The following is a 72,089-nucleotide window of genomic DNA, read 5'->3' on the forward strand; positions in this document are numbered from 1 at the left end:
CCATACGGATAAATTTATTTGATACGATATAAATTATATTTAGGTATGTATCAAAATTTTAAATTAGCTATTCATTTTAAAATGAACAATAGTGTTAAAAACTCAATTATTATATTTAATAATCAAAGTAATTATTGTTTAAAATAATAGGTATTGTGCTGATAATGACTTGTAAAATAAAAATTTTATTTGATAGAATATAAAATTTATTTATATACATATGTAAATTGAAATGAGTTATTTAATTATAAAATAAAAAATAATTATCATGCAAAGAGGGCATAACACCCTCCCTCTTATCATAATAATAATAATAATAATAATAATAATAATAATAATAATAATAATAATAATAATAATAATAATGCAAAAAATACTCGTAAGATGAAGAAATATAAAGAGGAAATTTTGATATTTTGAAATAAAGATTTTGTCTTTTAAATCAAAGAAAATTATTGATTAAAGTAAAATATGAATAATGATCCGTGGGATGAAAAAATTATTCGATGCAATATAAAATGTAGCGAAAATACTCTTTTTTGTCCCTTAACTTTGCTTCGGGGTCCAATTTGGTCCCTTAACTTTTAAGAAGTTCAAATTAATCCTTTAACTATTAAAACAGCGCCACGTTAGTCCTTCCGTCTGAGTCCGTTAGTCAAAGTAAAAAAAACGTCCAGGTAACATTACAATATACTGACGTTGAATGCCACTATTTATTATTTTAAAAAATATCTTTTTATTCTTATTCTATTTCACTATTTATTCATTTCAATTTTCACTAATTTTTTTTTAACATTTTCATTACAATAAATAAAATGATGGCGACTTGGTATGGTCGTTTGTTTTCTTCATGGATTCGGGAGAGAGTGTCTGTCTGTGTTGTTGTTGAACACAGAGAGAGACAGAGACACAGAGGAAAAAATGAGATTTTAAAGATCATAAAAAATTCAAAGGATGATTCCATTTTGATTCTTGTTTCCAGTTTTAGATTCTTCAAAATAAAAAAAATAAAAAACAACAATCTTTTTTCTTTCCTCTTTAGAAAACCACAAGAAAATCTCAACATTTTGAATACCCTTTACTCAAAACTTTGTTGTTCATCTTAGGGTTTGGATCCACAGTGTTTACACGCTTGTGCTGGTGGAATAGTTCAGATACCTCAGGTGAATACCAAAGTTTTCTACTTTCCACAAGGGTATGCAAAATTGGGAGGGGACGATGATAGGATTTGGATTCAGAGGGTTTCATTTTTGCTTCTCTTGCATGGTGGTTTTTGTTTATGAAACAATGGTTTTTGTTGTAGGTTTTGGTTTATGAGATTAAGGGTATTTTGAAAAAGATGAAGAATATATTAAAACCCATAAATTATCATTTAGAGTCCGATTTTCTTTCACTATATCAGTCATAAAAATTGAATTTTACATGTCACCTGCCACATCAACAAAAATTAACACCGTTATTGACATTTTGACGGAAAGGACCTACTTGCTCCGTTTTTAAGACTTAAAGGATTGATTTGAATTTTTTAAAAGTTAAGGGACCAGACTGGACCCCAAGGCAAAGTTAAAGAACGAAAAAGGGTATTTTCCCTAAAATGTATATATAACAAATGCAATATTTGAAATGATTTACTAAATTGTAAAACGAATAATAATCATATAAATTTAATTGTATTAAATAAATATTAAAAAAAATTGTGAGATGGAAAAATTAATATTTAAAAATAAAGATTTTGTCTCTCAAACTAAGACATGGTTGATTAAATAAAATAGATATTGTGTTTATAGTGACACGTTTAAAATTAAAAAATAGGTTATAGTGTTTTTAGTGATACTAAATAAATAGAAAAAAATGAAAATGAAAAAGTGTGGGAAAAAATGTGAGAGAGACTTGAAATTTTAATCAAGAAAAAGAATGAGTGTATGTAATATTTAATTGTGATTTAATTGCTGAAGTCTGAAAAGTGAATGCTACATATCACGTTGTAATAAGAGATGAGAATGGAAAAAAAAATAAACATTACTTAGTTACGTAAATGTCCTTTTCTTAGTATAAATAATTTTGTTAGAACAAGATTTGTTCTGATCAATATTCTTAGTTTTGATGATAACAAGGATATGAATTTTGTGTGAGATAATGTGGTACTCTAATACATTGCAATTTCCCTTTCAGGAAATATATAAAGAGTATGCACAAATCAGCGCTCAGAAGCTTTGTCTCAGAAGGTTCAGCATGCAACATCAGAACATGGTCTGGCAAGACATCAGAAGATGGTCAAGGCAGAATCAGAACATGGGTCTATGGAAGCATCAGAAGAACTTGAGATCAGAAGCAGAAGCACTGAAGTTCTCATGGTATCACGCTCAGAAGCACTTCAAGGTCAGAAGACAAGAAGATGCTTTGCACCAAGATGTTTGACTCTGATGATTTTCAAACGTTGTATTCTCAAACGTCAGATCAGAAGAAAGTACAAGTGGCAGGCTACGCTGACTGACAAAAGGAACGTTGGAAGCTATTAAAGGCAACGTCAGTAGACACAGCGTGAACAAGGCTCGAGGTAGTTGACAAAAGCGTGAAACATTAAATGCAATGCTGTACGGAATACGCAAAGCATTAAATGCACCCAACGGTCATCTTCTCAAACGCCTATAAATATGAAGTTCTGATGAGAAGCAAGGTTACCAATTCTGAACGAAATTATTTTGAAAGACTTGCTGAAACGCTGTTCAAATTCAAAGCTCAGAAACTTCATCTTCATCAAAGCTCACTACATTGTTGTTGTAATATATTAGTGAGATTAAGCTTAAACGTTAAGAGAAATATCACTGTTGTGATTATAGCTTTTAAGAAGCATTGTAAAACTCTTATTTGATTACATTAATTTGTAAGTAACTAGAGTGATCAAGTGTTGATCAGGATACTCTAGGAAGTCTTAGCTTGTGTCTAAGCAGTTGTAATTAGAGTGATCACGTGGTGGTCAGGATACTCTAAGAAAGTCTTAGCTTGTGTCTAAGCATTTGTTCCTGGAGTGATCAGGTTGTGATCAGGATACTCTAGAAGACTTAGTCGCGGACTAAGTGGAAAACCATTGTAATCTGTTGCGATTAGTGGATTAAATCCTCAGGTGAGGTAAATCACTCTGCGGGGGTGGACTGGAGTAGTTTAGTTAACAACGAACCAGGATAAAAATTACTGTGCAATTTATTTTTATCGTTCAAGTTTTTAAGACTACACTTATTCAAACCCCCCCTTTCTAAGTGTTTTTCTATCCTTCAATTGGCATCAGAGCGCCGGTTCTAAGGTGCAAGCACTTAACCGTGTTTACAAAAGATTCAGGAAGAGAAAAACGCTTCAGTAAAAGATGGCTGGTGAAGTTCATACAAATCCAACTGCATCTACATCTGGCTCTGCTGAGCAATACAACGGTAACAATGGTTATACTAGACCACCTGTATTTGATGGTGAAAACTTTGAATACTGGAAAGATAAACTGGAAAGTTACTTTCTTGGTCTGGATGCTGATCTATGGGATCTTCTGTTGGATGGTTACAAACATCCTGTTAAAGCTACTGGTGTAAGACGAGAAGCGAAATGAATGATGATCAAAAGAAAGATTTCAAGAATCATCACAAATGCAGGACTGTTTTGCTGAATGCTATCTCTCATGCTGAGTATAAGAAGATATCTAACAGGGAAACGGCCCATGACATATATGAGTCCTTGAAGATGACTCATGAAGGAAATGCTCAAGTCAAGGAGACCAAAGCTCTTGCACTAATCCAGAAGTATGAAGCCTTCAAGATGGAGGATGATGAAGACATTGAAAAGATGTTTTCAAGATTTCAAACTCTGACTGCTGGATTGAGAGTTCTCGACAAAGGCTACACCAAGGCTGATCATGTAAAGAAGATCATCAGAAGTTTGCCCAGAAGATGGGGCCCAATGGTGACTGCATTCAAGATTGCGGAGAATCTGAATGAAGTTTCTTTGGAAGAGCTGATCAGTGCCCTGAGGAGTCATGAGATTGAACTTGACGCTAATGAACCTCAAAAGAAAGGTAAGTCTATTGCTTTAAAATCTAATGTTAAAAAATGCACTAACGCTTTTTAGGCTAGAGAAGAAGATCCTGAAGAATCAGAATCTAAAGAAGAAGATGAACTGTCCATGATCTCCAGAAGGGCAAACCAACTCTGGAAGAGCAAGCAAAGGAAGTTCAGAGACTTCAGAAGTTCAAAGAAATTTGAACGAGGAGAATCTTCTGGTGACAGAAGATCTGACAAGAAGAAGGCTGTCTGCTATGAGTGCAATGAGCCTGGACATTACAAGAATGAGTGTCCGAAACTTCAGAAGGAGAATCCCAAGAAGAAGTTTCATAAGAAGAAAGGTCTTATGGCAACATGGGATGATTCTGAATCAGAATCAGGATCAGACTCTGAAGGAGAGCAGGCAAACTTTACGCTGATGGCGACAGAAGATGATGGATCAGAATCTACATCAGAATCAGATTCTGAAGAGGTATTTCTGAACTATCTAGAGAAGAGTTAGTTTCCAGTCTAACAGAGCTTCTTGAATTAAAAGCTCATCTTAGTATCAAATACAAAAAGCTGAAAAAGCAATTTGAATTTGAAACTAAGAAGCTTGAGTTGGAAAATTCTGAATTAAAAGAAAAAGTTTTAAAATTATCCAATAATGTTGGATCTCCTTCTGATTCAGAAAAATCCACTCCCAGTCTGAATCATATTCTGAAAGAATATGATTTAAGTTTCAGGAAGTTCTTATCTAGAAGTATTGGCAGAAGTCAGCTAGCTTCTATGATATACGTTGTGTCTGGGAACAAGAGAGTTGGCATTGGTTATGAGGGTGAAATCCCATACAAGCTTGAATCTGTGGATGATATGAAAATATCATACAAGCCTCTGTATAACCAATTTAAATTTGGCCACTCCCATGATATTAAGCACACATCACATGCACAAAGTTTTCACATAACACACACCAAGAAGCATGTGACACAACCTAAGAAATATCATGGAACTCAGAATAAGAAGTATCATACTGTTCCTCCTGCTAAATATTTTGCTAAACCCAAGTTCAATCAGAACTTGAGGAGAACTAACAAGAAAGGACCCAAGAGGATGTGGGTACCTAAGGAAAAGATTATTCCTATTGCAGATATCCTTGGCTGCAAAGAAGGAAAAGCACAACATGTCATGGTACCTGGACTCTGGATGCTCGCGACACATGACAGGAAGAAGGTCTATGTTCCAAGACCTGGTGCTTAAATCTGCTGGAGAAGTGAAATTCGGAGGAGATCAGAAGGGCAAAATTATTGGCTCAGGAACTATAAAGTCTGGTAACTCTCCTTCTATTTCTAATGTTCTTCTAGTAGATGGATTAGCTCATAACTTATTGTCCATAAGTCAATTAAGTGACAATGGTTATGACATAATCTTTAATCAAAAGTCTTGCAAGGCTGTAAGTCAGAAGGATGGCTCAATCCTATTTACAGGCAAGAGAAAGAACAACATTTATAAGACAGATCTTCAGGATCTTAAGAATCAGAAGGTGACTTGTCTTATGTCTGTTTCTGAAGAGCAATGGGTCTGGCACAGAAGATTAGGACATGCTAGTTTGAGAAAGATTTCTCAGATTAACAAACTAAATCTGGTCAGAGGACTCCCCAATCTGAAATTCAAATCAGATGCTCTTTGTGAAGCATGTCAAAAGGGCAAGTTCTCCAGACCTGCATTCAAGTCTAAGAATGTTGTTTCTTCCTCAAGGCCGTTAGAACTCTTACACATTGATCTGTTTGGCCCAGTCAAAACAGCATCTGTCAGAGGGAAGAAATATGGATTAGTCATCGTTGATGATTATAGCCGCTGGACGTGGGTAAAGTTCTTGAAACACAAGGATGAGTCTCATTCAGTGTTCTTTGAATTCTGCACTCAGATTCAATCTGAGAAAGAGTGTAAAATCATAAAGGTCAGAAGTGATCATGGTGGCGAATTTGAGAACAGATTCTTTGAGGAGTTCTTCAAAGAAAATGGTATTGCCCATGATTTCTCTTGCCCCAGAACTCCACAGCAAAATGGAGTTGTAGAGCGAAAGAATAGGACTCTACAAGAAATGGCCAGAACCATGATCAATGAAACCAATATGGCTAAGCATTTCTGGGCAGAAGCAATTAACACTGCATGCTATATTCAGAATAGAATCTCTATCAGACCTATTCTAAATAAGACTCCTTATGAATTGTGGAAGAACAGAAAGCCCAACATTTCATATTTCCATCCTTTTGGATGTGTATGTTTTATTCTGAATACTAAAGATCATCTTGGTAAGTTTGATTCCAAAGCACAAAAATGTTTCCTTCTTGGATATTCTGAACACTCTAAAGGCTACAGAGTATACAATACTGAAACATTGATTGTAGAAGAATCAATCCATATCAGGTTTGATGATAAGCTTGGTCTTGAAAAACCAAAGCAGTTTGAGAATTTTGCAGATTTTGATATTGATATATCAGAAGTTAAAGAATCAAGAAGCAAAGCTGCAGAAGCTGGCAGTCTCAGAAGCAATGGATCAGAAGATCAAGTTGTTGCATCTTTAGAGAATCTTAGGATTTCTGAAGAACCAACTATCAGAAGATCACCTAGACTTGCATCAGCTCATTCAGAAGATGTGATCCTTGGGAAGAAAGATGATCCTATCAAAACAAGATCATTCCTTAAGAATGACAATCATAAGTGTTAGACGCTGGCCTTAGGATCTAGAGGGGGGGTGAATAGATCTTAAACAGTTTTGCAGAATTAATTGAACTTTAAGCGGAAGTGATTCTGAATCGACTCGCGTCTATTCCGAACCACTATTGAAACGATTGTATATGTGTTAAAACCACTAACCAGCTTGAGATAAACGATAAGAGAATACACTATAGAATCAATACGTCGCTCTATTGAAAATCAATTAACTTCTTATATGATGAACGACGTTTGCAATGCAGTAATGGTGAAAGAAGCAAAAACACAAACACTTGGTGATAATGATCAAATTGATGGTGATTCAATGTGTGATGGATTGTGAGGTTTATATAAGTTCTTAATTCACAATCTTAACACTCGGATCGTTGATCAATTTGCTATTATAGCCAAATATGAACAGAACGTAAATGAAAAGGTAAAAGCGACAAGAACACGATATTTGTTTAGGCAGTTCGTCGATCGTCCTCGCTACGACTACGTCTGCCCCCAATTCCAAACTGAAATTGGGAAATCTTTCATTAATGTTGAAAGTAGTATATACAAAGAAGAAAGCAAAGCGATAAACGATAAACCAATTATGTCGATCCTTTGAATCTTCTTCCCCCTTAATCTTGAGCAAGATCAAGGTGATCCAAGAGTTTCACTTTGATTCCTTTCTGCAGTGTCTTGAATTGCTTGAACCCTTGTTCCTCAATCGTCACACTCAGCCGAATCCTTGATGAAAACTCTTGATAAAAACCCCCAAGAAACACCTATCTTGGAGGACAAAACCCTCGAATTTTATTCACCAAAAACCCCACAAATCTTCACCCACTAGGAATCTTCAATTCCGTTCCATGGACGTTATCGAACTCGATCACTAACCCTCAACGCAAGAATGATTATGTGTAATTGTGTTGGAGATGACGAAGAACGAAGATGAGAAGCCTTTGTGTATCTTTCAGTCTTTGGTGTTGATATTCAATAATTGAACCTTGGACAATATATATGAGAGCTTTTCAGTTGGAGCAGAGAAAAACAGAATTTTTGACATTCTTGATCAGTTAGGTCGACCTCTTGTAGTGCTTAGGTCGACCTAGCAGAGGTGCATAAGCTTGAATGGTATTTGCTCCCAGTTAGGTCGACCTGTTTGGGAAGTAGGTCGACCAAAATTCTCTTCAAGTACGTTTTTGGGGCAAATCTTCAGTTTAGGTCGACCTAGTTGATGTGTGAGTCGACCTAGCAGAAGTATGTGGAATTTTCTCCATTTTAGGTCGACCTGGGTTGACAGTAGGTCGACCTAACTGCTGCTTTTCTGCATTCTTCTTGTTTTGCTTGTGTTGAGTCGACCTATATGCATAATAGGTCGACCTGTTCTGACATGAGTGATCAATGCTTGCTTTTCTTTGAGTTTTCTGCTTCCACCTTGTTGCTTGTATGCTTATTGAGTTTGCCATGAATCAAAAACATCTTTGTGATTGTAATCTTGTATTCACAAGAAGCAGTGATCAGAATCAGAAGGCATAAAGTCTATTCATATTTTACAGCTGTCATCTATTATCTGATGGTGAACACGTGTCTGTACGGTTAGCACAAAGCGTGCAGTTGAAAAGACGCCGACCTAGGTAACTGTGTTAAATAATTTCATTTACTGTGTTCTCTCTCCTAATGTCATTTCTCATTAAATGCATAATGATTTTTTTTAAAATCTTTTAAATAACCCGCTTCATCTTCATTCCCTCTTTTTCTCTCTTTCTCTCTCTTGTGTGCATCCCCTTCGTTGCATTTCTTTTCAAACCCTAGTTTTTGATTTGATCTCAAAGCATAATCATCATGAACTCATCTTCTTGTTCATCAAATTCAAAAGAAAGGCTCACTTCTACAAAGATCCTTTTACGCAAATATGAGTATGCTCCATTGAAAACATGCTTAATACCCACGAAAGAACTGGAAGTTCTATGTGAATCTGCTGTGGACATCAACAACCTAAAAGCAAATGGCTTTAAGTGTGATGCAAGAATCTTTGAGCAAGGATGGTCTAAATATCTTGATAGATTGGTTGGTCCAATTTATCCTGAACTTGTGAAGGATTTCTGGGTACATGCAACGGTTACCCCAACTGCCATCATTTCATTCGTGCTAGGGCATGAAGTGGTTATCACTGAAAAGCTCATCAGGAAGCTGTACAATCTGAATGATGAAGAAGGTTGGTCTGGTTTTCGACATGCATCAGTTGATTGGTCTAAAGTTGAACAACAAATCTCTCAGACTTTTGGAATTGACTCTAATACACAGGCACCTTAAGGTCGTTTTATAAAGTATGGGCTGAGATTATTCTGGGTTCTCTTCACCATAGAAAGAGGATGCTCTCCTCCTCCTACATCAGTCCGGATCACAAGTACACTCTTTTCTGCATTGGCAAAAAGACTGAGATCAACATCTCTCATATTCTGTTTGAGAATCTGAAGACGTCTATCTTTGAGTCAAGAGAAGACGAAAGGGCGAAGTACCCTCATATTCCAAGAACGACTATTCCTTTTGGAAGAATGATTTCAGACATTCTGATTGAAAGCAAAGTGCTGGACTCCATCAGAAAACTCAATGCGTCCCATTTTCTTGGAGTAGTTCAAGGTCCCATTTTCAATGGTGTGGATTTGTTCAGACTGGAACTCATTCAAAATGTACCTTCTGTGTGCACAAGCTTTCCTGACATTCTGTCAAGAAGAGTTGCTGTTGAAGGTTTTGCCTCTTTGTTTCAAAAAGAACTGCATCAGGTTGTCAAGCTTTACCTGGAAGATTGTGTTAGGAAGCAATCAGATATTGATCCTGCTTGGATCCGTGGCAGAGTACTTCCGTCCAAGGCTGATCTTCTGAAGAAGGATTAGAAGGAACTAAAGGCTAGGCTAAAAATAAAAGCCCGAGAAGATGAGGCTAAGAAAGCCAAGAAGTTGAGAGTCACCTATGATCCTGACAAGGTGGACTCTGAAGAACGAAGAGATAAAAGGATTAGAGATTCCTTTCGCAGAACCAGATCTTCTTCTTCTGTACAAATCTCCAGGCAGGTTTTTACTCCACCTCCTTCTGTCCCTAAACCATCTTTCCAATCACCTCCATCTGAACCAAAAGTAAACTTCACCTTACCAAATCCTTCTCCATCATCCTTCTCCTCTCCCATTCTAAACCCCACACCTTTAAGTATTCTTCCCCCAACTCCTTCTGATAAATCTCTCTCACCAATTCCCTTTACAAATACTCCATCCTCTTCTCAACCTATCCTCTCTGATATTCCATCCTCATCAATCATTCTTTCAGATATCCCTTCTTCCTCATCCACCGCACCTCCACCTTCTATATCCCATCCCTTACCTACTAGAAAATCCAAACCCTACTGTCTTCTCTACCCTGACTACAAATTCACCTTCAATCCGCCTGAACCTGAACCCTATACCTACCTGGAACTTTTCAGACATGAGGTGATTAGCAGTCTAGACCTTCTGAAGGATGCATTTCTAAATGGTCTGGATGATGTTTCTACAAGAAATCTCTGGAGAAGATTTCGCAAGGATTTTCAAGTAGAAGCAATGGGAGTACATAAAAGACTAGTGGCTGCTGCCCCTGGTTACCCTGGTTACCTTCTGGAGGGTGATAATGGTATATACTACCATCCTCTCAGAAATTGTGTTGCTGCTGAGGAGAAGCCCTTTGTGGATGAATTGGAAGTAGCAAGACTGACTGCTGCATTGGAAGCCAACCCTTGCAGGGAGATTGTGGTCTGGATACCTAAATATCCAGTTCTGCTCGGGGATTTCAAGACCCTCTTTGACTTTCTGAGGGAAAACCCTTCTAAGGAAGACCCAAGCTTGGTCATTCCAGAAGTTGTTGACCCACCAGAAGTTGAAGGTCCTTCTGCTCCCAGGAATCTGGCTGTCATTCTTCAGGCACTTGAGAATGGAGATTCTGAGATTCCAGCTGCAGATTATGGAGATGCTTCTATGCAAGAAGCAGATGTAGAAGATCATGTTGATGAAACCATTCCTATTGAGGAAAATCCTATAAATGATCTAACTATGGAAGCCACGGATCAGAATGCCATCCCTGTGGATAGAAGCTGTGAAGCTTCTTCTGATGAACCTTCCCGTCTTGCAAGGACTCTGGAAGTTCTTCAGAAGAACCAGGATGAGCAAAGCTCAGTCAATGCTGAGTTTAGAGCTTTCATAGAGAAGCAGAATGAGCACAACAATGGGGTTCAAGAGATGCTGGCCAAGATCTTGTCAAGGCTAGGGTCGTCTTAGATTGAGTCTTTGTTGTTTTGTTTTTGCTTTTGCTGCATCTGTTTTTGTGCATCTTGTCTTCCTTCTCTTCGTGTACTTCTGTACCTGTTGTTTGAACTTCAATGAAATCATCCTTTTTCCTCCGTGTGTTTCTTTTTGTTTGTATCTGAATCTTTTCTGTTTTTTGATGATATGACAAAAAGGGGGAGAAAATATATGATAAATGATCTGATTAATATTATCAGTTACCGAGTAAAAAGGCTCCACATTTACTAACAGAACTTGCAAAGTTCTATGTTTTTAAGTTGTGTTGTTGCAGGAATCAAAGATTCAAGATCAACATAAGAAGCAACAAAATGAATCAAGCTCTTGGATTCTTGAAGCAAGCTGAGTGCTAGGAAGCTTCAGAATCAGAAGCAAGAAGGAAGAATGATCAGAAATAGCTCTTGGATTCTTGAAGCAAGCTGAGTGCTAGGAAGCTTCAGAATCAGAAGCAAGAAGGAAGAATGATCAGAAATTCTGATAATAGAATATGATCCAAATCATTGTCTATTTGCTCTGATACATTGTCTATTGGATCTGATATATTCTATATGGCTTATATGGCTCTGATACATATTTTGTGTTCTGATACACATTTTATGTTCTAACTCATTCATGCTGACTTTTGTCGTTTAGTTTTGTTCTGTAACATTTCAGGATGTAGAGATGCTCTGATGATGCTCTGGTACATTCAACAATGTTCTGATACAATCTAGCATGAAGTGATGTAAGAAGAAATTCAAAGCTCTGAAGCTATCCGAGGGAAGCAGAAATCAGAAGCTGTGAATGTTCTAAAGATCCAGGAAACTCAAGTTCTGAAGCTGTCCTAAATGGAAGCATGAATCAGAAGCTGTGAATGTTCTGAAGATCAAAGAAATTCAAGTTCTGAAGCTGTCCTAAATGGAAGCAGGAATCAGAAGCTGTGAATGTTCTGAAGATCAAAGAAATTCAAGTTCTGAAGCTGTCCTAAATGGAAGCAGGAATCAGAAGCTGTGAGTATTCTAGGGATCTAAAGAAATTCAAGTTCTGAAGCTGTCCAATGGAAGCAGAAGTCAGAAGCTATGAATTATCTGAAGATCAAGCACTGTGAACGTCTCTACCGAAATAATCAGGAAAGTCATTTATTATTAAAGTTCTTCGAGTATTTATTTCAGGGGGAGATTATTCATCTCAGGGTGAGATTGTTAATCTCGGGGGGAGACATATTCACATGCTTATGCTATAGCTGTGTAATTTGTCTTTAGCCGTCTGCTCTTTCTGATCGCAAATTCATATCATTTATATATGTTTTTGTCATCATCAAAAAGGGGGAGATTGTTAGGACAAGATTTGTTCTGATCAATATTCTTAGTTTTGATGATAACAAGGATATGAATTTTGTGTGAGATAATGTGGTACTCTAATACATTGCAATTTCCCTTTCAGGAAATATATAAAGAGTATGCACAAATCAGCGCTCAGAAGCTTTGTCTCAGAAGGTTCACCATGCAACATCAGAACATGGTCTGGCAAGACATCAGAAGATGGTCAAGGCAGAATCAGAACATGGGTCTATGGAAGCATCAGAAGAACTTGAGATCAGAAGCAGAAGCATTGAAGTTCTCATGGTATCACGCTCAGAAGCACTTCAAGGTCAGAAGACCAGAAGATGCTTTGCACCAAGCTGTTTGACTCTGATGATTTTCAAACGTTGTATTCTCAAACGTCAGATCAGAAGAAAGTACAAGTGGCAGGCTACGCTGACTGACAAAAGGAACGTTGGAAGCTATTAAAGGCAACGTCAGTAGACACAGCGTGAACAAGGCTCGAGGTAGTTGACAAAAGCGTGAAACATTAAATGCAATGCTGTACGGAATACGCAAAGCATTAAATGCACCCAACGGTCATCTTCTCAAACGCCTATAAATATGAATTTCTGATGAGAAGCAAGGTTACCAATTCTGAACGAAATTATTTTGAAAGACTTGCTGAAATGCTGTTCAAATTCAAAGCTCAGAAACTTCATCTTCATCAAAGCTCACTACATTGTTGTTGTAATATATTAGTGAGATTAAGCTTAAACGTTAAGAGAAATATCACTGTTGTGATTATAGCTTTTAAGAAGCATTGTAAAACTCTTATTTGATTACATTAATTTGTAAGTAACTAGAGTGATCAAGTGTTGATCAGGATACTCTAGGAAGTCTTAGCTTGTGTCTAAGCAGTTGTAATTAGAGTGATCACGTGGTGGTCAGGATACTCTAAGAAAGTCTTAGCTTGTGTCTAAGCATTTGTTCCTGGAGTGATCAGGTTGTGATCAGGATACTCTAGAAGACTTAGTCGCGGACTAAGTGGAAAACCATTGTAATCTGTTGCGATTAGTGGATTAAATCCTCAGGTGAGGTAAATCACTCCGCGGGGGTGGACTGGAGTAGTTTAGTTAACAACGAACCAGGATTAAAATTATTGTGCAATTTATTTTTATCGTTCAAGTTTTTAAGACTACACTTATTCAAACCCCCCCTTTCTAAGTGTTTTTCTATCCTTCAAATTTGTTTTGAAAAGATAATTTATAAATATTATGCAATTGAATTGTTACAGATCGATAGTAGATTCCAAAAATTATACTCCTATTTTATATAGTTTCATTCAAAAACAAAACATTGATTTATCTTAACTCATTAAGTTTAATCTTTTCTAATTTCTTTAATTCTTCTATAATAAATATCATATATTGCTAATAAAATTAGAGAAAAAAGAGTGAATAAAGGGTTAGAGTCACAGATTCATATATCTCTCTAATTATATTCAATAAAATAGTGAATTCAAATTCCTTAACTGTTGGAATTGACTATGTTTTGGTCAGAAGGTTCAAGAGACCTAGTGCTAAACTTTCACCATATGAATCATCGAAACAAGGTTTGAAAAGGGACGTATCGTGCTCATATTACACCATGTGTTTTATGATATGAATACCTTTGATCCTTTGAATCAAACAATTAAAAAAATCTTTCTTAATTAAATCAAAGTGATTAAGTGACAAGGGGTGCACACCTCTTGAATACCTTTGATCCTTTGAATCAAACCTTAAAAGTTCTTTCTTAATTAAATCAAAGTGATTAAGTGACAAGGGGTGCACACCTCTTGAATACCTTTGATCCTTTGAATCAAACCTTAAAAGTTATTTCTTAATTAAATCAAAGTGATTGAGTGACAAGGGGTGAACACCTCTTGAAAACCTTTGATCCTTTGAACCAAAAACATCTTTCATAGAATTAACCAATGAACTCGTACTTTTTTTATTCGAACTACGATTGCTCTGACTTTCCCATTGCACGAGGGAGTACGTAGGCACAAGACGTGATGTCTTGGCGAGCACAATAATAAAAAATAAAAACCCCCCTTTCTCTTCTTGATTAATAAATTAAAGAACGCAAACATCACGCAAACACTCATTCTTAAAACTAGCTAAATGGGTCCCATCGAGTACGATGGAGGTGAGGGGTGCTAATACCTTCCCTTTGCTTAACCGACTCCCGAACCCTAATTTGGTTGCAATGACCATTTTATCCATTTCTTTTCATCCGTAGGTTTTATTCGATATTTTCCTTTTCCTATTGGAATAAATAAAGGTCGGTGGCGACTCTGTTCTTTCTCGAGTGTGTAAGCACCTCGAGCATTTTTTAGCGCTACACTGTGACTAACCCTTGCACAACCAACCTGTTGTGACTAACCTTGCACAAGCCAAGTGCTTGTGACTAACCATAGATGATGAACCGTTCAGTGATCCTATCAGGATATAACGTTCGTCAATCTTTTGGAGATTACAAGTGTGCTTCTTAGTTAAGCAGATTTTCTCCTATTCTTAAGTAGATATGCTTACGACACACTGACTAGAAGTCACTTCTGGTGCCTAAACATTCTATCAGAAGTTTTAAGATATAACACACTATGAGCAATAACTTTATGTGTTTTACATATTATTACAAGAAATAGAATATCTTGCAGTCTTCTTTTCTTCAACTTCTAGAAGAGATCTTCTTCTTCTTCTGAAAGTAAATTTAGAGCAAAAGCTTTGTTTTGAGTTACTTCTTCAAGTGATCTTCCTCTTCTTCTGAAAGCAGATTAAGAGCAACAGCTCTTGTATTAGTTGCTTCTTTCAGTTTTTGTCTTTTCTTGTCTGATCAAGGAGATGAGAGCTTCAGCTCTTTGAAATTAATTCCTTCTTGTAAGACCACCTTCTTTTCATCTTCATAAGCAGATATGGAGCACCATCTCTCATGTTAATTTGATTCTTGTGTGTAGATCTTCATCTTCTTCTTGAATATTGATCATGAAGCTTGTTACAGCTGATAACACATTGATTAACATCAGTAAACATGAAACACTTTTCGAGCAACAACTCAGTGTATTCAGTTTCTTTTGTCATCCAATATGAACAATATAAGGACTTATCAGGTATTAGTGAACTTCTTATAACTCTATTGGAGCGTATTGCATTTCATGCAGGATTTCCACTTTCACTCTTTTAGATTTTCTTCTCATAGGAATATGATGTGTATTTCAACATAATTGATTCATCACACACTTCGTGTATGTTGCCTCTTGATGTAACTTCTGAAGCATGATCTCACATTTCTTCATTTATACTTTCATGCTCAGCTTCTCTCTACAGATTTTCTCTCAAGATTTCTCTTTTGCTGCACTCTCTAGTTGCACCATGGATACACACTTTGGATGCACACTCAATGCACTTTTGGTGTACAATGGACACACATTCAAGTTTGAAGTTTGGTGCACCGTTGGAATCTAGCCGTTGAGATTTGTTTGAAGATTGCTTTGAATGCTTTGTCTCAATTGAATCATGAATGACAAGTGTTGTTCTTGGCATAATCTTATCCTTAGCGTGATGATGAAAAATGATAGTGTGTTTCCTTGGTTAACCTTGTCTTTTTTAACGCGATGCATGTGGGCTGCTTCTTCAATCAACCTTGGGAGTTGTTCCATTAATTTGTTGCAACCGTTTTGATAATGATGATGTTTGTAATGGTTTTTCTTTTGATTATGATCTTTTGCACTTTGTAGGCTAAAATTATATTTTCTTTTCTTGTCCACGTGTGCCTTTGTTGTTGTAGCTTTTTGAATGTCACTGCGTTACTTTATCAGAACTTGTGATCTTCTATTCATGTGATCTTCTTGTTGTAACGGATCTTCATGTATTATTTTTGTTTAAAGCCCTGAAGCTTGTCTTGTTGAATTCTTGCTCTTTGTATAGAACTTCTGATGCTGTCTTATAAGTCTTTATAGCATAATATCTGTACACTCGATGAAATCATTAGTAATAAAATTGTTACTCACAAAATATATGCTTGTTATCATCAAAACCAGATTCTGAAAATAGATTATTAATCTTGTTCTAACAAAGCGAGCCCGGGCACGCGCCCGGGCTCAACCCCTATTTTCTTTGTATTCCCCCCAACTTAATAGTCGATTTTTAGATAAAACCAAGGACAAAATTAGGGGTAAAATTAGTAAAAATAGAGTGTGAAAATTAATACAGATGAATAACCAATGGTATAAAGGTTTTGCTCAGACTGCCTAAAATTTCTGGCTCCGCCACTGCCCTAACACAACCTATATAGTGTTGATATGTAAGAACAAAGTGTGTTTGATGTATGACGCCAACTTTACGTCATCACTTCTATTTTCTTAAACTACTTTTAAAAAGAAAGTGTTTATTTAGTGCATAATTAAGAACGACAATGTTTAAGGATAGATTTCAATAACGGATAAAAATCCCGTTAAAAGAGATATCTTATAGTCTCGAAAGCCATCTTCGGCGAAGAGTTTCTTCCATTTTTCTTCATTTCTCTATTTCCCATTAAAAAGACATGACATGTTTTCATCCATAAGGAGCTTCATTTGAGTAATGTTCTTCGCATCTTTCTTTTCATTTATCACCATATCTATCTGTTGCACCCCAAAATTTGCCTTCTTAATTTATTTCAACTTGCTTAGGATTTGCATTCATGTGCATCTTTTTATTAGGGCATTAACATAGATCAGGTATCATTAACCAATAAATCTGGCATGGGATCAAGGATCTTGAAGAGTTAGAGTTTCTCTGTTGTTTTAAGGCTCTCATCTTCTTTCAAAGTTGATTTGAGTTGTCTCTTTGTCACTTATGGTTGGAAGTTAAGGTTCTGATTCATGTTTATTGTGGACTAGCATGGATTAGGTTTATTTCCCTATGATTATGAGTATCAGAAAAATTAGTGTCTGGTCACACCATTATCATGAATTTCCTTCAACGCTTAAACTTGGTCATCAACTAAGGAATGGTTTTATTGCCTATGGTACAATTTTGGAGTGATATTAAAGGGATTTATTGGAAGTCGAAGTGTGTGGGATCACTTTTGAGATTAAAGGATATTGCAGAAATCTTTTCATTTTTTGACCAAAGTCATATGGGGTCCTTATTCTTACTTGACTCGCCATTTGTGCATTTATACCAAGTCTCATTTCGAGCTGTCACATTTGAGGCAAAGCATCTAGAGTGCATTGTGTGGATCAAAGGAAATTTGGAGTGTCCATTGGAAGTTCACTTGAAGAAGAGATATACATTTTGTAAAACACATTTCTATTACAAATTATACTATAGCACATTCAAATCCAAAATATCTATTACAAAAAACCAAGAGTCCATGCAATTCAAATTACAAAAGTCAAACTACAAAAGAATTACACAAAAAAATATTGTTAGCCTATTGTTCCTAATCCTACTTCACACTCTTCAAGCCTTTCAATTTAATTCACAGTTCTACGATATTCAACCCTTCAAAAGTACAAGTCCATAGAATTTCATGCCATAAGCTACCACTTTAAACACACTGCATAATTAGAACTTGCAGCATAAAACCAAGGCTAACTCACAAGATTCAACGCAATAACAAAGTTCTGAGCCACAAGAAAAAAAACCGATCATGAACCAAAACCTCAAACCAATCGAAACTTGTAGTACAAATGAAAAAAAGTCGATTCGAAAATCCTACATATTATTGAACCGAATCATCCTGTAATTAAACTGAACCATACCGGCATTACCAATCAAGAAAATCGGTTCAGCCAACAAGGGGTTGAGCTGTCTAGTAAAAATATGCAAAAAAAATTATCATAACAGAAAAAGGAATTTAGCTCGAGAGGAAAGTCTAACAGAAACGGTTCACACAAAAACCAGAAAAAAATACAACAGAAAAATATCAGCAAAAATCAGAGGAACAGAAATGTAACAAACTCTCCTTCAATCTGAATCTGCATAACCAATCTTCACTCTCTCAATCTCCTTTTTTTCTTCAATCTCTATCATTTATTCCGGAACTCACAAAAAATCATCAGCAATATTCTTCATGTCCTCCTCCACATAATCTCTCTTCCTTCAATCCTTTCATTCATCTCCATTCTCTCATCACTCTCATCACCCTCATTCACATCTTCATCATTCTCCCTCACCTCACCATACGCACACTTTCAAAGAGCTTTTGATTTTCACCATTAGAACTTCAACAAGCTTGTGCTAAACCTATCACCTTCATCTCCCAACAATTTCAGTAGTCTCTCAAGAATCAATAACAACACATCGCGGTTATCTCACAAGTCTATCATCTCTCTTCTCCACATTTCACAATCTCAAGAACTCACGAACGTAAAAATTCAGAGAAGAAGAGCTGCAAGGGAATACAAGAGGGAGACGAAGCATAATCAGGAGCATAAACTCCTTACCTGAGCTTCACGGTGGTCGGGAATCTCCGCCACCGTACTGTAAGTTCATGTTGTCATACCCCAAATTTGACCCTCTAAGACTTGTCCCTCCTTATTTATTTTCATTGGCACTTCATTTAAAATACATATGTATTAATATATATATATATATATATATATATATATATATATATATGTATGTATATAAGTGTGATCAAGATTATTAAATGGATGTATACTTCAGTTCAATCTCTTAGGCTTAACATCCACAAGATATGAAGTCATTAGGTTTTATTAATAAAATGGGGGTATACATTAAGTAAAAGTGTGTATGAGGCCCCATTTCAAAATTCGAAATTATTTTTAAACTTGGATTTTATAAACTTCCTTAGTTTATTTACACTATTTTGGATTTTGTAATTTTTTGTTTCTATTAAAAATATAATAGTTTACTCTTAATTTATTTATATTTTAATAAAAAAAAATATTTGTCTATACTTCATACACTTTCAATTGGCTTTTTATTTCAAATAAATAACATAGCACAATTGGTAAGGAAGACTTGCACATAAAAGGTCATGGCTTTGAATCTCGCTTGGTGCACTTTTGTTATTTTTTGGGCTTTTTGTTATTAGGTTACTTCCCTTTTGGGATTTTTAACCTAATTTCCAACCTTATAAATAGGACCTTTGACAATCCTATTTGGGAGGTCTTTTCCACTAACACGTAAAAAAATTCACACACACAAATCACTTTCAATTTTTTTTCTACGCTTCTCTTCTCCCTCCGAGGGTTTGTCTTGAACAACCCTAATATGTTGTTGTCAATTAACTGACAACGGCCGACAAACCCTTTCCCTTTTTCAAACTCAAATCTCTAAACTCAAAAACAAACTTTTGGCCGATATTAATCTATGAGGTCTCCCTTTTTTAAAAAAAAACATTTTCTCAAACTTTTGGCCAATGGTTGCTATGAAGCCCCTTTAGCTTTTAAAAAACTTTTTGGCCAATGATGATACTTGAGGCCTGCCTTTTTTTAAATCTTTGTTTTGGACAATGATTTAACATGAGCCTCTCCTTTTAAAAAAACCTTGTTTTGGCCAATGATGATACATTGAGGCTATTTTACCTTTTATTTATGCTATAATTTGGTTTACACGGCTTTTGGCCTTTGGTCATTGTTGTCTCCATCAGACAATGGCCCTATCAAAACCTTTGGGTTTTACCTTTTGGCCAATATGAGGCCAACCCTTTTTTTTTATATCTATATATTTTCTTTTAAAAAAACTTTCAGTACAATATATAAAACCTTTTTTAAAAAAAAAAAAACTAAAGGCCAAATGAGTCCCCTTGAATACAAGGGATGTAAAGGGTTTCAAACACCTTCACTTTGCCTAATTAACCTACTTACCCAAAAATCTCAATTTTTTCTTTAATTTTAAAGTTTTACCCTTTTTCCTTTAAATAAAGGGTGGCAGCTCTGTTTTTATTAAAATTTAAGCCGGTTTCCACATAGGTCCTTTAAACAGGTTCTTTCAGCATACTTGTAGCTCTTAGACTTTATGTTTTCACTCGCTTATATGTCATGTTGCTTCAATCTTGCGACTCCGCGCGCGAATCTTCAAGGTTTAGCTCTTAGGGTTTCTAATTCGAACTCTCCGATCCCACTGCCTGAAGGTGAATACTAGAAATCCAAGTTCATATCCGTGTTTAGGATTAGAAATAAGGTAGGGTTCGTGTTTAGGCTTTGATGATTAAGATTGTGGAAACGGTGGTCGGCGGCGGAAAATGCTCGCCAGAAATCGCAAGAGAGAAAGAGGTATGATAGGGCGAGGGAGATAAAGCTGATGCGTCCCATGTAAATAAACCTAATTCCTTTTTTTATCCTAAGTTTTATTTTCTATTTAATTGAAATGCCATAAATACAATGAACCTTAGGAATTGAATAATAATCTGAAAATTTGAATTGGATTGGGTGTTGCATGGCTTTGTTCACGAACTTCACATTCATACCCCCTCATGAGGCCCACACGCTACTCTTTCCTTTGTGGCAGAAAACCTGTACAAAAACATGGTATGGGATAGCCAATTTGGGGCTCTTCTCTGACTGCTAGCCTACACCATTATTTTCAATATTGCACCCATTGCTTCACATTTTATTTTCATGCTAGAATTAGTTTTTCTCTTCCCTTTTTTAAGGAGTAAAATGACATGAAAACAAGATATTCTTGTTGGATTTTATTAGATTGATTTTGTAGAATATAAAATTCTTAACATCTTTTTGTTAGATTTTTAACATGATAAAAATGCTATAAGTTCATTTTGTTAATTTTTTTTACATAATAAAAAGATAATAAAAAGCATGTAATCTTTTTTCTCGTTAGAACTTAAATGTTTTGTCACATAGTTCTATTCTAGTTTTTAGATAAAATGTCATACAAAACAATTTAATCTTGTTAGATTTTGTTTTAGAATTTAAGTAGAATTTAATTTCTATTATTTTCTATGTCGTGTGCACGTTTTCCTTGTTATTACTAACTTGGTTGTTAAGATATGCAAGGTACTTTGAGAAAGCCTTCAATTGCGATTCGATTGCTTCGTGTTCCACTTTATTTGTGGGATACGAATTCACTTTTGATGCGGTTTATTTTGTCTCATTCACTGAGATGTATATTTGCACTGTTGTGTAATGTCTGGCTGGTGTTTTCATGCAGGATGCTTGTGTGGTAGTGTCTGATACGTACCACATGTCGGTTGGATTTATTTTCACACCATATTGCTTTGACGCTTATGCCGAATTTCTGACTTTACTTTATGAAAGCTTACGCGAAGTATTCCGGGTTTCTTTGCTTACACCTACTACCTCATTACGGATTTGCAATCCTTTTGGTATTTTTTCGAGTTCCCTGTTATTCTCATTCCGCATCATATATTGCCATGAGAAGTAGGGAGGCATTCATATTTTAGCCTGGAAGTCCTCTCTAGGAGGCTATGAATGTGCATGTTTACATTTGTGCTTCGCGGAAGGGAGTCATGGTGCAATAAGACCTCTTTATAGGCAAAGCCGTTAAGTCCTCATTAAAGGCATGCAAAGAGGGTTCGCAATCAACCTCGCCCAGTCTCATCGAGTCTGTTCAGTTAGCGCACACCACACATTGTTTGCTTTTGAACTAGCCCAAGATACTGTTATCGAGTATTTTAAATGGTAGGACCCTACAGTCGGATCCCTACGCCTTATCTAGCTCGCGTTGCCCGACGCTGTTGCTTTGTGCACGAACACACATGTTTCCCCTTTTTCTTCCCATTGTTGTTTGCTTGTCTTGGAGGACTTTCCCCATTGACACTGGCTTCGGAGGACTTTCCCCGCTAGCTAGAGCTTGTTGTGTGCTTGTCTTGGAGGACTTTCCCCATTGATAGTGGCTTCGGAAGACTTTCCCCGGTAGCTAGAGCTTGTTATTTACTGGTCTCGATTGGCTTTCCCCGTTGACTGAGGCAATTCCCTGTCCCCAGATTAGTACTTTGATAGTTGTTTGCTTTACGAGCCGAGCTCGTTTGTGTGCCATTGTGTGATATTTCTATGTACATGCTTGTTGTACGTTGTCTGATATACCCTTCTCTTACCTGTGATGCTTGTTCGTAGGGTATTTGTGATGCTTGTTCAGTTCTTCTCTTATCTGAGATACCTGTTCATATGATATTTGTGTTTCATGTTCACATTTGACATGTATGCCTGTTACATGTTTGCCATGCATGTATGCCTGTTACGTGTATGTCATTTATTTGCTATGCCTGTTAGTATGATATCACTTGTGATGCATGTTCACACACATGCACATGTATGCCTGTTACATGTTGTTTGTGATGCCTGTTCGCATTTTATTTGTGATACTTGTTCACATTTGACATGTAGGCCTGTTACATGTTTTCCATGCATGTATGCTTGTTACGTGTATGTCATTTTATCTGCTATTCCTGTTAGTATGATATCACTTGTGATGCATGTTCACACCTTTACACGCATGTTAATTTGCCCTACATGTTATGTGTTGCATATTAATTTGACCTACATGTGACTTCCTGCTATATTTACACACATGTTAATTTGACCTACATGTTGTGTGTTGCATGTTAATTTGACCTACATGTGACTTCTCGTTACCCTCATGCATGTTAATTTGACCTACATGTTGTGTGTTACATATTAATTTGACCTACATGTGACTTTCTTGATATTTGGCACACATGTTAATTTGACCTACATGTGACTTCTTGTTACCCTCATGCATGTTAATTTGACCTACATGTTGTGTGTTACATATTAATTTGACCTACATGTGACTTTCTTGATATTTGGGACACATGTTAATTTGACCTACATGTTGTGTTTCGCATGTTAATTTGACCTACATGTGATTTCTTGCTATCTTTGCACGCATGTTAATTTGACCTACATGTGACTTTTTGATATTTGGCACGCATGTTAATTTGACCTACATGTTGTGTGACCTACATGTGATTTCCTGCTATCTTTACACGCATGTTAATTTGACCTACATGTTGTGTGTTGCATGTTAATTTGACCTACATGTGACTTCTTGTTACCTTCACGCATGTTAATTTGACCTACATGTCGTGTTTCACATGTTAATTTGACCTGCATGTGATATCCTATTACTTGCACGCATGTTAATTTGACCTACATGTGACTTTTTGATATCTTTTCGCATGTTAATTTGACCTTCATGTGATTTCCTATTACTTGCATGCATATTAATTTGACCTACATGTTGTGTTTTCGCATGTTAATTTGACCTACATGTGATTTCTTGTTACCTTCACTCATGTTGATTTGACTTACATGTTGTGATTCCGATTCCTGTTCGCTTTGTCCTATTTGTGATTCCTGTTCACATACTTCACACATGTTGATTTGACTTACATGTTGTGTTTGCGATTCCTGTTCGCTTACTTCTATTTGTGATGCCTGTTCACGTGATTACTTGCTCTTATTTGGTGATGCCTGTTCACTTGCCATATTTGATGCCTGTCTAGGATCTTTGTGATGCGCCTTGTTTTTTGCATGCTCCCTTAGGGTGCTCGGTTCCGTTTCTCTAGGAGACGCGAATCGAGATAGAAACATAAACTTTTGAGCCGAATAACGGCGCTCTGATTTCTCCATTGCATGTTGGAGGTACGTAGGCACAAGGTACAAACACCCTAGCGAGCAGACTTTTCTTTTCTTATTTTGTTCGAATTTTCTTTTATCTTGCTTATCTTTCCATTGCATGTTTTCCCTTAGCACATAGCATGTTACACACACACACACCCTTATATTAGAAACTAGCAAGAATGAATTCTGTGGAGTACCACAGACGTGAGGGGTGCTAATACCTCCCCATTGCGTAACCGACACCCTTACCCTTTCTCTGTAACATTGCTTGTTTATTTGGTTTTGCTTTGATATTTACCATTCCTGCGCGTAGGATAAATAAATGTTCGATGGCGACTTCATTATTTATTTGATGAGTTTCCAATTGCATCATTATCATAATCACTTTTCCTCTTTTTCCATCACTTGTAACTGCTTCTTTACATTTTTTCAAAATTTGTATACAATCCTTATCACACCAATTATGTAAAATCCACTATAGAATATAAAAAAACAAAAATATTAGACATTTTTTCAAATAATTTAAGAAACTATCAAATTTATATTTATAACTGTTGAATCAAGATTGAACGGTTTCATACATGTCTCAGATTGACCAATCCAAACATGTTTGAACCATTCAATCTTGATTGATCCAACAATTATAAATGTAAATTTGATATTGGTGTAGTAAATCAAACCTTAAGAAGAATAGCATCCGCATTAGGAATAGTTATGACCATGTCACCACCAACATAACTCAAATTTTTGGTGTCAGATAAATTCTCAACAACCTGTGGCCTATCAAAAAACAATAAATTTCAGCATAGGAAACGTCTCATAAATAATCTTAGTTGTTGTTCCAGTTCCACCACCAACATCTACAATTGATTCCAATTCTTCAAACACAAAATTACAATCTCTCAAAACCAAATTTATCATTCTCGAATCACTAGCCATTGCCTCGTTGAACGATATATTATAATTAGGGTTTTTATCAAGAAAATTCCAAAAAGCATATCCTAAAGTAACATCAAAGAGTGTAAGATCATCCTCATAAATCCACTTTTTCAGCTCATGAAACGAGCACACAATCGTTGGGTCAAGAATACCCTCAACCACTGGAGCTAAACAAATGTCACTTCCTTTAACAAGAAGCTCAGACGCAACCGTTAGAGCGTAAGCTTCTTCTTCATTATTCAAACCTCGATTCGTTACAATCTCAAAGAAGTCGTTGTGTGCGAGGTAACGCATGAGACTACGCACGTTACCCGATTTAGACGATGGAACTTGAAGAACTGAAACTAGGTTTGATATAGTAATTGGTTGGCCATGATCATGGATGATATTTGGTATGTTCATTTCAACTGTCCGTTTAAGAGACATGGAATCTATGAAGGCATACATGTGTTTGTATAAGAGAGTTTGTGCTTTGAAAATTTCACTTTGTTTTCGGCCTTTGATTGATGAACTCATTCTTTTGCAAATGAATATTTGGTGTTTGTGTTTTCATTAGACACATACTATGTATATATACATATAATATATTTATGATGTCGGTATGAACTTTCAACAAACAAACACTGTGTCACAATTATTATCACATGGGAAATATTTTGCAATGTGAAACACGAGGTAGATGAAAATACTGTATGATTTAAGGGGGCCATAGAAAAACTGGTTTAATTGCTTTTGCAGCAGCCTCTTTTACAAACTGATATTTTTTCAAGTGTTTCTTTTCTTTCAAACTCTAAGGGTATGTTTGGTTCAATGAAGGGGAGGGGAAGGGAGGGGAGGGAATTTAATAGAGGAGAGGGGAATGGAGGGGAAGAGAGGGGAGGGAATTTAACTAAATATATGTTTGGTTCAAAGAAGGGGAGGGGAGGGGAGGGGTTTTTACCAACATGTATGTTTGGTTCACAAGGGGAGGGGAGGGATTTTAAAATTAAATTACCTTTTTATCCTTATAAATATTGTTATTTGTTCTTCGTAAAAATAATTCTAAATAACAATAGTATTGAGCAAATTTCTCCAAATAAAAACTTGTTCGTTCATAAATCATACTATAACAGTAAACAACATCACACATTAGTTGAACTATAGATCTTCAACGAAAATCAAACAATTATCTGATCTTGATGATTCATCTAACCCAATAAAACAATTACTATAATTAAAAATACATAAAATAATGTTAGAATGTTAAAAAAATTGGAGAAATAATATTAAACTTAAAATCTTTATTTATAACATAAACATAATATATTTGCATATTGTTATTATTATTAATAGTATAATAAAAAAAATCTTATTACTATCATATATTATAAATAAGAACTAATATAAGGATGTTATTATTATTAAAAAACAACATAATATCAAAAAGGAAAATTCAACAAAATAAAAAGGAAAATATTCACCTGAGAGCAACAAGACACAAATAGCAACCGCACAATAGAAGAAAAATGATACGTGAAATAACATAGAAAAATCTAGTCTTTAATAATTCAATAAGGACAATCTTGGAATAAAAAAAAAATAATTGAGGATAAAATAGGAAAAACAGTAAAATTTTGATTAATGAATCTTCCCTCCCCTCCAAATAGGGGTGATCAAAACCAAACCAAACCAATAGAAAACCGCAAACCAAACCAAACCAAACCGAAACCGCAAAAAACTGCATTTGGTTCGGATTAGTTTGGGTCAATTTTTACAAAACCGCACGGTTCGGTTCGGTTTGCGGTTTGTATTTTGTAAACCGAACCAAACCGAATCAAACCGCACTATGTTACAACCTAAATTTTACTAACTCACATCCAACCCAACCTTAAACTTATTATACATTAGCATTATGATTACGAACAATTTTCTCATCCTTACACATATAATTTCAGTCTCGATCTTCTAAAATCTCTAATAACATTATTGCACCTTCTTTGCCACATACATCTTCCCTCTTCTTCTATAATCTCTACTCTCTTATATTCTTTCTTTTTCACCTTCTCATTTTTATGTAAATGTTCCGTATTTCAGTTTCGTTTTTATCGCATATCTTCTTCTCTAAGCTCTCAACACTTTTTTTCTTTTTCACTTTCACTAATCTTTCGTCTCTTCTATTTTTTGTTTCGTTATAATAATTTTTATATTGTTTTATGCTATTATTTTATGTTTAATATTCCACTTCTGTCTAATTTAATTTTTACATATTAAATGGAAAATTGTTGTCAAAATATGACGAGTTTTGTTGTTATTTGATAGTGTATGAATGTATAAATACAAAATTATGTTATCATCTATATGTGTATGTATGGCTCGATAAAATATTTGTAAAAAACCGAACCAACCGAACCGAACCAAACCGCATTAGTTTGGTTTGGTTCGGATTTTTTTTAAAAACCAACCGAACCAAACCAAACCGCACTATTTTTTCTCTTGCGGTTCGGATGATTTTTTTCGTCAAAACCGCCCAAACCGCACCGCGAGCACCCCTACCTCCAAATCCCCCCAATTTGGAGGGGAGCAAAAAGTGAGTCTAGGAGGGAATTTGCTCCCCTCCCTTCCCCTCCCCTCCCCTCTCCTCATAAAAAATGAACCAAACACATTTATTTATAAATATCCCATCCCCTCCCCTCCCTTCCATCTACTTCCAACCAAACGGACCTTAAGAAAATAATGGAGGGATAGAAGTAGTGGATTACGTAATCTAAAATTATGCAAATATTTTATATTGTTTCACTAATATATTGAGCTATCTTAACTCACTGAGTTTAATCTTTTCTATTTTATTTATTTTTTTATAATAAATATTATATATTAATATAATAAAATTATTGAGGAGAAAAAAAGGCAACTTGAGCGTTATTACTTATTAGTTACATATTCATGTATTTCTCTAATTAAATTAAAAAAATAGTGATTTTAAATTCGTTAATCGTTGGATCAGACTAAATATTGAACAAAAGGTTCATTCGTGATACATAGTGCTTAATATTCCATTCACAAATTATGAAGAAAATTATTATACATGCTACCTATGAATGTGTGATCAAGTTGGAGAAATTAAGAGTTAAAAAAATTTATTACTCTATTAGAGTTTGAAAAATAACTTAATGTGTATTGGCTTCTCCAGTGGCGGCCATGGCTGGAGACCCTACGGTGGACTCTTCCTCCTGAAACGACTCCGTTGTCTCTATCTTAACTCCAAACACAAAAGATATCCTTTTCAAAATCTCTTTAAAATGCGTGTGACATACCGATTTCTAAGTTTGTCAAGCCTTGCCTCAAAGGTAACAGTCTCTTGATCAAGATACTTGAGGAGGCTTACAGAGCATGACTTGGACGTTACAAGAATAATTTACATTGAGGATTTATCACTAGTAAAATTAGTGTGTCATTGAAGGCTTTAGAATTACATGACAAGCTCATGAAACTATATGATCTGGTATTTAATCATTTAAGACATGGCTATTTTGAATTTTTAGTCATATGGAGGGAGGATCTCAGTGAATTTTAGAATATAGGGACATGAAATATTAAGAACTTCCTCCTGCATTTGTCTGCATGGACGCTAGATTTTAGATCTTAAAATTTGAAGATTACACATGATTATGTGTGGTTGAGTGTTAGTTCCATGGCTTTAAGATTGACACAATTTTGCTAAAACATGAGTTAGAGCAAAGATGTTATGGAAGATGTTTTAACATTTTGTTCAAGAAGGATGTTCTAACAGATGTTGTGATATTCTGTACCAGAACATGTAAAGGTTGTTTTTAAATTTTGACAGATTTTATTTGATTATGTGATATTTCTTTTTGATATATCTCAGTAATTTTTGCACGTCAAGAAGATTTAACCTGAAACAAGTTTCATATCTCAAGTTGTAGAAGTTGCTAAAAGTGGATGACAAGACAATTTAGGAAACTTAGTATTTTTTGTTCCAAGATTTACGGAGATTCATTTGCACAATTGGTGCATCACTCAACTTGTGGATAAGAAATATCTAGATGCAGATTTCGAAGCCCATGGTCTACAGAGGTGTATTAAAAGAAAAGATCTGAACTAACGTAATTTGAACTTTTCAATAATTTGTAAATTAGGGGAAGCTTAGAGTTGCAGGTTTGAGAGTCTCTTATGTAGGTATAAGTCATCCTTGTATCTTTAGATACTTGAGGTAGACGTAATGTTCTCACTCAGAAGCCTTTAGGTAATGAGTAGAGTATTGCTCTCACTCTTGAAGCTTTTAAGAAAAAAGTTGAGTTTTTGTATTGGAAGTGTAATCTTCTTGTTGAGTTGTTTTTGATGCAGTCACTGGGATTAGAACTGTTAGATATCACTAAGATGATTTAAGAAGCGGGATGACGATTTCCCATATATAGATGTCAATTTCTAAGTACAAGTTGCACTGGGTATTGATTAGGAGATGAGTTGTAAATTGGAACTGTTTAGGCTTTGAACTAATACTGCTAATAGTGGATTTCATTCCTAGCTTGGTAGCCCCTAGAGTAGGTGATGTTGCACCAAGCTGGGTTAACAATTCTATATAGTGTTTATGATTCTGTAATTTTTATTTTAGTATCAAACACAGTTTGATGAATTTTTTCAGTTTGAAGACAAATGTTATAACATTTGTCTTAACATTGTTCTGATGTTAGGACATAAGTATTAACATGTTTTAGATGTACTAGAAATTTCAATTGGTATCAGAGCAGGCACCCTGGTCCATTGGGTGAACTTCAGGGAGTATTTTTATGGTACTGCTGTTCTTGATGGAAGGATGGAATACTAGCATTTTGGCTATCAATGGACAGTAGCTCTTTAATAATTGTCAGGGTATGAGAATCCTGATGCTGAAGAGATAAAAGGGAAGAATTTGAGTTGGCTCTTTATCACTATGAAATTATCAACTTCATTATCTATGGAATTGGTAAGCTCTCTGTATCACTTTTATTGTGGACAAAGATACTTGAGAATCTCTCAAGTCCACTCATAAAGGCAGATCTAAGTGTAATTAGAAGGAAAGAGTTCATAAGAGAAGATGATTGAAGAATAAAAAGAGCATTCTTTTTGTTTCCAAATTTTAGGAACATATGCACTGGTCTCCAATGAAGGGTTTCTTATTACTATTGTGTTCCTTTGAAGGTAACCCAATCAAGTGTTGAAGAAATTGGACAGAATGTCCAGACCAAATGTCTAGAATATCTTTACTGACTTCAACAAGTCTGTGATGCTAAAGAAAAGGATGGAATTGGAGTATAGATCAATAAATGTCAAAGCATTCATATGAGTACGATGATCTTAGATCTATGTGAAGCAGAATGCCCTACTTATCTCAAGAACAACCGTACAACTTTTCTACTTCTTGGATTAAATTAATGACGTTCCTAATTTTATTTTTTTTAAGGATATTACTGGTTTCACTGGAAGATGAACTTCTAATGCAGTCTTCTGAATTAAAGAATTATCTCACGATGAGCTGGTTGTTTATTCAAAAGAGTCGTGCTTCAAGAATAAAAGGGGTTATCAACCATAAAGGAAATAGGATGTGACTGTTTCTCATCTTATGTCTTAAGAGAAGGAATATTATCTACCATTTGTTACTTGAAAAGAAAGGTTACTCTATATAATGATCAAGTCTTTGAGGATATCTTAGATCAAATGGAGGAATTTCCTCAGAAGGAGAGATGTTTGGAAGCCTGGAAGGAAATGAGTTTTCAAGCTATAACAAGCAATGAAGAAACTCAAGTGACAAAAGGCTATTTCTATCAAAAGGTAAGCTAAGTTAATGATGTCAATATAAATATCTTAACATTGTGTTAGACATCAAGTTACTCAAACTATAGGTAGATACATGCACTGAAGACATTTCTTCTGTGGTAAGTTGATCTTAACAGGTTATTTTGTGTGTTTTATATGACATATATAAGGTCAATATCAGCATTGGGTAACCAAGCAGTGGTTAATACTCAAGGAAGATGATTTGTCTTATTCCTCGTACCTTTTTTAAAACATCAACTAAGATGTTTGGTATTTTGTCACTGACTGTTTCATACCCTTGACTCCAGTAAAAGTGTTTCTGGTGGCTTGCTTGGTTTCAATCTATCAACTGTTACTTTGGTTCTTGATACTAAAAGAAAGATTAAGTTAGAGGCTACCAGTTCAGTGCAACAACACCTAATCTGGGAGCTACCAAGCCACAAAAGGAAGTCCACTATCCGCAGTATTAGTCATGGTAATCAAAACTAGACCGGACCGGCCAGTTCAACCGGTTGGACCGGGAACTGGAATCTTAACTGGTTTGTTTATACCTGAATACCAGCATGCAAAAGAATTGAGATTTTAACTGGAAAACTGGCGATTTAGGCCATTTTTAGGTCGAACCGGGTTTTGTTTTTTATTTATTTAAATATGATAAAAAATTCATTTTGAATCAAAATAATGCGTGATTTAACTTTCTTTTCCTTCGCTAATCACTCTAGTACACATTTATCGTAGAAAAATCAAATTAAAACCTATTTTAATTTTTTTGTTTTATTTTATTCATTTGATGAAAGAAAGTAAGTTTTGTATAATAATATATAATAGATAAATGCAATAAAATACAGTTCAACGCATAGCAAATGACCAGACAATGTCATGAACAAACAATTGATAAAGTTATTAGATTCACTACAAAAAAAACTCAGGTTTACCAGGTGAAAGCCACCCCGCAAACACAAATATCACCCTGCAATGCAACAGTTGCGAGGTGGGCCTAACACCTCGCAAAAACGTTAGTCGCAACTTTTTGCAAGGTGTTTTTCACCCCGCAACTTTGCCAGGTGTTTTTCACCCCGCAACGTTGCTAGGTATAAAGCACCCCACAAACACGCTTTCCAAGAGGTACAGACACCTTTGTCCAGTTGAGTCAGAGCAGGTAACACAGGTGATTCTGCATTGTGATTTTCACCCTGCAACTTTTCTAGGTTTATAGCACCCCGCAAACACGCTTTCCAATAGGTACTGACAACTTCGTTCAGTGTGACACAGATGATCCAGAACAGAGATTGCAGTATGTTAGGAAACTTGCGGGGTGAGTTTCACCTAGAAATATTTGAATATTTAATACTTGCAGGGTGGTTTTCACTTGGCAATTATTCTTCCAGTATGATTTTCGACCAGAGTCTTCCAACTTTTGAAATTCTCAAAAGTTTCATCCTTTGTCTTCTAGATGAATACCCATAATTTTCTAAAATAATCATCTACTATGGATAGAAAATACCCCGCTCTTGAATGTGATGGACACCTTACAGGCCCATAAAGATCAGCATGGATGTAATCAAGGGATCCATGTGTTCTTTGTTTTCCTTTGTTGAACTTCATTTTGCAAGATTTTCCAAGTACACATGGTTCACAAAACTTTAGCTTTTCAACTTTGTCTCCACCAAGCAGATTTTATTTTCCAAATTTGACCAAACCATTTTCACTGACATGACCCAATCTCATGTGCCAAATTTATGTCTTCGATAAAGGTTTCGTGAATGCAACATTTGTCGAACCACTTACAACTTCAACCTCAAGGGTATACAAACCCTGTTTCTTCACGCATCTCAAGACTTCCTTCGACCCCTTCGCGACTCTTAGGATAATTTTCTCTCCTTGAAAAACATATCTTTTCTTTTCGAATTCACCAAGAGAAATCAAATCTCTCTTCAAATTAGAAACATACCTGACTTCAGTCAAGAACCTTATTGACTCATCATGAAGCTTGAATCTCACAGATCCAACACCTGCAATCTTGCAAGATTTGTTGTTTCCAAGCATTACAGTTCCTCCATCTTGATCACATAATTCCTCTAACAAGTATTTGTTTGGAGTCATGTGCCAGGTGCAACTTGAATCCATGATCCACTCCTTACTTGAGTCATTGCTGGAAACCACAAGAACATCAGATGATTTGAAATCATCTTGAACAATTGTTGCATTGCCATTATCCTTACCTCCATGATCTTTCAAGAGTTCAGGGCACAACTTTCTTGTACGATCCTCCTTTCTTACAATGATAGCATCAAATACCAGATGCTTCGCCACTATAAGACTTATGTTGACCTTTTCCCTTCTTCTTGTCGAACTTACCCTCCTTTTGCAAGAATTTTCTCTTAACGACCAAGTCCTTAGAAAACAGAGATGATTGAACTTATTCAAAGGCCAGGGACTCCCTTCCATACAAGAGAGTTTCCTAGAAGTGAGCATGTGTTCGAGGCAAAGCGCACAACAGTAACAGCGTTTGAACTTCATCATCGATCATCACATCAATATTTTCAATTTCAAGAATCAGCTTGTTGAACATATCCAACTGCTCAGCCAACACTTTATCTTCAATCATCTTGAATGAATACAAAGCTTGCTTCAGGTGGAGTTGGTTTATCAGTGATTTGGTCATGTACAAACTTTCAAGTTTTACCCATAACTCTGATATTGTCGCCTCCTTTGATACCTATCAAAAAACCTTATCACCAAGGCTCTACAAAATAGCGTAGTGGGCTTTCTCTATCATGGCCGTCTTTTCTCTTTCCATTAACGCAACGTCCATATCCGTTGCCCCCTTTAACGCTTCCAAACAACCCTGCTGGACCAATAGGGATTTCATCTTCAAGCGCCACAGACTGAAATCGTTCACTCCGGTAAAATTTTCAATCTCATACTTTGTTTAAGGCATCTTCTTCATGCTCACCCCCACCAATTTGTTTTGAAAATGATGCCAAGAACAGAGTATAATAGGGAACACAATAGGAAGGCAAGAAGAACAACAAAATTTGTTATAACTATCATTCTTTACTTTCTGTATCAAACAAGATTACAAGTGTTACAAGAATAACAAATAACTCTCTCACCTTAAATTAGGATTTGTAGTATGCAATGATGAGAGACTTGTATGTTATTTATAATAAACCTAACATACTAATATAATGGGATTTTTCACAAATTACAAGCCAACTTAGAGTACCAGCTAATTTAAACAATTGGACATAACAAATAGGCTCAATTTGAAATACTAACAACCCTAGCATTTCGACACACATATACTAGAACACACTTCGACTACAGTATGTAGGTCTTCGACACATTCTCTGTTGAAACAGTAAGCTACTCTTCGACCCACTAGAGTTTGATCCAATTCTCAAATATACATAATTATAATTATTCAATTCTATTTTCTTAAACTATTTTTAAAACGAAAGTGTTTATTTAGTGCGTAATGAAGAACAACAATGTTTAAGGATAGATTTCAATAAGAGATAAAAATTCAGTTAAAGGAGATATCTTATAGTTTCGAAAGCCAGCTTCTATGAAGAGTTTCTTCCATTCTTCTTCATTTCTCTCTTTCCCATTAAAAACACATGCCATGTTAACATCCATAAGGAGCTTCATTTGAGTAAGGTTCTTCTCATCATTCTTTTCATTTATCACCATATCTATCACAATCAGTTTTCCTCTTTTTCCATCACTTGTAACAGCTTCTTTACATATTTTCAACATCTTTACGCAATCCTTATCACTCCAATTATGTAAAATCCACTATAGAATATAAAAAAAAACAAAAAATTAGACATTTCTTCAAGAAATTTATTAAGAAACTATCAAATTTATATTTATAACTATTGAATCAAGAATGAACGGTTTCAGACATGTCGCGGATCGAACGACTCAGACATGTCGGAACCGTTCAATCTTGTTTGATTCAATAATTATAAATGTAAATATGACCTTGGTGTAGTAAATCATACCTTAAGAAGAACAGCATCAGCATTAGGAATAGATATGAACATGTCACCAGCAACATAACTCAAATTCTTGGCGTCAGATAAATTCTCAACAACCTTTGGCCTATCAAAAACAATACATTTCAACATAGGAAATGTCTCACAAATAATCTTAGTTGTTGTTCCAGTTCCACCACCAACATCTACAATTGATTCCAATCCTTCAAACACAAAATTACAATCTCTCAAAACCATGTTTATCATTTTCGAATCACTAGCCATTGCCTCGTTAAACGATCTATTATAATCAGGGTTTTTATCAAGAAAATCCCAAAAACCAGATCCTAAAGTAACATCAAAGAGTGTAAGATCTTCCTCATAAATCCATATTTTCAGTTCATGATACGAACTCGAAAGCGTTGGATCAAGAATACACTCAACCATTGGAGCTAAACAAATGTCACTTCCTTTAACAAGAAGCTCTGAAGCAACAGTTAGAGCATAAGCTTCTTCTTCGTTTTCCAACTCTGGATTCGTTACAATCTCGAAGAGTCCATTGTGTGAAAGGTAACGCATGAGACGCTTCACGTTACCGGCTTTGGATGATGGAACTTGAAGAACTGAAACTAGGTTTGATAGAGTAATTGGTTGGCCATGATCATGGATAATATTTGGTATGTTCATTTCAACTGTCCATTTAAGAGACATGGAATCTATGAAAGCATATATGTGTTTGTATAAGAGAGTTTGTGCTTTGAAAATTTCACTTGGTTTTCTTCCATTGATTGATGATGCCATTCTTTTCCAAATGAATCTATGGTGTTTGTGTTTTCTTTTGTTATATATACAAAAAGAATTGAGAAGAGAACGGTGTGATTTTAGTGGCATTGAATATTCAAAGACTTTGTGGAGTGTACATTAAATCATATCATAAGAGATGTACATATGAATGATGTCCGTATGAACTTTCAACAAACAAACAAATTGTAAGTGTGAGTCACAATCACTTGAGAAATATTTTGCAATTCAAAACACGATGTTTAATGGCAGCCATAGAAAAACTGGTTTATTCAAATTAAATTACTAGAGACCACACATATTATAATTTGAGAAGTGTTGGGCATATGATGATAGGTGTGTGCCCGTGTGAAGACAAGGTTACAGCAACCTCATGAACTTTTCATAAACCATTGGGACAATGAATGAAAATCAGAGAGAAAGATGAAGTATGGAAGCAATCACATTCATGTTGTTAAAGTTAGTTACAACATGCACTTATGTACAAGAGTTAAACCCTAACGACCTCCGTCAAACTATATAATAGAAAGAAGGGTTAAATGACTTTTATTCTCAGTCATATAGACGTGTTTTGATTTACCCCTCTCTTAATTTTTTTTTAGGGTTATTACCATTTTAGGCCCATGCCATATAGGTCATTTCTGGTTTACCCCTGTAATTTTTTTTTTTTTTGAAAAACAACCTTGCCATTTCAAAATACTAAATTTTTAGCCCCTAAAGTCAAAATCCGCAGGAAAATCTGCAGGTTTCCTGCGGATTTTCTTTCGGATTTTCCTGCGGATTTTGACTTTAGGGGCTAAAAAGTTAGTATTTTGAAATGACAAGGTTGTTTTTCAAAAAAAAAATTTTACAGGGGGTAAACCAGAAATGACCTATATGGCAGGAGGGTAAAATAGTATTAACCCTTTTTTTTAAAGTAGACTTTAACAAATAAAGATTCTATCATTAAAGGTCCTGATCCATTTGTTTGACCAAGATTCTTAAAATCTTGCCTATGTGGACAAAACCAATGTGTTGCATGCGTATTTGTTGTACACGTGACATTTATTTATTTATTTTTTAAAATTTTAAAAACAAATTTTTTTTGAAATTTTTTTTAACTTGGTACGTGTAGGTTAAAATGGGATACTCCCATTAAATTTTGGGTTGAACAATATAGATGCACCATTTTAAAACTGAACAATATAATTAATTGCAAATCTGAACAATATAATTATTTTCAAATCATAAATAGTTACAATATAATTAATTACAAATCTGAATAATATAATTATTTTCAAATCTTAAATAGTTACAATATAATTATACAGAATATATTAATAATTAGTTACAACATAATTATACAGTATATACTATACATAGTTACATATAACTAGTTACAATATAATTATTTAAATAAGTTTAAAATAAAAAAATAATTTAATAACGTTAATATATAATTAAAAAATAACGTTAATATATTAATTGCACTTTATATAATTAAAAAAATATCGTTAATATATAAAATTAATATTAAATAATTTTTTTTATTAACTATAAGTATTATTTCATATTTAAATAAATTTATAAAATAAATAGTTTATGAAGTAGTAGTAATCAAATAAGTATTTTATAAAATAGCAGTAAACAAATAAATAATTTATCAAATAATGTATATGTAAAAAAAAGCAGTAAACAAATAAAATATTATAAGATAGTTTATGAAATATAGAATGCATTATGTAATTTATACTTTCAATTCAAAAAATAATCAACAAAAATTGTTTGTTCTAGTGGTAGCGCCTCTCCTTTTTAATGTAGAGGACACGGTTTCAAGTCCCATTGTTTATTAATGTTTATTATCATTTTAAATGCCACAGCTATATGTTTTTTAACCTACAAAATAAATAAAAAATGCCACGTGTACAGCAAATACACAGGCAACATATCATTTTTGTCCATGTAGGCAAGATTCTAAGAATTTTGGCCAAAAAATAGAACAGAGGCTTTAATGATGGAATCTTTATTTGTTAAGGTCTGCTTTAAAAAAAATTTAAGGGGGAGTAAACCAAAACACGCCTATATGACAGGGGGCAAAAGTCATTTAACCCTAGAATGTAACTAACTCAAGGTTAGTTGTAATACTATATGGTGAGACTACACTAAGCTAAGCTAAGGTGATCCAATATCAAAGTATAACATGATCCAATCAATGTTATAAGGTTAACTTACCGTGCAAGTCAACTCAGCAACTATCCTTCAACACCCTCCCTCAAGCTTAGCATGGTACAAGTCCAACATGTTAAGCTTGGAAATGAAGGAATTAAAGCTCTTGGGTGGCAAAAGTTTGGTAAATAAATCAGCAAGTTGTGCTCGAGACTTGATGGGTAACAACTTGAAAATTACTTAAAATGACTTGACACGCGCGAAATGGCAATCAATCTCCAAGTGTTTTATGCGTTCATGAAAAATAAGGTTTGTTGCAATATGGATGGCGTTTTGATCGTCACAATATAACACAGGTGGTTTGCTGCAATGAACTCATAAATACTGTCACAAATAGAGAAGTCAACTACGAAGGCTCTGACTTTCTCATTGCACAACGAGAATACGTAGGCACGTGGTCCTGACACCTTGGCGAGCTCACCTAACAAAAATAACGTTTAGCATAGCCCCCATCCTATAATCAAATATCAATGACCCAATACTTTTTTTCAAAATATTAAGATATAGGTGGATTTTACATCTACCATATCCTTGAATAATTAATGGATCGACTTGACATCTATCGTCGGTTATTTAAATTAAGATTCATTAAAACCCTAGCCTCTTTATGGTAGTCACCACCTTAAAATGTGTTTGCATTTCCATGTATAACCCAAAACAAAACTGGTATAAGGTATTACGATCCTAACTCGTATAGGCTTATATTTTTATGTCATTATTCATGGACCTTTAGGGGTCTATTTACGTCCATAATTACCCCTCCAAGCGTCTCAGTGCTTGTACTATGTGGCCTTCAACAGGCCACGTGGGTGGATTACTATCCAGTAATCCCATGCATGCTCACCACCATACTCTTTCAACATGTGTCGTCTGTCCTCCTGGTTTGATCAAACGTCCCTGAATTGACCCTAGGGGACCACACGATCACCGTCAAACGATGGTAGCATGCCAATGCACAATAATGCATTCTTTATCTATCATTGTCAAACTTCATCCAAGCTAGCTGATTTCCCGATACTCACGAACGAACTCAAAAGCTAAGGAGGAATTCAAGGAGTACAAGTCCTGTTGGAGATAGGAGGAAACCCTTCATTATACAAGCCTACACAACTCCTTAAATGAAACTGTCATTGGTACCCCCCATATCAAAAGCAATAATATCAACGAGAACAATGCCCTCACAGAGTAGGTATGCCCAAGAAAAGTTAAAGATCACTCCATACTCCCACAAAGTCCAAAAACTAAGAAGGTGTCTCCCAAGATTAGTGTATCAACAACGAAGTTCATCCCTATGATCTTTAGGCATTTATCAATTTCAAATTGTAATTTTCTTTGTTACTAAGTTGTATTTGGTGTAAACTTGTATTTGTGGAGAGTGATGTAAATAACTAAAATTTTGCTAACGTATGCTTTCAATGTAAAACCGAGCTGATGATGTAAGACATTGTTTCAAATCCTAAACAGTGGAGAAATAAGGAGATAATCCGTAGTCAACCCCTCGAGCTAGAAGTTGGAGTTTTATTCTATTTACTAAAAAGCCTCAATTTCAACCCGGGACAAGGTATATTTCAATTAATTCAATGGTGCATTCTATTCTCAGGAGAACTAGTCAATCTAAGAAAAAGGTTCAAGCACATCATTTTCCTCGCATTCATCAAAGATTGAGGAAACAATGAAGATAAAGCTCGCAACATATTCCTCATTACGTCATTCAAGATCAAGGAAGCAATAAAGACGAAGCTTACAACAATCAACATGGCAGTCACAAATGTTCAAAATCGAAAAACAAAAAGAAATTTAAGAAAGAAGAAAACCCGCTAATTCAAGTAAAAATCAAAAGAAACTTGACTTAGGCAAAATTTAGGCATCCCGATAGACCGCAAATTCAAAAAGAATTGCTTCATACAAAAATAAAGGATTGAAAAATAATAAATTGGAGAACAATCTCGTGACTTCCACCTCAATAATCATCAAGGCTTTTCATCAATACTCCTCATCAGTGTTTGGATCTTACTAATACTCTTCATTGGCGCTTGGATCTTTATGAATGTTTATATATATATATATATATATATATATATATATATATATATATATATATATATATATATATATATATATATATATATCCGAAATAATTTAATAGACCAAATATATCTGAAGTATATTTTTGATTTTTCGTCAAAGACCTTTAAAAAAACATAAGAGTGTACTAATAAATTCCCAAAACTCATTTGCTCCTATATCAATGGCCCCATCATGGAATCTTGTACTACAAGTCTTCCAAAGAAAAAAATAGCTTTCGTCACGTTGCATTAATTTGGAACATTCCCAATGAGATAACTTTCATAGACACCAAAATTGACCAAAACTAGAAACGTATATAACTTTGCTTTCGTCACCTAACAATTTCCAAATTAGTTTTATTCCACTTGCATTCATATAGAATTTTCCACCTCAAAATTCAACGTAGAAAAAAAAACACTTCTAATTTCTTTACCTTTTCTAAACGGTTCTCTTAGAACCACACACCGTTGGTCTTCTAGATTGTGTTCATCTTATTCATTTTTCTTATATTAAAGCTACATATCTAAGAAATTATATACTCAAACAACACATACACTTCTTCACATGATGTCTCCCAACAAAAACAACATTAAAATCCACGAACACTTCAAAGTTGTTCCTCCATCATCCTCAACCCAAACAACAACAACAATCCCTCTCACTTACTTTGACATATTTTGGCTAAGGTTCCATCCAGTAGAACGTGTTTTCTTTTACACCCTCCCAAATTCACAATCACACCCCTCTTCTTTCTTCCAAAAGCTTGTTCCAATTCTCAAATCTTCACTTTCTTTAACCCTCCAACACTTTCCTCCTTTAGCCGGTAAAATCATTTGGCCTTCGGATTCTTCAAAACCATTCATCAAATTCAATCCCGACGAAGACGACGGAGTTTCATTACTAATTGCAGAATCTGATTTAAATTTCAACAATCTCGTTGAAAACTCACCACAAGAAGCTTCGTTATCTCGTTCGCTTATACCCTATCTAGAATCAACAGAATCTTTTGCTTCTGTTGTCTCAATTCAAATAACCCTTTTTCCAAATAATGGTTTTTCCATTGGTATCAGCACACACCATGCAGTTCTTGACGGAAAATCTTCAACCATGTTCATCAAAGCATGGGCTTATCTATGCAAAAAAATCATCGAAACCGAAGACGAATCACCAACTTTGTTACCAGATTTAGAGCCTCTATTCAACAGAGAAATCATCAAAGACCCGAATCAACTTGCTGCAAAATTCACAGAACACATGAATGAGATGGCAACAAAGATGTTCCCAAATGAAAAACCAAACCATCGAAACCTAAAGATATTACCTTTCGAACCTAAACTCGAAGACTCTCTTCGCGCTACGTTCAAGCTCACACGCGATGATCTGGATATAATCAAGCAAAGGGTGTTATCGAAATGGGAAATATTCGAAACAAATGCATCAAAGCCACAAACCCTATCCTCTTTTATTCTCACTTGTTGTTATTCACTAGTTTGCATTGCAAAAGCTATTCATGAAGTGGAAAAAGAGAAAGAGAAGTTTGGTTTTATTTTCTCAGTAGATTGTAGAGCAAGGTTAGAGCCACCAATACCAAGTAACTATTTTGGAAACTGTGTTTGGGGGATCATCATTGATTCACAACCGTTGGATTTTATAAAAGAAGATGGTGACTTTTTGGTTGCTAAGTGCATGCATGAGAGAATAAAGATGATAAATAAGAATATGTTTGGTAAATTTGGTCCTATGATGAATCAAGGGATTGAAGTGATTGCATTGGCGGGGTCTAATAGATTTGGTGTTTATGAGATTGATTTTGGTTGGGGGAGGCCGGAGAAGGTGGAGATAGTGTCGATTGATAGAGGTTTGACTATTGGTTTGGCAGAGAGTAGAGATGGGAATGGTGGAGTTGAAGTTGGAGTAGTTCTTAAGAAAGATGTGATGGATCACTTTAGGGATTTGTTTGTTGAAGGACTATGTAGGAGTTAGATTAGAAGAAGTTTTTGACTATAGTGATTAAGTAAGGTCTTGATATGAATACATTTCAAGTTTGTCTTTTTGAATAAGTTTGATTTTTTAGCAAGAAAAATAATAGAGCAAAAGTTAGAAAAGATAAATGTTAGATTTTAATTAATTTGGCATCTTAAATTTCTCACCTAACATTACAATCTTTATCATTTATTAAAAGATGAAAATAAAAAGAATATAACTTGGGGGATTAAGTCAAAGCCTAAGGGGAAAGAACAATCCCCTCATTAATAGGCCTTTTCGTGTAAATTTAATTGTCATATAACATTATGAGGAATGTGCTTCAACAATGATAAGAATTCAAAGCAAGCTATTGATTTGTAGCTAATTAGCACATTGATTCTCCTTCATGAAATATAAGGCATATCATCTAAGATGGAGAGTCAAACAGATTTGCCATCTATTTTGTTGAGTTTGTCTAGTAGATAATGAAATATAGGGCAATTCATGAAACAGACAGTACGATTTAGATGTAACTCTAGATCATTAGTATCTTTATATACGTTTCTAACACTGAAACCTTAATTGGTATATTTTTGAACGAATTAATAAGACATAACAATAACTACTCTATAGTCGCACGTAGGCAATTTGGTCGATTTGTGTGAACAAATTTTTGTGTGTTTCTCTCTACTCTTATTTGTATTCACATTATGTATTTAGGTCATTTCAATGAATGTGTGACTATGGAACTACATAAGAGGAATTTTCTTGAGGGTATTCATATTTGCACAATTGGATTGTGCAAGTATTGTGTTATTGGGAAATAGTGTATAGTTCGTTTTAAAACCGAGAAACGCAAGACCAAGGGAATCTCAAACTAGGTTTATTATGATTTCAGGAGGCCTACAAAATAGCTTATGTTTGAGGTTTTAGGTACTTTTGACATTTTTTAATGATTTTTCTCGTAAGGTCTGAGTTTATTTCATGAAATATAAATATAAAGTCTTTGCCAAGTTCAAACTGTGGAAGGTAAAAGTTAAGAACCTGACATAGAGAAAAATAAAGTATTTATGGCATGATAATGGAAATGAATACACTAACAAGAAGTTCATGCATTTCTGTTAGGAGAATGGAATCTAGATGCAATTTTTTGAGGAAGACACCACAACATAATGGTGTTGTAAAGAGGATGAATAGGACTCTGACGGATAAGGCAAAGTGCCTTCGGTTGAATGTTGGTCTTTCAAAATATTTTTGGGCAATAGCATTCAATATGGCATGTTATCTAGTCAACAGGTCACCACAAGCTTCATTGGATGGAAAAGTTGTAAAGGAGGTGTAGACAAGTAAACCTATTGATCTGAGTAATTTGAAGATATTTGAGCGTCCAACACATTTGCATATTTCTAGTGAAAATATGTCTAAACTTGACCCCAAGTCAAAACAATGCATCTTTATTAGCAATAATAAAAGTGTGAATGGGTACAACTTGTGTGATCTGTTAAGAGGAAGGTGGTTATCAGCACAAATGTTTTATTTCATGATAAGTCAAAGATGAAACAGTCAAATATGACAGTTTTACCATATATTAAGTTAGAAAATTCCATTCATGACAAGATTCAAGTGGACATTGAGGAGCCACTAGTAGTCCAAGGAAGATTGGAGCCAAATAGTGCAATGAACCACGCTCCGATTTAGGTGGAGTGTAAGATTTAGGTGGAGTACAAGACTATATACTTGTACGTGATATGGAGCCTTGTCGTATTACACCGCCAATGAGATATGGTTATGAAGACTTAACTGTATATGCTTTTCTTACAAGTTCAGGGTAGATTTCCACTTTTCGAAAGGCTATGGCTAGTCAGGAGAGAGATAAGTGGATGGATGCTATGGTGGAGGAGATGAAGTCCTTGTAAAAGAATGAGACATGTGATCTCGTTCAGTTTCCACGAAGAAAAAGTGTTATTGGTTGCAAGTGGTTGTACATGAAAAAGTCAGCTGCAACAGAAAAAGAATGGGAAAAGTTCAAGGCTCACCTAGTTGCAAGGGGGTATTCACAATAGAAGGGGATTCATTATTATGAGATTTTTCTTCTGGTTGTTAGACACACTTCTATCAGCGAAGTATTGGCCTTGGTAGCTATCAGGGATATGCATTTAGAGCAGCTGGATGTGAAAACAACTTTCCTCCATGGTAATATGGAGATACAAAATCTACATGGAGAAGCTAGAGGATTTCAGTGATATTGGACATGGCATACTTGTTTGCAAATTGAAGAGGTCTTTGTATGGCTTGAAGCAGTCTCCACAAATGTTGTACAAGCGCTTTGATTCATACATGCTCTAGATTGAGTATACAAGGTGTGATTATGGTTATTGTGTTTATGCGAGGAGCCTTTGTGATGGCTCTTTTATTTTCCTGTTACGAAATATTTTGTATATGTTATTGCTGCCAACCATTTTCATGATGTAAATGAGTTGAACACCAAGTTAGGTAAGGAGTTTGATATGAAGGATATTGGTGTTGCAAAGAATATTGTTGGAATATAATGAAAAATCATAGGGGGAGGGGAGCTAATAAATTATATTTGTCTCCGAAAAGCTATGTTGATGGTGTTTTTATCATATTTGACATGAGTAAAGAAAAGCTTGTGAGTACTCCATTGGCGAATCATTTTAAATTGTCTTTGGAATAATGTTTGAAGACAAACATATATTAATTTTGAAGGTTCACACTTTAGAAAACGCAGCTGATACTTTGACCAAGCCAGTCACTAATGACAAGTTCAAACATTGTTTGGATTTGTTACATGTTTCTGTGTGTTAAGCATGAGCTACACACTAACAATTGCTAGGATATGGCATTATGCAGTTACTCTTCATAAGAGTTTGATATTCGTCAAGGTGGAAATTATTGAGTTTTCCTCATAGATAATGTCAAGTGAGTTAGGGGTATTACTGTAATATGGATCATTATTATCCATATGTATGCTTGTAACAACGAAACCATGATTGGTGTAACTCAAAATGAATCAATAAGACGAAACTATAGCTGTTTTATAGTCGCAGTCATAGGCAATTCCTTGTGGTTGAGGTTGGAAAAAAAAATTCACCAGCATGAAAAATATCTATTCTGAGGTTGTTTCTGATGAAATTCTTCAAGTTTTAATAGACAAAGACATTAAATAAGCCACAATTTTCAAATGGCATTAGATTCTTTCGAGCATTATCTTTGTTGAACCTGTTTTCATTCTCTTGCAACTGAGCGTTGTTGGAGAAGTACGTAGGAGAAGAGGTACTTCCAAAAGTTCTTACTCTATTTGGATCCATTAGTGATGATGATAAGGAATACAAGAGTAGTACTAAAAAATACTAAGAAAATCAACGATACAAGAAAGGTAGAAATCTAAAAAAAAAAAGAAGGAACATTTAAGAAGGGATGGGTGAAAAAGAAATCGATTTACCCTTTTTTATAAACTTATTATAGTCTATTGAATAAGACATTAATTAATTAGGAATTTCTTATGATTGATTCTAATTGATTGATTGATTACGAGAATGCCTCTAGGGTCTTTTGATTGAATAATCCTTTATGGTTAATCAATTAAATTGTGCAAAATTTTAATTTCAAAATGCCTAGTCGATTAGCCTATTAAGTTTAGTCGATTAGTTTCTACTTTTTCAACTTTCTTGGTCTGTATGGGCCTGAATGACTATGAATTGCTTTCTACACCCCTTTTTGATTTTCTTCTCTATCATGTGTTCACCTCAAAAACCCAAGATTCTTTAGAGATTCTCCCCCTTTGAAGAAAAAGGGACAAGCTTGACAAAATTTCATCTCATTAAATCGCTTTAAATGAGAGGTGTTCAAAAAAATTATTCTTTCTTGAGAGAGATATCTCTTAAGAATATTTTCTTACTAATAAGTCTTTCAAAAGACTTCCTTAACCATCAAGACCATCAAAGCAATCTTTCTTTGGTGAAATTTTTGGATTCATGCTTTGAACAAGTTTTATTTTATGTTTATTTAAGCCTTTAAAGGTGAAAATCATTTTTGTTGTCATCTTATTCATAAGTAGCTTTGCAGCACACATGTTCCTCTTGATCTTTCATTGATCTTATTGAAGATGAATCCTTAAAAAAAACTGGATGATGATTCCTTAGAGGATATTTCATACACATTAACAACTCTTTCAAAAGATGTTTCCGGGTGTTTGTTTTTTCACTATGTAGCTTTGAAGATTAAGATAATAAATATTATTCAATTTTTTTTAGTTATTTTTTTTTATCTTTTATTAAATGAAGTAATTCTTCAAATTTCTAGATGATTTTGTTCTTCTTGGATTTTTTTCTTCTTAAACTCATTACAAACCTTTATATCTTTCAAACCAAGAGACTCCAAACACAAGAGAAAAAATAAATATTGTTGGTTGAAAATGGTGCTTAATTATAAAAATTTGGTTTATTAAAATATTTAACTTAAATTTATAAAATAAACAGATAATAATTAAGTGATTATAAGAGAAATAATAACGATTAGATGGAGAGAGAAAAATAGATCGTAAAGAAAATAAAGTGGTGGAAATTTGAGATGTAAGGGAAAGAGAACAATGACGGTTGATTTATATAGGTTCAATCTAACCACTTGGCCAACTTTTATCCTAAAGAGTCAGCTTTTCAAAGTTCCACTAGAGATGTGAGTTTTTTACAAGTTATGCTCACCAACCTTCTTACAATTAAAAGAAGATTTTAATTGGCTAATATCACAAACCTAACGAAAGATTTGAACAAGCTAATCTCCAAACCAAACAAATTTCAAATTATTTTAACAGACTAATCTCCAAACTAAACAAGAAATTTTACCTGTGAACTTCAGAACCAAAAAGAAATTTTAACTGGCTATTCTAAAAACAACAAACCACAATTTATCATATAGATATTATTGATATTTTTAACTCACTCTACACTAAGGTGTCTTTGCTAAGAAAATAAAAATGAAGAAGAAAAGAGTAGAAAGTGAAAAAGAATGATATTAAGTTCCAATTTTGGTGTAAAATAGAATTTCTCTTCCCTCTATTTATAACAAAAGAATTGGCTCAAAAGTAAATGATATGTGTGCAAATTTAATGTTCTAATATATATATATATATATATATATATATATATATATATATATATATATATATATATATATATATATATATATATATATATATATATATATATATATATATATATATATATATATATATATATATATATATATATATATATATACCATGAAATAGAGTGTCACTTTTTTTTCCAACTTTGAGGGATTTTTAAACACTCCTCAAAATAATCGCCGCAATCAAACTCAATTTTTATAGTGATTTTTTGGTTGAAAAAAAAAAAGTGGCATTCTCTATTGCATGGTATATATATTAAAATATTAAATTTGCACATGGATCATTTACTTTTTGAGTCAATAATATAAAATTTTGTAATAAAGTTTTTTTTTGTTAGCCTAAAATTTGTGAGATATTTAAGACCTTATTATAAAATTTTATTTTGTGTTAACAAGCTTATTTAGATTAAATTAATTAGGTTATGTTGTTTTTAGCTTAGTTAGTATGGAGCGCACTAGGTGCTCTCTTTTATGAGTTTTATGTGTTTGTAACTTATGAAGAAAAATTCTAGTGACAAATTCTGCCACGCTAAAGATGATTCATTAATACAACCTAATTCTCAACTAGTCTTAGAGCCATAAGATGTTGTAAGGAGTGAATGGTCTAAATATTAGGGCAAATGTGACATGAGCTTGAAGATGAAAACACTAGTCAAGTTGGAAAAATGAATTGATAAGAACAAACACTACAAGAAAAAATTTGGGAGGAAACCCTAAAATTTGGGAGGATATAAAAAGACCACCTTGAAGAAATAAGAGGATGTTCCGAAGTTGAAACTTGAGAAATAATTAAGAAAAACTACTTCTCGTTTGAAGAAGAATTTTGAACCAGAAGTGAAGAGAATCTTTCCTCCTTCCTTTTTGAAGTAGTATTAAGCTATCTAGTGTGACAAAATTCGCCTCTTGCTGATTAAAGATTGCAACAAGTAGAAGTGTTACACCAATATTATCATTTACTTTTCATTAACTTTAGACTTGTGTTGTTGTATTTCTCCTGTCCAGCATGAGCTAAACTCTTTATGATGAGCAATGGAAAGATTAATGAAAATTAGTATTTTGTGTTCGATTGTGTGATTGTTAGTGATGCATTTTATCATGTGAAATACTGCTATAATTCTGTTTCTTTTCTTGATCACTTTAGAAATAGGTAAAAGTTGGTTAATGATTGAGAGACCTATTAACTAGTGTAACTCATGGAGTCATGGTAAATATAGTTAAAAATAGTAGGATAGACATATCCACTAGATTAGTCACTTATGACTATAACCATAAGGATAGTAAGAAGTTATACAAGATGCGCTTTAATGTTATTTTGCAACTTAGAGATTTATTCCCCTACCTTAATGCATATGCTTTGATGTTGATGTTGTAGACGGAGACAATTACATCACTTTCTTTTTTGTTGTTGTTATTGAGAGTCATCAGCATTTTACCCGTTATATTATAGTTGTAATTCTTGCAGCTCATTTGTACTTTTCTGTTAATATTTTATGTTAATAAATAAGTAAATTCTAACAACTAAAACCAAGACTGGTATTCCAATAGTTGTGTGTTTTGAACTTGCTACTGAAACTAATAATTGAGTTAGTCCTTTAATATTTAATTTTTTACACACTTAATTTGACTAACTCTCACATAAAAGACTTCAAGAATCAAAATCAGATTCTTTCTGACGAGGCATGTTCTCATCTAATCTATTCAAAAACATTATTGAAAATTTAATATTAAGATGCCATAATATTATAATCTCAACAAAGTAATCAACTTTTCAACACTTTAACATCATATATATATATATATATATATATATATATATATATATATATATATATATATATATATATATATATATATATATATATATATATATATATATATATATATATATATATATATATATATATATATATATATACAACAAAATCAATTACTATAAGCAAGCAAAATTCACATAAAAATGGCTTCTCTGGAAAATCACATAAAAATCCATGAACACTGCAAAGTTTCACCACCATTTGCATCTCAACACTCTCTCCCTCTCACATTCTTTGATTTATTTTGGCTAAGATTTCACCCGGTCGAACGTATCTTCTTCTACACCCTCCCGAATTCGCAATCACACCCTTCTTTTTTCTTTCAAACAATTGTTCCAAATCTCAAATCATCACTCTCTTTAACTCTCCAACACTTTCTCCCTTTGGCCGGTAAAATCGTCTGGCCTTCTGATTCTCCAAAACCATTCGTCCAATTCAATCCCGATGAGGACGGAGTTTCCTTGACCATAGCACATTGTGATGAACATGAACATGATGATGATGATCATAGAGTTTTCAATAAACTCTTGGAGTACAATTCACCTCAGGAAGTGTCTTTGTCTCGATATTTCGTACCTCACTTGGATTCAACAGATTCTTTTGCTTCAATTATCTCAATTCAAGTAACCTTTTTTCCAAAAAGTGGTTTTTCCATTGGAATAAGTAGTCACCATGCTGTTCTTGATGGAAAATCTTCAACCATGTTTATCAAAGCTTGGGCTTCAACATGTAAATCTCTTGAAGAAACACAATCTTCACCAAGTTTAAAGCCTTCATTGGAACCATTTTTCGGAAGGGAAGTAATCAATGATCCAAATGATCTTGAAAGTTTGTTTATAAATATTTGGCATGAAATCTCCTACAAAATTGATCCTAATAATAGCACAAAACAAAGAAGCTTGCAGATTATGCTAAAGTCAACAGCATCTCAACATAACTTGGTTCGAGCGACGTTTGAACTCAAACGCGTAGATTTGGAGAAATTAAACAAAAGGGTGTTGTCCAAATGGAACATTGTGGAAAAAGAACCAAAAATGGAAACTTCAAAGCCTAAGAAATTGTCAACTTTTGTTCTTACATGTGCTTATGTGTTTGTGTGCATTGCAAAAGCAAATCAACAAGCAAAGAAGGACAAAGAAGAGAAATTTGCTTGTGGATTCAGTGTGGATTGTAGGGCTAGATTAGATCCTCCAATAGCTCAAAACTACTTTGGAAATTGTGTAAATACACATATAGTAGAAACTGAATATGAGAATTTTACACATGAAGATGGATTGGTGATTGTTGCTAAGAAGATTTATGGTAAAATAAAAAAGATGGATGAGGGAGTTCTTGAAGGGATGGAGACATTGATTTACAGATTAATGGCTATGAAGAGAGAAGGAATACAGACACTAGGAGTTGCTGGTTCAACAAGGCTTGGAGTTTATGAGATTGATTTTGGTTTTGGAAGGCCTGAGAAAGTGGAGATTGCTTCAATTGATAGAGGATTGACAATTGGGTTGGCAGAAAGTAAGGATTTGAAAGGTGGTGTTGAAGTTGGACTTGTTCTTGATAAACATGTGATGGGTGAGTTTCATTCTCTTTTTCATGAAGGATTGTGGTTTGAGGAGTAGGATTTGATTTAGTTATTGATCTTGATTTTGAATATGTCCTATCAAAATATTTGATAAATATTATTTAAAGTTGTGTTGAAATATTGAAGCTTAATTAGTTCATATTGCATATTGAAACTTCTTTTCTGTTTTGGTAACTCTTCAAAAGTTAGTTAGATTAGTTTCCTTAATTAGAAAGTAGTTTGTTAGAGGTGGTTTACCTAGTTGGAGTTAGTTAGTTTAGTTGATATCATCTTTTCATGTTATATATTGTTCTTGTATCATTCGAAGGTTTGAGCTTTAACTTATTAACATGGTATCACACACCTTCATCGATCTACCTACATTCTTCCATCTTTGATCCACTCTTTTCTTTCTTCTTCCACCACCTTATTTGGTCCACCGGATTCACACACTGATCAAAGCAGTCTCTATTATGTTCATCTTAGTGATAGACCTTTTTCGATTAAAGTAACACATGTTCTTGAATGTTTCAATTATCATTTATGGGAGAGATCTATGTGCATGGCTCTTTGTGGTAAAATGTTGCTCGAATTTGTAAACGGATCCATACCAGTTTTAGTTGATGATTTTGATCCCTCTTTCCACGCATGGAATAGGTGTAATATGCTTGTTCATTCTTGGTTACTTAATTATGTTTCTGAATCAATTGCACAATCTATTGTTTTTATGGAAAATTTCATTGATGTTTGTAATGATCTAAAGGAAATGTTAACTAAAGGTGATCTTGTTTGAATTTCTGAATTACTATAGGAGATTTATGTTTTAAAGCAATATTCTAAAACTGTTATTGAATTTTATTCTAAATTGAAAGTTCTTTAGGAAGAATTGAAAATCTATATGCCAATTCCTAGTTGCACGTGCAAGATTAGATGTTCATGCATGTGAAGCTATGAGACAAGCAATAAAAAATCGTAGCTTTTTTCATGTTATTCGATTTTTGACTGACCATAATGATAACTTTGTTTTGGTCAAATAAGAAATTTTGCTTATGGATCCCTAACCTAACATGAACAAAATCTTCTATATGGTTCTTCAATATGAGAGGCGAGTTAATTCTGCATCTGTTGAAGATTCTCAAGCATTCATCAATGCTATGGGATTTAAGAAACCTAATCCCAATCATGGAAATTCAACCTTTCCATACAATACTTATAAGTCCAAGATTTGCACTCGTTGAGGTAGCATTGGCCATACAATTGAAGTTTGTCATCACAAACTTAAATTTCCACCACATTTTGGTAAAGCCTCCATGGCTAACAATACTACCACAAATGATGCTGATGATGATGGTATAACTTCCCCATCCTTATATATTAACAACGGTTCTTCTCCAATTACTCAAGACAAATTTGAGAAACTAGTGAATCTGCTTTAGAATTCATCCCTTAATCAAGGTATTATACCTATAGTTTCTAAACAAGTTGGCTCATCTTCATTCACATTTCATTCACCTTTGCATGACAAATGTAAACCTCATTATTTGTCTTATAAATGTTGTTCTTTAGACTCTTGATTCATAGATTCCGGAGCTAGTGATCACATCTGCTCCTCCATTTCTTGGTGTCACTCATGTATCTTATGATACATTAAAGTAGATGTGTGATCTCACTCTTGAAGATTTTAAGCAAGAGAATTGAGTATTGTTCTTGATCAAAGCTTTAAGCAAGATTAACTATTGTTCTTAGTTGAAGTTTTGTAGAAAGACTAAGTATTGTTTATTTGAAAGTGTAATCTTTATATTTGGTTCCTCTGCTTACGGATTGTGTAACTATGTGCGGTGATTGGGAGTGAGATGTCGACTTCTCACATCTAGATGTTAATTTCTACGTAGAAGTTGCACTGGATAGTGATTAGGAGATAAGTTGTAAACTGGGACTATTTAAACTTTGAACTAGTAATACTAATAGTGAATTTCCTTATTGGCTTGGTAGCCCCTATATTAGGCGTTGTTGTATTGAAATGGGTTCACAATTTATTGAGTTATTTATTATTCTACATTTATTTTTCAGTTTTGATAAGTGTGTTGTAAATTAGTAGATGTTATAACATATGTCTTGACATTGTGTGTTGTTAGGACTTCTGTCTATACATTTGTTGTCTAAGTGCCAGAATTTCAATTGGCGCCAGAGTAGGCACCTTATTTTATTTATTGGATGAGATCCAAGGAGAATACTTTCTATAACTATGGATAAAGAAGGAGGATACAACAACAAACCATCTATGTTGGATGGTTCTAATTATAACTGGTAGAAAGTCTGAATAGTGGCTTTTTTGAAATGCATGGATAGAAAAGCTTGGAAAGTTGTCTTAAAAGGATGAGAGCATCCTATTAATAAATACAAATAAGGGAATATGTCCTTAAAACCTGAAGAAGATTGGTCTGATGAGGATGACAAATCTTCTCTTGGAATCTTAAATGCTCTATTCAACAGAGTAGACAAGAATGTTTTTAGGTTGATCAACACATGTACTATATCTAATGATGCTTGGGAAATACTCAAGATAACCTATGAAGTCACATCCAAAGTAAATATGTCTGGGCTTCAGCTTCTCACTTCCAAGTTTGAAAATATGAAGATGAATGATGATGAGACTATCCAGCAATATCATATAAAGATTCTTGAAATTAAAAATGGATCTAGTGCCTTAGGAGGGAAAATGTCAGAAGAAAAACTTGTAATAATAATTCTTAGGTCTCTACCTAGGAAATTTGACATGAAGGTGACATCCATTGAAGAAGCTCATGACATCAACACCATGAGGTTTGATGAACTTGTTGGCTCACTTCAAACTTTTGAATTGGCTATTAGTGACAAGTCTGAGAAAAAGAACAACGGCAAAGCCTTTGTTTCAAGTACTGAAGAAAAAATAGGTCAAGCTAATCTAGATATTGAGGAAGGACTTTCCAATACCATTGTGTTACTTGGGAAGAAATTCAATAAAATTTTGAAGAGATTGAATAGAAGAGGAAGGCCAGATGTCAAGAACATCTCATCTGACATCAGGAATAATGATTCTCAGAATAATACTAGCCCTGAAGAGAAATTCAATCAAAGTAAAAGCGTTTAATGCTATGAGTGTGGAGGATTTGGTTACATTAGACCAGAATGTCCAACCTATCTCAAGAATCTGAAAAAGGGATTGACTGCATCTTGGTTTGATGATGATGAGTCAGAAGATGAGTCTACTCCTCAAACTGCCAAGTTGATAATGGCTCTTTCTCGAAGATGAGAAGATGAAGTATAATCATGTGATGAGAATAATCTCTATAAAGACCTGAATGTGTCCTACAAGGATACATGTGACAGGTGTGAAGAAAGTATCAAGATAGTAGAAGAAAAAAAGAAAAATCATTGTTGATCTAGAGAATGAAAAGAAGAAACTTATGTGCATTGTTTCTCATCTTCAAAAGAATGTAACTATCTTAAATTCCAAGATTGACAACTTGGCAAATTCTTTAGAAAGGATGAAAATGTAACTGGTATGATACAAGAGGCTGAAGACACGAAAGTCAAATATCACTCTGATATTCAACAAAATAAAAAGCCTACAGAAAAGTTCATTCCTGATGAAAATAAAATAATGATTAACATGTCAAACCACATGTTTCAACATTTTGACAGACTTAATGAAGCTCCAAATTTCAACTCCTTAACTTGGAGATGTCATTATTGTGTCAGCAAAAAGATAAGTGTCAAAGAAAGAAATGTCAACCTAATAGCTCATACCACCTTGATAAGAACAAAAGGAGAAGATTGGTACTTTGACAGTGGATGCTCTAAACACATGACAAGCATTCGCAAATTACTGGTTGGTATTAGGTATCACCCCACAGGTGTTGTCATATTTGGTGATGGCTTTAAAGGTGAAATCAAGGGAGCGGGAAAATTGATGGGTGTTGGATCTCTAAAGTTAGAAGATGTTCTTCTTGTGAAAGAACTATTAGTTTATCTTATTAGCATCAGTCAGTTATGTGATCATGGGTTGTTGGTAAATTTATCAAAATCAGAATGCTTCGTCAAAGATGAGAAAGATGTTGCTCTTATGAAGGGTATAAGGTCTAAAGACAAATATTACTTGTGGGAATCTTAAATACCTAGGTGATTCTTCCCGAGATGGGGATCGGTGTGCCCCCATTATTTGGGGGTCTCACAAATATATCACTACACAATCCCTCATGCACAAGGGCTTATAAAGTGTGAAATGTTTTTAGATATCCCTCGAGTTGAGCTTTGTGGTCAAAAGGAGTCTCTCAGTTGGAGGTGACTCCTTTTAAGGGAAATGATTCCCTCGGCTTAAGGAAAATCCTTTAATAAGGGGTGAGTCATCACCTTTTTTTCCAAATATCTGCTGAGTAGCGAAAATGTTTGTTGGGAATGTTAAACATTAATCACTCATATGGACACACATGCTTTTATTTAATGTGAGCAATGATGGTTTATTATAGATATGCTAAACATTAATGCCACGTGTTGGATACGTGCTAAGAATTTTCAAAAAATTTGGAGGAGCCCAAAATGCTTTTTTGAGTGAGTACTTGTGGCTACATCTTCTTTATAATGGCTTTCTTGTTTCCTTTGTTTCACTTCTTTTCCTCATTTTGTTTCTCGACTTCTGCAAATTTCTCTGAATTTTTGACCTACCTAATATTTTTATTTTATAGTAGTTATGGATGGGGATGGTAGGAGAAAACTCATGGTAGGACCTAGGTTAGTGTAAAGATGTGGAATTTTAGGTCTTTAGTGGTTCATTTAGCGATTATGGTGGTTATAATGACTTCTTTTTATTCTTCTACTTTCTCATGAATAAAGAGATAATGATTTCTCCTTTGGTTGTATCTAAAGAGGCCATGATATTGGGTCCTCTTATATCACTAAGGAGAAGATCCCCCCTGACAAAAATGGACATTCCTTCTTTAAAAGACGAAGATCCTCCCCCACAATCTTCTGTATCATGACCAGGACTATTTGAATGGTAAGCACATCTTGCATGATGCTTGTACCCAGGGGCGGGATTAGCAGGAGCTGAGTATGGAGGCAGTAGAGTTATCAGACTCCGATCGAGCAAGTGTTGCAAAGCTTGAGCCAAAGGCATGTGTAGTCGGGTAAATGACCTTTTGGGTTTGGATTTCTAAGTACGTTGGCCACCTTGTTGCTTACGTCGATCTTTCTGTTGTTGTTGCGTTGGAACCTGACTAGAGACCAGGACTTCCCCAACAGTGTTGGATTCATTCTTCCCATTGTATGGCTTTTTTACAGTACCAGAAGAAGTAGCCACCTGAATTTTTCCGCTTCGGATACCACTTTCAACACGTTCTCCAGTCAGTATGAGGTCGGTGAAACCAGACGAGGAGCTTCCAAGTAAATGGCTGTAGAAAGGACTAGTCAGTGTATTCATGAACATGTCAACTAACTCTCGGTCAGCCAAGGGAGGTTGGACTCTGCCAGCCAAGTCTCTCCATTTTTGAGCATATTCTTTGAAGCTTTCATTAGGTCCCATGGACATGCTTTGTAGTTGCATGCGGGTTGGCGTGAGATCAGCATTGTATTGGTATTGCTTGTAGAAAGCACCGGCCAAGTCTTCTCATGTATGAATGTTGGCACCCTCTAGTTGATAGTACCACTCGAGTTGGGTTCCAGATAAGCTCTCTTGGAAAAAGTGGATCCACAGCTTCTTAACAGCGGTATGAGGCTGAATCTTCCTTACATAAGACTTCAAGTGCAGTTTCGGACAAGAGACCCCATCGTATTTAACAAAGGTCGGAGTCTTGAATTTTGGAGGAATGACGACCCTTGAGATGAGTCCTAGGTCCTCAAAATCTAGCCCAGGTACCTTCTGAATTTCCATGGCTTTCATACGTTCTTCCAGCAACTTGTATTTGTCATCAGGATGTTCATCCTCATGGTAGTGGTCCTCTTATTCCTCAGAGGGCTTGGCAGAATCGTGATTACTTTTTGCATCAGTTTTGATACTAGCATCATCATCTTGTTCATTGTCGTCACTATCTTTAGAGACTTCGGCTTCCCTGAGTCGTAAGGTCGGGCCTCCGAGCCTTTTCCCTAGAGTCTTTTTACCCTTCTTCTTCTTCTTCTTGGTGAGGATGGTCTTCAGCTCTTCTTGCCCCTTGGACAAATTCAGAATCAAAGCTTGAAACTCAACATTTTGAGCCTGGAGATCCTTAACTGATTGTTCGAGATTCATGATGCTGAAATAAACAGCGAGGAAAGATGAGAAACCCATCAGAGGAAACCTGTTATGCGATGTTATGAATGCAAATGCAATGTTTTCAAGGATCTTTAGGAAATTTAGTTAGCAACGTGAGAAAATGATTTGGTCGCATCTTCGTTTGAAGAACTCTGATTCTTAGATTTTCTTCTATGGGAATCAAGCTCACTATATCCGGTGTGTCATCGCCTCTAATTCGGGATACTTCTGAACTTGAAGGTACATGGCTAGAGGAAAATAAATCCTCTTGCCCCTTGATAGGTACCGAGTCTCTGAATTAGAAGGTATGTGGCCAGAGGAAAATAAATCCTCATGCCCCTTGATAGGAATCCAGTCCATGATAAGAGCACCTGAAATTGTGCGCCCTAAATCCCTAAGATCCTTGAAAGGGTTAGTTAATCATGTTATGTTATGATGTCATAAAGTCATGATGTTATGCGAATGCAATGCATCAGGTATAAGGACGAACAGATCCTACAAAGCCTGCAAGGAAAACAAAGGTTAGTAGCAAACACAAACAAGTCACAGAAGTGTCCTTAGGTTTAAAGGCTTGCATGAAGTTCGTAGGTAAGTACCCTTCCCACTGAAGTTTAGTTGGTTCAACCTCTCCTATATAAAGATCGGGTTCTAGGAAGCTCATATCATTGACCTTTCTCGAAGGCACTTATTTCAGTTCAGCAATCTAATCAACGACCGAATATGTCCTGAAAGTCTAGTCCATATGAGTGTAGCTTCGAGTATCAACCAACTTCAGTCGGAACCAAAGCCATCCATCTCGCTACTTTCTAATAGGCTAAAGTCAAGATCGACTAGGGTTCTAGGGGCAAATTAGTGCTTAATGACACCACGCAGCAGCCAAGTGTTTCCTCAAGTCGGATCCCAAGGAACACTAGGACAAACCAATGTGTCACACTAACGATAGCCACCTTATCAATCGCAGCAGTATACACCATGCAGTCTCCTTGGTCTCATGCCATTTACCTAAGGTACTCAGATCCAGGTTAGGATCTTTCACACAAGTAAACCCAAACAGGCCCACAAATATAAAGCAAACAATACAAACATTTAAAGTGAATCCTAAACTTTAAGGTAACCCCCCTTTTAATTGAAAGCATCCCCAACAAAGTCGCCAGTTCTGTAATACGGTGAACTGACTTTTTATTTTTAAGCAAACAATGTTGCGGTGAGCAAGAGTCGCCACCGACTTTTATTTTATCCAATTTTTAGGAAAGGCTAAAAGAACAGAAAAAACGTTTTTTAAAGACTTTGAGTTCGGGGGGTAAGTTATACAAAGGGAAGGTGTAAGCACCCTTTGTATCCATGGTTATCCATGGGCTCTTAATTGCTTAGCTCACTTTTGAATTGTTTGAAATGTCTGAAAGAGTGTCGTGTGTGAATAGTAAAAACTTTGAAGAAGAACTTTAGCTTGTAAATAAGCGTAGTCTTTTTGAATTTGATTTGAAAAAAAGAGTGGGAAAAGAGTTTTGATTTTGAATTTGAAGAAGAGCAAGCAATTAAAAAGCAATTATCCTTAAGTTATAAAAAAATTTCTTTTAGCTTTTCAGGGCTATCCATACCATAGGAGGGTAGGAAGTCCTTTTATTGGATGTAAAGGGTCATCGAGGATTATCGTTCGCCATAAGACGGTCCCTGCCATAAGGCAACAAGGCAACGAGAGGGATTACCCTAAAGGTGTGTGGGTGCAACAATCACGTGATTCAATTCAGATAATTATCTTTTAATTAGTGACCTAGATTAATTCAAGGCTTGCACTCCCTAGGATTACTAACCATGGCAGAAAGATAAAACAGTTTAATAGTCCTACGCTATTACAATAAACACCTGTTGATGCGGGAAAATTAAAGGCAGAAAATAAGAGGGAAAAATAATTAATTTAAATATCTTGAGCCTTCATCCTTGATCAACCCTGAAAATTACGAATGAAGAAGAGAAAACTTAGTGCATTAAAGCTCTACAAACCCTAATTGATTAAAAGTCTATAAACCCTAATTGAACCAAATATGTAAATAAATGATTTTAATATTTTTTAATAATCATTAAAGGTTAAAGAAAATCGAAAGTTTGATAAAATTAAATAATTATTGAATTAATCCTAATTAACTAATTAATTGAAAGTATATACAAAAATAACAATATTTATGGTTAAAAATAATTATTTTTAATGTTATGAGAAAAATCAAATCCTCGATTAAATAAGATAAATCGTTATACAAAACTATTATATAATAAAATAACATGTTTTAATAAAATAAGTTAAATAAAAAGAAGGGATAAAGAGAATAAAAAAAAAGAGATTTATGTAATTAGACCTAAAAATAAATAAAGAAAACTTAGCTCTGATCAGGTGTGATTGGCTTCTGAAGGATTATAGTGCACCCTCAATACTTGAGACGTTGGATCTGAGGCTGCAATGATCCTGAGGCTTGGACGCGAGGTTGCACCGTGTACTGGCATAACTCCAACGTGTTGGATCTATCAACAAATTATGAGATAAAAAATAAACATGGGGCCTGGGGATCGAACCCCTGTTTGGAGTGTGAATGAATACGCCATTGGCCAGTCTTGCTGCATACGATAAGTCAATAGGGAATCCAATAACATTTAATAAAATGCTTAAATCATAATATATGGAAAATTCAAATCAGGTCAACCGTGGGCCCCCTGCGTTGCGTATCATCCAATCCGGAGCAGAGAGACAGTCTGGAAGTTTTGACCCACCAATAGCATCCTTGCGCGTGCAGTCCGAGTTTCTTGATTTTCAAACGGGCCAATCCTAATCCGCCATGCATAGACCACTGAAGCAACAAATCCAAGTTGTCGGAACTATACAGTTCCGGTCGTCCCTTCCGATGAACCTTTTTCTAAAACCTGCAAAACTCAACGAATTGAAATAGAACAAAAGCCCAGATCGACTATAATCAGCATTACGAGTTCAATGGCATATTTTTAAAGTCTTGAGAATGGCTGAAAAGTGAGATTCGAAGCTTCTCAGTTTTGAAGCTCCGCCCATGGCTATTTCGTATCTCTGCGTCAAAGCTCGTGAACGAAAGTTCTAAACAATTCTACACACCATAATTAACACGTATGTATGCACAAAACATATTTATATGTCATGGATTTAAGAGTTTGAGTTTTAAAGTTAAGCAAACCGTGAATCACTCGTGTGATGCCATTCCACATGCTTCAAGCGTGTAGGCTAGGTGGGATCAACTCCTGGAGTTCTCAGGAACGTGATGGGATGGTTGGAATCAATTGATGATGGCTGTGGAGGGAGTTTGCTCGTGCCCTAATTCTTGACCACTTTTGCAACCTTGAACCCTAATTTCTCTTTCTCCAAAATCGTCCCCTAATACTTTGTACAAGTTATGTTTTTATAGATGAATAAATTAGGGTAATAGATTTGGTATGAATCTTCTTGAATCAATGATGGAAAATTTGATTGAAATTGATTTGCAAATGTTTCTAAAAGTGTCCAATTTCAATCTTTCATCACCAATATTGTTTTGCACGAATTTGGATGGAATATATGTATAATTTAAGGCTTGATTCTGATTGAAAATCTCCTTAAAATCAAATCTTTGAATATTTCCCAATTTATTTGATTTAAATCACATTTTAAATGAATAAATTCAATAAAAAAATCAAATAATTGTCACAAATTCGTGGGTTTAGATTTAGAGTTCCTTGATGTCTTGAGGATCAAGATTGAATCAAAATAGATTGGGCCCATTTGCAAGAAAACTCATTTTGGACCATACTTCACATTTTTCACTCAAATTTGTCCAACTTTGACAAGGCATATCTCCCTCAAAAAGGACCTATAATCTTTTGATCCATGTCTCTTAAATGAAACATTTTTAGACTTGGCATGTGAGGGAAAAGTTGTAGAGAATTCAATTTCCTTCAAATTGAGCTTTGGATGGGAAATTTCTGAGGTTCCATGTGAAAGTTATGGCTGGTCAAAGTTCGGTTGACTTTCTCCTACAAAACCCTAATTTAAAAACTTTGCGTTTTGTTGATTTTTGAACTTTCCTTGATGAATCATGATCAATCCTTGATCAAATGATGAATGATACTTCAAAATGAGGATGTTGACCAAAAATCAGAAATTTTGACTGTACTTCGACACAGTTGACTTTTAGGTCAAACTAGTCGACTGTTGACTATCTGAGCTTTTTGGCTGAGTAATCTTGTGAGGCAGGGCTTGAAACTTTATGTGATGATTCTTTAAGGAATATGAGAGGCCATGGGATCCATTTGAGGCATCAGAAGTTGATTTCTTCTTGAGAAAAGAGAAAACCCTAGTTGGAGGCTTGTTGCTTAGGAGACAGGTAAGTGAGCCTAATCCTCAGTGCTTGAGAATTTGAAAGTCAGATGGATCGAAATATCTTGAAATATGATAGGCAAATTTTGGGGTATGACAGTTTGAACTCTAGCTTGATCCATTTTGGGTGAGGTTAGTAGTTACTTAATAACTTTTTTATGTTTCTTATGGGATTTCTTTTTTTGTTTCTTTGGTTTTTGGTTTTCTGTTATAGCTTTGATTTTTGCCTTGGTTTTTCATTTAAAATTCTTGTGCTAACTGGTCCCTTCCTTATGTACTTCAATGATCTTCACCTCTCTATTAATATATTATTTTGCCTTTAAAAACAAAACAAACAAAACATCTAATATTTTAGTTTTTTTAGTAACAAATTCTAGTCACTATTATGCTACAAAATAGTAAAATAACAATGAATATGAGGGAAATGTCAAGATTTTGGCATAAAAACCACACACAAGTTAAAGCTAGTGTCTTTCCTCCATAAGTTATGTGAATTTATAAGTTCATATCTTAATGTATCATGTAAATATTTCAAATTTAATAAAATATGCAAGTTTTTAAATGGATCACAATATTACTATTTTAGGGATAAACTTCAATAAGAGACAATAATTCAGTCAAAGGAGATATTTTGTAGTCTTTAAACCCTGCTTCCACAAAGAGTTTCTTCCATTCTTTCTCATTTCTCTCTTTTCCATTGACACATGCCATGTTTATATCCATTTGCATCTTTAATTGTGTAACTTGATGATCATCTTTCTTTTCATTCATCACAATTTCTATGAGAATCACTTTTCCAACTTTTTCATCACTTGTAATAGCTTCCTTACATTTCTCCAATATTTTTATGCAATCCTTATCAGTCCAATCATGTAAAATCCACTGCAAGAAACAAAAAGAAAAGATGAAGGATGATAAATTTTCTTTATAACTCGGAAAATTCAAATTACAGAAAATATTATTATAAATATTATGAATAATTCACACTGCAACGATTCTTAACTTCCGATACTTCACTTCACCAAATATTGTTATCTTTTCTTTTTCTTTTTCGATGGTCATTATGACACATCATGTACTATTTAATAACCTAACTTCTGTATTTTGGTGGACTTTTCTCCCCTTTTTAATATATTAATCATATAGAGCTTTTGCTCTGGCTTTAAATGAGACCCTCCATAAATTTACAGTGGAATTGGTCCATTCGGATTAGTCGGTCGCAAGACCGGATTCCAAGATTTCAAAAAATATTTATAAATTAGTGGTTGCAAAATTGAAGTTGAGTAATTTCTAATTTTAGTAATTAATATAAATTAGTGGTTGAAAATTTAAAAATATTTGAAACTCCCAATTCTCCAATTTATTCTACAATATCATCTAAAGCATACCTTAAGTACAATTCCATCAGCTCTAGGAATAGATTTGAACATGTCTCCTCCAACATAACTCAAATTGTTATCACCAGATAAATTCCCTACAACATGTGGAAGATCAAACACAACACATTTCAACTTAGGAAATGTGTCACAAATAATCTTCCCCATTGTCCCATTTCCACCACCAACATCCACAATTGATTCCAACCCACCAAACACAAAACCATAATCTTTCAAAACCAAATTTATCATTTTGGAATCACTCGCCATTGCCTCGTTAAACGATCTATTATTTTCCGGGTTTTGATTAAGAAACTTCCACAAATCAGATCCTAATGTTACATCAAAGAGTGTAAGATCGTCCTCGTAAATCCATTTTTTTAAGTGATTGTAAGAACCCGAAATAGTTGGATTCAAATAGCCTTCAGCCATCGGTGATAAACATAGTTCACTCCCTTTAACAAGAAGCTCTGAGACGACGGTGAGAGCGTACGCTTCTTCTTTATTTTCTATCTCTTGATTTGTTATGATCTCAAAGATTCCGTTGTGTGCGAGGTAACGCATGAGACGTTGAACGTTACCGAATTTGGTTGACGGAACTTTAAGAACTGAAACTAGGTCTGAAAGAGAAATTGGTTTGGCATGATCATGGATAATATTTGGTATGTTCATTTCAATGCACCATTTGAGACACATGGAATCTAGCAATCCATAAATGTATCTGTATAGCTGAACTTGTCCTTTGAGGATTTCACTTGGTTTGCGGTTATGTATTGATGAAGCCATTGAACCTGCAACAAAAGAAAGTGTATGTAAAGATTTTCTTTGGAATGTCTAAGGCGTAGGTAAAGGTGCTTCAACATATAGTATCAATTTTTTTCTATTTTCTTAGGAGAGTAAGGAACCTCGGAAAATAATAACCATGAATTTTAGTTACTAAAATAAGCATATAACTACAGCTTCAAGTTCTTACAAGTGTTTGTATAATAAATAATGTGCTTTGAAAATTTCACCTTGTTCATAGCTATTGATTGATGAAGCATTGTTTTGGCTTGTTCTCTTATTTAATGGTAGATTGTTAAAAGAGGAAAAGTAATTTATAAAAACTAGCTTTCAGACGGACACTACTGATTCGTTTATCCACTTTTTTTTTAATGCGCACAACAGAGAAAAATAATTATGTGTATATGTTTTATGAAGGTTTTATTGTACATTGCATTATTATTTAACAATAGATCATAAATACTATCATTATTATCACTAAACAAAAACACATCAAATTAACATTGGATATGAAAAATTAAAAAAATAACTTTTATTCAACTTAAGAATGAGTCTTCAAAAAATATTTTGAACAAATCTTTAATGATTACAAATAATAAGTAATAGTTCTCTCTCCACATTTAATTTTTTATTTTCTTAACCATTATATTGAAAAAAAATTAATGGTCAAGATGTAGAGTAAGTTATAATAACTTACTCTTGGAGTAAAAGTATCCTTATATATATATATATATATATATATATATATATATATATATATATATATATATATATATATATATATATATATATATATATATATATATATTTCCCACTGCCGTACTAATTGCCTCTCAATTATCGTATGCAAAAATTCTTCGATATTACATAGCAGAAACTTATGCTTCACCGGAAATGGCTATCATGCTTAGGAATTATGAAAATATGAAGGCATGGAATGAAATGGAAACAACAAATATGAAAAATGATAGCAGATTAAGAGAAATCTAAGTTTTTATGCCATTTCCGTTTGCACGACAATGAAATGATTTTAGAAGATTTTGGTTTTAGGGAAGATGTTGGGGTCATGTTTGATCATTTTCATCGGTTTGCTTCGTTATCTTGTAGATTTGCTTCTTATTTTGTCAACTAGCTACCGCAAAATAATTGAATGAAACTCTTTTTTAATAATAGAAAAGTTAATGAACCACTTGATGCTAGAACTGACCTCCAAACCGGACTAAATCGGTGGTGATAAAAAAAGTTTAATTTTGTGTGTGTTTGTCCTCTCTCTTCCTTATAACTTCTAAGAGCATCTCCAATGGTAGTATTTTCCTTTGAATTCTCCAGCTGGACATCAATATAATAATTAAATATTGAAACAATTTGTCATGTCATAGTACAGTTGTATTGCAATGTAACTAGTAAAAAATTGTGGTATGCAATCAAATTAATTTATGAGGTAAAGTTGTGGGACCCATTAGAATTACACCAATAAAATAAAAATTAAATAAATTATTTTGAGATGATATGGCTGGTGGGACTCATAAAGAACTCAAAAATGGGTTGCACCATTGGAGATGGTCTAAGAGCATCTCCACGGGTAGTATTTTCCTTTGAGTTCTCCAGCTGGACATCAATATAATAATTAAATATTGAAACAATTTTCCATGTCATAGTACAGTTGCATTGCAATGTAACTAATAAAAAATTGTGGTACCCAATCAAATTAATTTATGAGGTAAAGTTATGGGATCCATTAGAATTACACCAATAAAATAAAAATTAAATAAATTACTTTGAGATGATATGGCTGGTGGGACCCATAAAGAACTCAAAAATGGGTTGCACCAATGGAGATGGTCTAAGTAATTATTATTTATGGAGGTTATTTAAATTGATGTCTTAACTTGTAAAATATGAAAATAGTTAAGGGTAATTATGGAATGAAAATAGGCAAGCCCAAAATCTCCTATCCCCTTTATTTAATATATATATATATATATATATATATATATATATATATATATATATATATATATATATATATATATATATATATATATATATATATATATATATATATATATATATATATGAGGAGGGTTATATTGACTCCAAGAGTAAGTTATAATAACTTACTCCACATCTTAACCATTAATTTCTTTCAATCTAATGGTTAAGAATAATGAGGAATAATTTTCTCTTTCCACATTTAATGATTTATTATTGTTAACCATTAGATTGAAAAGAATTAATGGTCAAGATGTGGAGTAAGTTATTATAACTTACTCTTGGAGTCAATATAACCCTCCTCTCTCTTCTCTCTCTCTCTCTCTCTCTCTCTCTCTCTCTCTCTCTCTCTCTATATATATATATATATATATATATATATATATATATATATATATATATATATATATATATATGGGACGACTCAAGTGAGAACACTTGGTTATTATGAGAAATGAGAACAATGAATGACAACCATTAAATTTGATTTTAATGGATTGGATTGGTTTCTCTTTCTATGTTAATTTAAAATAAATATTAAGGATCATAGAAAGAGAAACCAATCCAGTCCATTAAAATCAAATTTAATGGTCATGATTCATTGTTCTCATTTATCATAATAACCAAGTGTTCTCACTTTAGTCGTCCCCTATATATATATATATATATATATATATATATATATATATATATATATATATATATATATATATATATATATATATAAATTAATATGTTTTTAATTTAATTTGATTTTACAATTCAATTTATATGAGTTTCAATTTAGTTTTTGCAATAGAGTTAACCATTATAGTAGTTATGTTTGGTTGACGTTTGGTCGGAAGGGATTTGGTCGGAAGGGAAGTTTGAGATTAGATAAGCAATGTTTCATTATTTTTTTAGAGATTTTCAAGGAGTCAAGTTGTGACAGGTAAGTCGCTTGAATAACTTAGTGTTTCGCTCTCTTTCTCTGTTGAGAATAACCTTGCATTGACAACTTCTTTTACTCTATAGAATTAGATGTGTGGTTTTGATGTGTGATGATAGCAAAAGAGTAAAACCAAAGAAATATAATACATAAGAGAGATGATACATTAGATATAAAAATACTTATCTTTTTCACAATGATTTGAAATCAATGTTGATATAAAAGTTTCAATTGTTTTAAAATTATTTTTAATTTAATGAAGCTTTAATCATACCATACCATATGGTCTTGTATCTTGAAAAACCAATCTTAATTTTACAAAATAATCATATTATCTTCAAGTGCCTACAAAAACAATTACTAGTACTTTGTAGGTACCGAATATTCCTTGGGTCCTCTTATGTTAGTTCTCTTCCTTACCCATATATACTCTCCATAAGGAACACCATAGTTACTTATGTAGCAAGAAATATGAGTATGACATTTTGTTATAAAAAAACATGTAGGTCTAAAAACACAATTCCTTTTATAGACATAAGAATAATTTCTATCATAAGACATTTTATGATGAATAAAACATGCATTTTCTTTGGTTCTACGATGTTGAATTTTGTGCTAACTTTAACAAAGATTGTTTTATTCGTGCTTGATTTATCAAAATTAAAAAAGCCAAATCCATGTTTGTTATTTGAATATCTTCGTATACTTAGAACATCTTTTAAACCAATTTAACTTTTTTCGTATTTTTTATAACTTGATTTAGTTCAACAATTTTGGAATCATCTTCTTGACGCTTATTACAAGAAGAGTTTTTTACTTTCTCTAATTCCACATTAGTGTCATTAGCCTTTCTTTCTATGTATAAAATGATTGTCTTTTGCTTTGAACATTTTCTAGAAAGATTCAAACATTACCCATGTATATCATGGAAGTTATTTTGTAATTTATTGTATGAAGGTATATCATTAATATCAGAATCACTAACCTCATTTTTTTATCATCATAATGGTGTGAAAACCTTAATATTAAGTTTTCTTGCTCTTCATCTGAAGATGAACTTATCTCATTGTCTTCCCATAACTCATATGCTTTATTTGGCCTTTTGTCCTTCTTGCTAATAACATTGTTCTTCTTTAGAAGTGACGGAAATTCACCTTTGACATGTCATGTTCTTCCACATTCAAAACAAGTTACCTTCCTTTTTTAATTCAGTTCTTCTTTTTGACTAGTTTATTTTGACCTTTCTTTTCTCATGAATTTTTTTAATTTCTTGATTAATGCATCATCTTCGTCACATGTTTCTTATCCTAGAACTTCTAGATACACTTGCATGCAAATTTTCTAGAAGTCATAATATTCACTGATGACACATGAATGTTTGCTGTTACTGCCATCATCTCTAAAAATAGGATTAACGGGAGAAAACAACAACTTGATAAAGCCTCACATTAAGACTCTTCTTCAATCTTCTAACATAAACAAACACAGGAAAACACCACCACTTTCTTTTATAACCAACACCAAAATTATGGTGGATTTTGAATCTCCTCGAATCAAAGAACCTTTTCAATAATCACCAACAACTTGTGATGATCACACCAAACAACAATGATGAACAAGAAATATAACCTTGTATAGAACTATGAGTAATATTTGACTTGGCTTGAGTTCCAAGATAATTAATTTGATCTTCTCTTTTCATTGACCACAATCCAAACATACATATACTTAATTGCTTAAAATAATTAAATGAAACTCTTTTTCAATGATATGCAAGTTATGCATCGAGTTTCATTATAAAGGATATATGAACACTTACAAAAAATTGTTTGAATTCTATGAAAAATGATGTATTAAATGGGTAATTGAAAAACATATGTATTTTGACTTAAATATATATCATTATACCTCTTTAAGTTGATGCAATATTCTGGAAAAGTTTCATGATCATTGGAAATGTTTTGGAAACTCAGTGATTCAAATTTTCAAAATAGTATGTTGATTTACAAAAACAATAAAATTACGGCGGTCAAATTAAAAACCAGTGTATTGTTTAACAAAATGATCAATTACAACGGTTTTAAACTACCATAATTTATGAACAAGTGTGTTGTTTAAAAAATGGTAAAATTGCAACGTTTCAAAAGACCATAATTTACGAAAATCGGCTTTTCAAACAAAGAGCACATCAATCAATTGACTCCCTTAAAAACATGAAATTTTGCCTTTTAAAATATGTGCTTTGAATGACTACCATGCATGAATGTTTAAGAAACATAGAATGGTTTAGATGAAAATCTTTTGAGCAACTAAAGCCTATATACATGTGAATTGACATTGTACCTAAATCTTTATAATTCAATCCTTTGATTTCGAAAGCTTATCCAATCTTGATACTTGATTTCAATCAATTTCTTCTTTGATCTTTCTTCTATGATAAGCTTTTATCTTCATCAAAAATAAGCTAAGACAGATAAAGAATATCTTCTTCACATCGTCGACCCTCGTCAAATACCCTAGTCCACTTCTCCACGAAATATTATCGACCTACCTTAATGTATACGCATTTGACAATCTAATTTCCTCGTGGAAGTGTTTGAATGGTGGCTGATTTAAAGCATAAACCGCCATGGTGTTTTATTTACGCGCCAAAAAATCATTACAGGGGTATGATATTAATCAAAAAATTTACCGAACAAGTAAAAATAATTAAAACTAGATGTCATATTATGCTACTAATTAGTTTATTTTTATTTCTTGGTCATATTAATACTGGTTGTATTGTACCTATTATGTGTTTGCCTTTTTTTAAAAAACATAGATAAAAAAGGAACATATAGTTGGGGTTTCGCTTGTTTGTCATATCTCTATAGATCTTTGTGTAAAAATGCAAAGAAAAATACATCTACATTTTATGGATCTTCCGTTTTGCTCCAAGCATGGGATTGGTCGAGATTGTCATCCCTAGCGCCCATCAACCTCAATAACTACATATCCCCTATGCAAAAAGTAAGTTTATAATATTATTTCCATTTACTTACTTTATATTATTAACTCAAAATAATTTATTTATATTGTTTTTTTTAGGTGGTCCACTTGTGGGATGAGTTACAACATATTTTCCTAGAAATTGTTTCATGGCCTATCGAAATCACTCGGATCACCTAGGACCAGACGATGTAATACCCTTCAACTATTCAATTCGTAATAATTTACTTTTAATATTAACCATTTACTAATCTAATCTATTTTCCTCTACAATTTATTTGGAAGCCATAAATGGGTCTTAAACATCAACATAAAAGGAACAAAGATGATGCACTCGTTTGGACTGCAACAACATCAATAATAAGGTCACTAGTGTGGAGATGACCATAGTGACGTGTAAAATTGGGCATGCATAAAGAAACCCCAAATTCCTCAAGGTGATTGGGACAATGGCATTAACGTAAAGTCTTGAAATAATGGATTACCAACCCACTTACACACAACTTCCTACCCGACAGAATTACCAACCCACTTACACACAACTTCCTACCCAACAAAATTACCAACCCACAACCAATACATGTCACACACCTTAGCACAAAACCAATAGAATACACTATATTACCAATAATCACATGATTATAATCAAAACACCTAACAAACAAATGCCACCGACACATCCTACCATAGGAAAAACATTCAATAAATATATGACACCAACACTTACTACCATAGGCAAAACACCTAAACATCACAACACCAAAACACCCCACAAACATATGACTGTTGAACACTATAATACTCATTTCTTCCTTCCACAGCGAAGCATTCACACTAATGTCTGCATTCAATCGACCGTGATGTTCACCAATAACCCTGTAAACGCAAACAACATAACCAAACTACAACAACATGGGAAACAAACTCAATTATAGTAGCGTGTTAATGCAGACACAACATTACGTATAATTACAAGACATTATCATGAATGATGGTGATGGTGATGCTCCAGGGACTTAGTATCAAACCCCTCAAGTAAATCAACGAAGACTTGTACGAGAAAGAGTACCTCATAAGTGTGGAACCGGTGGCCAGTATAATCAATCAAGTCATTATCATTAGTGTAAAAAATATATCTGCATTTAATCTGATTTAAGTTGAATAATATTATATTTGCTAAAAATTTCTTAATTAATTATTTGGTTTTAATTAAAATTAAAAAATTGCAAAAATGGGATGCGCCATATCAATTACGCCCCTTTTGAAGATCAAAGCGTAGGCAGCAATTTAATTAGCTTGACCTATTAGAAGTGCCAATTAAATTGACTTATCTTATTGGAGGCGTTAATTTAACTGACTTGTTTTTCAAAATGTTAAATGAAGGCGTCAATTCAATTGGCTTAAGCTTTGCGCATGCAAATTTTTTTTGAAACATGAGCATTTTGAAAAATATGATTATTTTGATATTATTGTTGAAAAACATGACTATTCTTTATTAAAAAAAATCACTAAGTATAACTGATTTTCAAAATTTTAAAATTATGAAAACTAGAGAACAAAAATTGTATTTAAATCTATAAGTTAATAGATAAAATATTATTAAAATGTAATGATATAATATAAATAGTGAGAATCATTTAATAATTTTGTAGGGGTTTAAGTTATAGTATTATTAGTACTTGTGATAAAACAAAATTATAAATGAGAGATGTGAACAAGTGAGATCCATTTAAGCCCTTGTTTGATTTTTTTACCGGTCTACATGGTTTCCATCATTGTAGTTTGCAGAAGATAAAAAAAAGGTTCTTGCAGAAACATCTCAATTCTTACAACATTAATGTCTTAAGGATAAATCTCAATAAGAGATAAAAATCCAGTCAAAGGAAATATTTTGTAGTCTTTAAAACCTGCTTCCATGAAAAGTTTCTTCCATTCTTCCTCATTTCTTTCTTTTCCATGTATACATGCTAAGGATGTATCAAGTTGCATCTTCAATAGAGTAACTTGCTCAGTATCTTTCTTTTCATTCATCACAATTTCGATGGCGATCACTTTTCCTATTTTCTCATCACTTGTAATTGCTTCTTTACATTTCTCTAGTATCTTTATGCAATCTTTATCATTCCAATCATGTAAAATTGTCTACAAGAAATAGAAAGACAAAGATTGAGGATATGAAATTCTCTTCAAATAAACCAATTAAAAGAAATTTATTAGTGTATCTTTGTATAGAATTTTTGCTTACTTTGAATTGTCTAAGAGTAATCTAAGATACTTATTGAATACATCCTCTATGGTCACTATTATAAGTAAATTTCATCTTTTGTGTACAGATGACTGTTAATGTATATAGTTCATATATAGATTAGATACATTAACAGTCAAATGTACCACAAAAGGTAAAATTTGCTTATAAAAGTGACCATAGAATGTAATTAAGAAAATAATACCTTAAGAAGAACCGCGTCTGCTTTAGGAATAGATGCGAACATATCTCCACCAACATATGTCAAATTGTTGTTTCCAGATAAATTTTCTACAACTTGTGGAAGATCAAACACAACACATTTCAACTTAGGAAATGTCTCACAAATAATCTTACCCAATGTTCCAGTTCCACCTCCAACATCCACAATAGAATCCAATCCTTCAAACACAAAACCACAATCTTTCATTGCCAAGTTTATCATTTTGGAATCACTCGCCATTGCGTCGTTAAACAATCGGTTATGATCAGGGTTTTTCTTAAGAAACTTCCAAATATCAGATCCTAAAGTTACATCAAAGAGTGTTAGTTCTTCTTCATAAATCCATTTGTTTAACGCGTGATACGAACCCAGAATAGTTGGATCAAGAACTAACTCAACCATCGGTGTTAAACAAAGTTCACTTCCTTTAACAAGAAGTTCTGAGATGACGGTGAGAGCGTACGCTTCTTCTTTATTTTCCAACTCTTGATTTGTTATTATTATTTCGAAGATTCCATTGTGTGCGAGGTAACGCATGAGACGTTGAACGTTACCGAATTTGGTTGACGGAACTTGAAGAGTCGAAACTAGGTCTGAAAGAGAAATTGGTTTGCCATGATTGTGGATTATGGTTGGTATGTTCATTTCAATGCACCATTTAAGACACATGGAA

General features: G+C 34.0%; 5 protein-coding genes and 1 pseudogene across 5 annotated transcripts in view; 2 read left to right on the forward strand and 4 right to left on the reverse strand.

Annotated features, from left to right (window-relative positions):
* Positions 1 to 16,798: 16,798 nt before the first annotated feature.
* LOC131608888 (isoflavone-7-O-methyltransferase 9-like) lies at positions 16,799 to 25,414 on the reverse strand (annotated as a pseudogene).
* An 8,398-nt stretch (positions 25,415 to 33,812) lies between these two features.
* On the reverse strand, positions 33,813 to 35,947 carry LOC131608885 (isoflavone-7-O-methyltransferase 9-like). Its single transcript, XM_058880469.1, has 2 exons — positions 34,702 to 35,947; positions 33,813 to 34,492 (listed from the first exon to the last, which is right to left on the reverse strand). Exons 1-2 carry the CDS (start codon positions 35,563 to 35,565, stop codon positions 34,190 to 34,192), a joined length of 1,167 nt encoding a protein of 388 aa, XP_058736452.1. The 5' UTR covers positions 35,566 to 35,947; the 3' UTR covers positions 33,813 to 34,189.
* A 4,226-nt stretch (positions 35,948 to 40,173) lies between these two features.
* Positions 40,174 to 41,800, forward strand: LOC131608883 (phenolic glucoside malonyltransferase 1-like). Its single transcript, XM_058880466.1, has one exon. It carries the CDS (start codon positions 40,312 to 40,314, stop codon positions 41,728 to 41,730), a length of 1,419 nt encoding a protein of 472 aa, XP_058736449.1. The 5' UTR covers positions 40,174 to 40,311; the 3' UTR covers positions 41,731 to 41,800.
* Positions 41,801 to 48,797: 6,997 nt separating this feature from the next.
* Positions 48,798 to 51,885, forward strand: LOC131608881 (phenolic glucoside malonyltransferase 1-like). The gene has a single exon (XM_058880465.1). It carries the CDS (start codon positions 48,836 to 48,838, stop codon positions 50,306 to 50,308), a length of 1,473 nt encoding a protein of 490 aa, XP_058736448.1. The 5' UTR covers positions 48,798 to 48,835; the 3' UTR covers positions 50,309 to 51,885.
* A 9,526-nt stretch (positions 51,886 to 61,411) lies between these two features.
* On the reverse strand, positions 61,412 to 63,069 carry LOC131608887 (isoflavone-7-O-methyltransferase 9-like). The gene is made up of 2 exons (XM_058880472.1): positions 62,270 to 63,069; positions 61,412 to 61,763 (listed from the first exon to the last, which is right to left on the reverse strand). Exons 1-2 carry the CDS (start codon positions 63,041 to 63,043, stop codon positions 61,464 to 61,466), a joined length of 1,074 nt encoding a protein of 357 aa, XP_058736455.1. The 5' UTR covers positions 63,044 to 63,069; the 3' UTR covers positions 61,412 to 61,463.
* Positions 63,070 to 70,659: 7,590 nt separating this feature from the next.
* Positions 70,660 to 72,089, reverse strand: part of LOC131608886 (isoflavone-7-O-methyltransferase 9-like) — a 1,628-nt gene continuing 198 nt past the window's right edge. The window contains exons 1-2 of the mRNA XM_058880471.1: positions 71,399 to 72,089; positions 70,660 to 71,090 (exon numbers count right to left, since the gene is read on the reverse strand). The exon at positions 71,399 to 72,089 is cut by the window's right edge and continues 198 nt beyond it. Coding sequence (XP_058736454.1) covers positions 70,791 to 71,090; positions 71,399 to 72,089 — 991 coding nt within the window. The 3' untranslated portion in view covers positions 70,660 to 70,790. The remainder of the gene's footprint in view (positions 71,091 to 71,398) is intronic.

This window comes from Vicia villosa, linkage group LG6 (genome assembly GCF_029867415.1).
Source record: "Vicia villosa cultivar HV-30 ecotype Madison, WI linkage group LG6, Vvil1.0, whole genome shotgun sequence".
Classification (NCBI taxonomy): Eukaryota; Viridiplantae; Streptophyta; class Magnoliopsida; order Fabales; family Fabaceae; genus Vicia; species Vicia villosa.

Coding starts and splice junctions, on each gene's coding strand:
- LOC131608885 (XM_058880469.1), bottom strand. CDS start 35,565: ATGCCACTAAAATCACACCGTTCTCTTCTCAATTCTTTTTGTATATAT. Junction 34,493..34,701: donor CTGATGCTGTTCTTCTTAAG/GTATGATTTACT, acceptor TATATTCTATAG/TGGATTTTACATAATTGGAG.
- LOC131608883 (XM_058880466.1), top strand. CDS start 40,312: ATGATGTCTCCCAACAAAAACAACATTAAAATCCACGAACACTTCAAA.
- LOC131608881 (XM_058880465.1), top strand. CDS start 48,836: ATGGCTTCTCTGGAAAATCACATAAAAATCCATGAACACTGCAAAGTT.
- LOC131608887 (XM_058880472.1), bottom strand. CDS start 63,043: ATGGCTTCATCAATACATAACCGCAAACCAAGTGAAATCCTCAAAGGA. Junction 61,764..62,269: donor CTGATGGAATTGTACTTAAG/GTATGCTTTAGA, acceptor TGTTTCTTGCAG/TGGATTTTACATGATTGGAC.